This window comes from Colias croceus, chromosome 5, assembly GCF_905220415.1.
Source record: "Colias croceus chromosome 5, ilColCroc2.1".
Taxonomy (NCBI): domain Eukaryota; kingdom Metazoa; phylum Arthropoda; class Insecta; order Lepidoptera; family Pieridae; genus Colias; species Colias croceus.
Window position 1 is genome coordinate 6,845,130 of NC_059541.1, and position 72,089 is coordinate 6,917,218.

At 34.0% G+C, this 72,089-nt stretch overlaps 5 protein-coding genes and 2 long non-coding RNA genes across 8 annotated transcripts in view; 4 read left to right on the plus strand and 3 right to left on the minus strand.

Moving 5' to 3' along the window:
- The first annotated feature begins 16,184 nt into the window (after positions 1–16,184).
- Positions 16,185–20,699, plus strand: LOC123692057. The gene is made up of 2 exons (XM_045636687.1): positions 16,185–16,346; positions 17,431–20,699. Exon 2 carries the CDS (start codon positions 17,448–17,450, stop codon positions 18,933–18,935), a length of 1,488 nt encoding a protein of 495 aa, XP_045492643.1. The 5' UTR covers positions 16,185–16,346; positions 17,431–17,447; the 3' UTR covers positions 18,936–20,699.
- A 1,819-nt stretch (positions 20,700–22,518) lies between these two features.
- LOC123692048 (sterol regulatory element-binding protein 1) lies at positions 22,519–34,220 on the plus strand. 2 transcript variants are annotated; one of them, XM_045636669.1, is made up of 16 exons: positions 22,519–22,704; positions 22,795–23,421; positions 23,577–23,839; positions 24,133–24,363; positions 24,551–24,743; positions 24,968–25,155; positions 25,358–25,545; positions 25,720–25,956; positions 26,529–26,703; positions 27,530–27,665; positions 28,364–28,541; positions 29,399–29,498; positions 30,172–30,249; positions 32,277–32,423; positions 33,354–33,489; positions 33,928–34,220. In XM_045636669.1, exons 1-16 carry the CDS (start codon positions 22,638–22,640, stop codon positions 34,143–34,145), a joined length of 3,162 nt encoding a protein of 1,053 aa, XP_045492625.1. In that variant the 5' UTR covers positions 22,519–22,637; the 3' UTR covers positions 34,146–34,220. The 2 variants fall into 2 exon arrangements, with proteins under 2 accessions (XP_045492625.1, XP_045492626.1); XM_045636670.1 differs by having other exon boundaries at positions 28,391–28,541.
- An 891-nt stretch (positions 34,221–35,111) lies between these two features.
- LOC123692071 (caltractin-like) lies at positions 35,112–36,335 on the plus strand. Its single transcript, XM_045636712.1, has 3 exons — positions 35,112–35,316; positions 35,409–35,775; positions 36,146–36,335. Exons 1-3 carry the CDS (start codon positions 35,314–35,316, stop codon positions 36,307–36,309), a joined length of 534 nt encoding a protein of 177 aa, XP_045492668.1. The 5' UTR covers positions 35,112–35,313; the 3' UTR covers positions 36,310–36,335.
- A 539-nt stretch (positions 36,336–36,874) lies between these two features.
- Positions 36,875–37,738, minus strand: LOC123692066 (ribose-5-phosphate isomerase). Its single transcript, XM_045636704.1, has one exon. It carries the CDS (start codon positions 37,736–37,738, stop codon positions 36,944–36,946), a length of 795 nt encoding a protein of 264 aa, XP_045492660.1. The 3' UTR covers positions 36,875–36,943.
- A 7,505-nt stretch (positions 37,739–45,243) lies between these two features.
- LOC123692084 lies at positions 45,244–46,055 on the minus strand. Its single transcript, XR_006751482.1, has 2 exons — positions 45,861–46,055; positions 45,244–45,762 (listed from the first exon to the last, which is right to left on the minus strand). It is a non-coding gene; the product is annotated as an uncharacterized LOC123692084 (long non-coding RNA).
- A 1,198-nt stretch (positions 46,056–47,253) lies between these two features.
- On the plus strand, positions 47,254–49,214 carry LOC123692078. The gene is made up of 3 exons (XR_006751476.1): positions 47,254–47,624; positions 48,551–48,584; positions 49,031–49,214. It is a non-coding gene; the product is annotated as an uncharacterized LOC123692078 (long non-coding RNA).
- A 21,586-nt stretch (positions 49,215–70,800) lies between these two features.
- Positions 70,801–72,089, minus strand: part of LOC123692074 — a 2,639-nt gene continuing 1,350 nt past the window's right edge. The window contains exons 3-4 of the mRNA XM_045636717.1: positions 71,729–71,788; positions 70,801–71,248 (exon numbers count right to left, since the gene is read on the minus strand). Coding sequence (XP_045492673.1) covers positions 71,135–71,248; positions 71,729–71,788 — 174 coding nt within the window. The 3' untranslated portion in view covers positions 70,801–71,134. The remainder of the gene's footprint in view (positions 71,249–71,728; positions 71,789–72,089) is intronic.

Here is a 72,089-nt window from a genome sequence, read left to right on the forward strand (position 1 = left end):
CGTACATTATGTAGTTCTTTAGGTAGAGACTCTTGAAAATAGTTTTTTATATGTTTTATTCAAGTTTTACCTTTATATCAGTATTGGACTTAATTAAGTTTCGTGCAAAGGGCCGTTATACGTTTTCAAAGTTTAAGAATACGAGGCGGTTTTAATTAGGTTTGTCACAAATATCCGACATGTTGGTGTCGATGACCAAGCCAAAGGGAAGTTGAAGCCATAAAAATTACTGGCGATTGCGACCACTGTGAGGGCGAAACCTATGAATTATTACAATTCATATAGCTTGTTTAATACATGTACCAAAATAGTACAGGACGTAAATAATATTCAAATAAACTTTTGAATAGGCAATTACAATTTACAAAAAAAAAAACACGCATACTTAGGTTAACATAATAACTGTAGGTTCTATTATATATTATATAGCAAATTTCAAAATAAGGAATTTTATATTAACCTAAGAAACCAAATTTCGTATTTTTCGGTAATGCCAAGACAATCAACGTTATCGCAAATCCATGAAGTTAATGACCGACGCGCACATCGTGCTGTTATCTTCAAATCTCTAATGGAGTATTCGCAATTAAGAACCAATTATAACTAATTATTGTATGGGTCACGTTTTTTGAAGATAACCAAAGTATAAATGCAGTTTGATGATTAAAATATAAACCGCAAATTATGGATGGATCTGCAGAGAATCATCTGCAGCTCGTTTCTAGAGAAATTGTTATAAATGCTAATTATAACGAAAATACATATTATAGTATATAGACTTTACTAGGCCTATTAACCGACTTTATCATAAAAGAAACAGGCGTGACCGGTGAGGTAATGTGACACAGCCGCGGCGTGAGGGAGAGGGGCTAAAGTCTTGACCTTGGGGAAGGATCGAGGCGAAGCACGCGGTCCCTGACCTGACTATTTCGAGTGGCAAGTGCAGTGATGCCGCGCTGCATGCAATGTGCATACCGAAATAACCGCTTGGACGGTCGCCCCGCCCGCGCCCACGCTTAGCCCGTCCCCCTTCTCCGTCCACACACCAGGACCGATACAAGCCCTGGTTTATATCTTTACATAGCCCGCCTATCGACTTTTTACTTCGAGCTACATGTTTAAGTGCTCAACTTAAACGTACACAATAACCCCTTGTCACAAAACTCTACGGCAGATACGAGTCAGTCACGAAACCATCCATTAGAAGCTGATCCGATGATACATGTATAAAAAGTTTAAGACATAGCTTAATAAAGTATTACAGATAAGTGTCCGCTTGATTGTATAATGTAGGTACGGTTAGGAAAAATGGTGAGAGCGCTAGCTCGTTTGATGGACGAGGGAAAGGGTCGATTCAAGGTTATAGCCGATGCACTTTCACAGAAAGTGCCACTATGTATTTAAATGCATCTAAGTATTAAACTTGAAAGCGCTCCATGTAAGATGACAATTCTCTTTACTACGCAATCTATTTTATCGGTCTTAAAAGTGACTAATATTTTATGATATTTAAATAGCTTAGAAATTGTTATGGTCAGAGAAATCTGTTAAATATAATTTATTGCAAATGTAAATACGTCAGTCATTTGGCTGTGGTTGATTATTATTTTATTAACATTTACTGGGTCATATTATGATTGTTCTTAAAAATATTATTTTTTGCAAGCTACAACTCTTTAAAATACAGCGTATATTAAATTGTATCTACCTATGATGTTGAAGTAGAGCATTATACCTACTATGAAATAAGAATGATATCGATATTTATATAAAAATTTCACATTTCATAAAAAAAATTATTGTTAAGAACTACAGGTTTGCATAAATATGCATGTAATGAATCATTAGTAATCGATGTATATTTTCAGCATTATTGATTAATTTCAGTAAAACATCAAGAAGATTAGTTGCTCTACATGGTTACGATTTCTCTTTAGAATTGTTATTATTTCTTAGCTTATAATCCAATTCGACGTTCGACAGCACTAGTTCGTGTAACCGTCATAATCTTCAGAAAATAATGACTTTGAATTGATTAAAATGGAGACAATGTAGCATGATACGTAAGGGCGCGAGGGTGGACGCCGACGAGTTCTGCCGAATGACTTTGTAGCGTCCGGGAGCGCGGCCAACGACCTGCCCAATCTCCGCTCCTGCATTAGCATAGCAAGCAATTTGTATACTGTCTAGTCTTTACGATGTGTGCGTTGACGTGTGTGTGTGCGTATGCTGCGCCTGCGCGCCCTCGTCGCTTTATACGCAGGATCCTTGTGATAAAACTAGCCATCCGCCTTGAGTTAGCTATTAAATTCATGATGATTCTTTTTTTCGGACAGCGTAGACAAACGACTAGTTACGCATATTTGATTACTTATTCACATTTACATTCACATTCACATTGTACATGTTTTACTGATTACTTGATCACATTTAGCAAACTTCATTATTGACTGTACTGATACAGGATAAAAATTACTATTTTTATAAGGTTTGTCTAAAATATACATACTCTATGTAAAGACTGTCGTGCAACATGGTGAGGGCGGAATGCATCTTTGATAAAACCTAGAAATATATTTTGTTCTTAGAATCGCTCAATATGATAAGAAGAGCAAGAGTTTATCACTCAGAGTTTTACATAATATGATTAGATCATCATGCCATATGGCTGGTTCACACTTTGATTAGTGCGAGTGCAGGTGATTAGTGCAGGTGTTTAGTAACTACGTGTGGACAGCGACTGTTTAGTGCAAGTGTTTAGTAGGCTGTGTAGTAAAGTGAATAGAAGCGTGTTCTATTTTTTTGCGAGTGGACTGCGAGTAGCCACGTCCCGCGCGCCCTCCCTTCCCCCTCACTCGCAGTGTGCCTGCCTAAACACGTCTGGACACGAGTGTTTAGTGTTTAGTGTTTAGCGTAGTGTGTAGCGTCGCGAATTGCACCATTGACCTGCACTCCCACTAATCACCTGCACTCGCAGTTGAATTGGACACTACTCGCACTACACACCTGCACTCGCACTAATCACCTGCACTCACACTAATCAAAGTGTGAACCAGCCAATAGAGTTACTAGACCACATAGGTATATGTATTATGATGCATAAATAAATTGTTGAATGCATTTAACACATTCAAATAACGTTATAATATTCAGTGAAATTGTTAAAAAAAGTAAAGAACCACAGTAAACAACCACTGCTCTCGTTACATTCAAGAAGTTGCGAATCAAATTTGTTTACAATCACTATAATCTGTTTCAGTAGTCCCTAATCACCTGTCACAAAGCTCTTATTGTTACTCTTATAAATACTCATACCAAAAAAATGGCACCTATTTGCATACAATATCATTACTTGAATGACTCGTGTTTTTTATGCAGGATTAGGGAAGTCTGTCCGTCGGTTCTGGGCCCAAACTTTTTCATACCTGCGAAGTCGAATTTTTTGCTTCAAGCTTTTAACAAACTCATAAAACTAGTCATTGCGTAATTTTCTGCATTTTGTAAACCCTTTCCGTTTGTTTTTATTGCATCCCTTTATTCGACTGAATACATCTTTAGTCGGTCTCTTTGCGGGTTGTGCAATTTGAGGTACGTTGTAAAATAATAAAAATTGCGCTATTCTCCGCAGAAAATATGTGCAGGAAAGGGTTGCGGAGTTTAGTTTCTCTTTTATATTGTGACTCGGCGCTTTAAAGGACCATAACGGTACTTTCCATCATTTAACAGTAATTTCAATATTTTAGGATACTAATGGGAGTATATAATATGTGGTTTGATAAGTAGAATGTCTACACGGAGTTATTTATTACGCTTGGAAATGTTCGACGGTTGCTTTCAAAGCACTAAAATAACGGGTAGAGATGTTTCATTACAATATTTTTTCAAATCGTTTGAAAGCAGGCATTTTAAGGGTTATTTATTATATATTAGGATCTATAGAAGTCTAGTGTTATTTTAATTTAAACTCATCAAGTTACCTAAGTATGTAAAAGATGTTTTACGTAACCTTATTTTGACTATCCATGAAAATCGATCCTATATCCGTGTTGACACAAGATTTTTAGAGCAACTATAATTTTATATTGTGCCGATTTCAAGATCTCCTATCGATTTGTTTAACTCATAGTCCCGATAAAATTATACAGTTACTTCTTGAATTTTAAATATGCTGATATGTATGTATTTTTAAATCTCAAAATAAATGGGATGTAAATATTGCGTTCCATCATCCATGGAACAGAAAAAGCTGTATAGGTGTACCTACACATGCACATCGCAAAAATACTTTTTCGTATTTTTTAAACATAACGAGAGTTATGAGTAATGGCGCTATACAACAAAGATGCCGCCTTTTAATATCATCTTTTGCAAAGAGACCGCTTTATTGCTCGTCTAAACCTTTCACCAACCCCCCGTTACATTTGCACAACCTTTCTTTTCCTTATCACTATTCTTTCCTATTCTTCGACTAACGGTTCTCAACACCTCGTCTATGTTAGAGAGAACATATTTAAAAAACCAAAACAATAAAGAGTTGTTCGAAAGCTCGTTAACCATACACAATGTATAGGTATTGTTGTAGCCTAATGTGTTATATCTTATCAGTATGCGTAGATCTTTTTGTATGTATTTTTTAGCAATATTTTTTAAAAAAACATAGGTAAAAATAGACAAAAAATTTTTTACAGTAATTTGCTATAAATTCGTTTGCGTAACATTACCTTACATAACAAAACCTCGATACCTCGATATTTTTGTGTTTTCATGGCAATTATGCATACCTACAGCAAACACATTATTAAGTCGCTGTCTAGCGGTGTCCTTAAGTGAAAATCGATAGTAGTTGAGTAAATAGTCCCCAGAGAAAAATTACTGGCACCTTTCATCCATCACTCGAACGATCAGATAGGAAGACACAAAAAATAGATACGCGCAGGGGTGATATTAAAATCGCCTTAGTCCATTACGTTGCCTCCACAATTTGAGGAGACAAAAACATTTTTACTGTTTGACATGGACGGCAAATGACAAAAGTCAATCTACACATCAATCGCCAAACATTAGAAATTTTGGAGGCAGCACGCGATTACTAAATAATGTACGAAATATCGATGTGGGACATCGCTACCGTGGACTTCGCAGGATAGTGCGTCATGCGTGCACGCCAACATATGTACAGATGCCTCAAAATTCACAAGTTTATCAAGTAATCTTTTAACATAATACAATAAATGAATGTGGAAATGATTTGAATTTGTTTTATTATATCTGTCATCCCTTTCAGCTTTTTACATCAAGAATAGAGCAATGGTGGTGTACCTACCGTGTATGATTATAATAACATAACAAATCATTGTTGTTAAATTCGCTATTATCGTGGCTGTTATATTTGCTGTTACATATATTTTTTAATAAAGCAACAATAAAATACAGAAACAATACATTAAGTATTACATGATTGATTAATATTTATGTAGTTTCTTGTGTTGAATTAGATTAATCATTAAAGTACGCGTGTTCTATCGAAAAACTTAATGTGTTGACTTTGGTGTCAAGAGGTGGCTAGCTAAAACCATTTTGGGTGGACGGGGAGGTGATTGCCAAATGACACGTTCCTATCAATTATTCATTGAAAGTTCCACGCCACATTTGCGTGTAAAAGTAGAATAGTTACCCCTTAAAAGCATCGTAAGAGCTAGATACCTACTCATCAATACTTTTATGGTAGAGTCGTCGATAATTAGGTTTTTTGTTTATCTCAAATATACATTTTTATAGAATATTTTATTTTAATCAATTGGGTGTTAATTACCCAGCTTATATGTGTAGTAATATAAGAATTTGTATCTTAGTATCAAAATATTAAATCTTTCAGGTAGGATACCTACCTACTATATTTTGCAAGAAGTGAACTTTACATGCGTAATCAGCGATATTAGTAAAAAATGCCTATTAGATATTCGAACTGATTGTAATTAGCCAAACGATAAAAATTAAAAGTCCATCGGTTGGGGTGGCTGGCGGTCGGTCGGGTAGGCTTCAATTATTCAGAGCGCTTATTTTGGTCACGAGGACGAACCACCACGATTCCAGTTTTCTGCTATAAAACATGTCATTTCAACCCCTTGCTTGATACGAAATAATGATCTAAAAACACGTATTAATAACACGATGCTGTCCGCTACCACTTTGTGTGAGCTGTTTGGAATTTATCGTGTTTTATCATTAATTGTATTAGTCAACATTATACATTTTTCATAGACCTACTACTTAAAATCATTTTGCATACCAACTATTTAGTTGAAGTTTCTAGATGTAGAATTCCCAGTTCTGGCATACGGATGACTATAGGTACGTAATTTTTGGTTAAAGAATTGAAATTTTATATTATTTAATATAATATACAATCTTACTCTAAAACGAAACAATCTCATTTTCAGATATAATAATTATTACTTCTTTGAAAGCTTGGTCAAAAAATTTAAGATTCAAGAGTATTATTCAAAAAATAAACGACACGACTCATATACCTACACAACACGAATTATATAATGAGGCAAAATCAATAAAGGTTGACGGATAAAGGCTATTAATACCGACGTTTATCTAAAACTCTACATTGAATTTACGGTGTAGATATTTTTATTTATCTCTGTTAAAAATATCAACTTATTAGCGGGCGAACCTTGGCCTCAAATCCCAAGTAACCTCGACAACCCGTAACTCGTGTTGTTGAACAATCCGTTGGCTACAAATATCGCAACTGAATAGATAAATATTTGGTTCACACATAATCAATATTTTTCCCCAATCCGACTGTGATATCGATTTTGAATTTAACAAAATTGTAGGATAGTCTCGTGACTTTCTTGATTAATTACAGAGTATCTAAGAAACGATAAAAATCACATTAGTATTCCATTTGACAAAATACATGTAACATATTGTCTTTATATATATGTTTAGTATATATCGCCAAGGTCGATATGTTTAGGTATTTAACGATACCAGGAGCACAGCAAGTTATCTCGCGATTACATATATATATATATTTATTGTATATGTGTGCTATGTACGAATTATCGCGAGCCGGCGACGCCCCTCGCGAATCATCGCCAAAATGATTCATAGCTTACACAAACACTAGAGCGTGTATCGCGATAAAACATATACTTTACAAAGTCTGGATTCCGTATATTATATTTCATCACAACATAAATCAACTTTTTTTGAAATATCCGAACTTTAATGTTATAAGTAGTACCTATCCAAGAAGAAAAATTAGATTATATTTTATTTATATCCCAACAAAATCAAAAATGAGGAGGCTTTTATATTATGTATGCAATGTTGTATTGATTAGGTATAATATTTTCTGATTATGAAATCTGTTTGAATGAAAATGTGTAGTTTCTTAATGGCAAGAAGATATAAATGAGTATATAGTTATGAATATGATTGATTTACATCTTAGAAATGATCTAAGATTTACATGCAATGCATTATATGTTTCAGTACAAATTAAGAAGAAAAAAAGGTTTAGGTTGAAAAAGATTTTCACAATTTTTGCGGAATGCTAAAATATACATGCTTTACCTCTGAGCATTTTATGTTATCCTAGTATTGGGTTTGCGAATCAATGTTGCAAATAAAGCAGCGTTTTATTAAATTCGGTTTATAATTTACTTTCTGTGGCAAAAATACTTTTACACCATTCAAACTAATTTATTCTTCGTCTGAGTTACAAGGGAGAATTAAAATAACACAAAACAAATTATCAAAAAGCTTATTGCTTTACGAGCATTAAATATTGTTTATAAATAATAATTAATTTTATGTTAACAGTTTATCACTAACAAAAATAAGCACTTGCCAAATATAATAGCCAAAACAAAAACATCTCCATAAACTTATAATCTCCTAGTACAATTGTGCGAAATTGACGTAACTTCACACCCGCCTACAATAAAAGATTTTTTGCGAAGCGCACGCGCCAATCCCTGCAAACATTCGTCATTGTCATGTCATCAACGCTCGATGCACAACAAAAGTGAACGGTGCACTATTTACACGACGGTGCATTACTTTGTAGGTCGGGATATCCCTCATTCATTTGGCAGATTACAGAATTCGAATGAGGAAAACATTTTTGCGACCGGTATTCGTCCTTGATGAGTATGTGTGTATCATAACCATATACAAATACAACACGCTCACAAACAAACATTTGCGTGCGATTCTCACCACAAACATTAAGTTTAATTCTCTATGTATAACATTGGTATTTTCTGTGTATTTTTTCGTAATAATATTTTATGATAAAGGAGGCAAATTCATGAACAATATCGACATGTTATCACGGCTGTTATCGGCCGAACACACTTTATCTGCATGTAGGTACGCACCGTGCGTGCGCATTGCATTTCGCGCGATACGCACCCAGTCTTCTCGCACGTTTCTAGTTATGTTGCATAGAAACTACTTTCGCAAACTATCATGTTTATAGTCGTCTATACGTGATATTTATTAGGAAATTTTACATGCGTAACGCATGTATGAAATTGTGAAAAAAATTCATAGAAATTGCTTATTCAAGAATTGCAAAATATGATATGTATTATTTTGAAAATATTTGCAACGTTTGCGTAATATATTATACATTTTTCAAAATACGTACCTAACTTAATCGGATATAATTCTTCTAACCATATGACATAATGTTAATTGTTATAAATAACTGACTACCATTACATAATTTGTATAATCAAACAAATTCCTTATTTATGGTATCATACATTTCTCTACCTCTTTTCCTATAAATATCTCATTACAAAAAAGAACATGGCCACGCAATAAAGCCTACACGAGTACATTTTAGTGCCTTTTAGCAACGATGGAACGTGGTTGGCAAGTACTGGTATATCGCGACGTATGCTAGCTGCAGATAATACTATCGGTACTGAGAACCAAATGCATTGCGATAACGAGATAACGAAATCACAAATTGCAATAACACGAACAAAAATGTCCGAAAATACATCGGGCATGGTGATAAAAAAGCATAAGTAATCAGGTAAGGATTCTGATATACCTACCTACTTAGAAATTTGGAAAATTTTCATTATTCATACATTGAATAATTAAAAGGTAGTTTATCGTATGAATAAATTTCATATTATTTTTGAAAAAAAAGATACTATGAAAAATTTGTTTTAATTTGAACAAAAACATAAAAATGTTACCCTCTGGACAAAGGGGATCAAGTCATATTTGGCAACATTATTATAGTCACGGACAATCTTATTTTGACATAAAAATGAGAAAAGGGTTTTACGCTAAGCCTTTTGAAACGGGTCGAATAGAGTATAGACAGGGTAAAGTATTCGCTTAGTTTTTTTTTGCTATTATTTGTATAATAAAACTGTCACTATATTTCATGCTTACGTAAATTTTGATGAAGATTTGTGTTTTATATATCCCTAATCTTATTTATACCTCGTAGACCTTTGCCCAATTTTTTTGGTTCACCAAATACCTATACAATTTGTCTTACATATAAATGCCTCAAATGATTACTCAGCTTTATAAATTCAAGTTTGCATATATTTTGCATATTATAATGTTTGCATAATGCAATACAAAATTCATGTAATTTCAAGCTCACAGCAATCCTTCGCAAAAATGGTGAGGAAATTATACTATGTTTATGTTATTGAGGATGTACGTTTTTGTGGTACATATTAGCAATATCTACTTATTTGAATTAAAATGTGTATTTGGCATTTCATTGGATGTAACCAGCGAGATAATAATCGGTATGTAAACATGACCATGATATATAAAATCCATACCTGATACAATGATTCTATAAAATGCATTGAAACATAATATTTTATTGCTGTAATAAAACAATATTGAAATGAAGAGTTTCACGCAAGTATCGCACCGTAGTAATTACACGATACAATCTTATTGTGACCATTTCAAATGAAACATAACCCTACAATATTTACCCTTGCTTACTCTCAATAAAACGAGGCTATTATTATAAAAATACAATTTTGGCCACAACCCCATGTCAACATTGCCAAGGGGTTGCGAATAAAACGATCGTGTAATTCATAATGATCATTGTCCGAGCCGATAACGCAATATGTTAAACATAAATATCGACAATTTGATTTTTCTTAGTTTGTTAATATGATAAAAAATATGAGAGGGATTCTGCAACGAGCGGCTCTTCAATTATTAATTTCATAGCTTTTCGTATTTAAAACAGATTGATATTAAAGTAACGCTACAAAAAATGATTGTTATTCTCAAACATTTTTCAAATATTTGAATGGTCAGATCAGATTGCATACAGGCCTTACTTTGTGTATTGAAATTAGAAAGTAAATCAAACATAATGCATATTGCATTTTGTTTTATCATTCATACTTCGGGGTGTAAGGTTACGTTATTATAGATACTGGTTTTAATTTGCTAGCTGGAATAGCAATCGCCGTTGACAATTTTATTGCGAATGATACCTGTAATTATGGCCGGCTAGTTCATATCGCGGTGTCATCTATTCGCACCGAGCCGTGCGAGCGTGTTATGCAGGCGACGGAAATAACGTACGACCATGATATATTATTGATTTTGTTGTTAAAACGCACTGGCCTTCAATTATTGTTTGCATGTATTGTGAAATACGATGGATGATAATTCCTTTGTCAATTTTCTGTGTTACTAAGAGCGGCTTATGTAAGTGTGTTTTATTTCCTATTCACACATTAAAAATAAACAATATGATATTATAATAATCTTGTGTTAAAGCTAAGTTACATACGATCAAGATTATGCCAGAGAAACTTAAATTTATCACTCCATTTGGTTTTTTTACTACGAAATTTGTAGACGTATGGAATTTTCACCGAACAGTTATTACGAAAGAAGTGGTTTCTTACATTTAGCGACACAGTCGTAAATTAGTGGGTCGTTTTACATTCTGTCTCATTAGCGTTAGGTGCGGGTAAACTGCTTTTTACCCAGTTTAACTTGCAGAAGGTCAAAACTTAATAATGTCGGAACTTATTTCAAATTGCGTAAAATCCATTACATTTTCCTTGTCGTTATTTAACCCATAAACAAAACAAAACGCTCAATTTTTGATAGTGATTAGGTATTTATTAATGACCCAGAGAGAGATATTTTTTTTAATATAATAAATTTAATACGATACTAAGTACATAAATATATAGACTTCTCGATTATGAAAATTGCATTGTATCTACTTGCATAAAATTATGACAGAAACAATAAAATTATTCCTAATATCATTACAGAAAGTGTCTGATCTCTAAGCCACCAAAATGTAAAGTTACATTTTCTACTTTCCAATGCATTTTAAATGCATCGTATCAGTGCAACGACCAACGTGCGATGGGACGATCTCTAGGCTAGCAGATCGAGTCCGTCCAAGGACGTCCACTATTTGTTCCCCTTCTAATGTAAATCATACCTTAAACTGAATGCGATATGATATATTTTTGAACAACAATACAATCCGCTGGCTCAACCAGCAAGAAAAATGATCCTGTATAAAAAACGTAAAAAAGTAAAGAGCCCGCGGTTGTTTTATTTTGTAGAGCTTCGGTGAAGCCATCATGGCGGCCAGTCAGGCGGCGAATTATTTAGGTAGGTAAGTATATTAGGTACATTTATGTGCAGTGAACACTATTTACTAACTAATCACTTTCTCTTATTATCAAATTATGTGAAATACATACCTATATTATAGGTAAGAACGTAAACAATGTTCAACGATTAAGCAATTCATACTATGAATAAACAGCATTTACTTAAAAAAAATAAGGTTAACAGTTTAAATTTTGATCAAAAAAAAGTTCGTTACGCGCCGACCTGTCTGCAAAGCAGGTGCATTTATTTTGACAACAATACTTAGCACACACATCCACTTTTTAATTGAATAGTTAATTTTTTTTTACGTTTTGACCCATTTCCGAGCAAGTGATATTACCTACATCTATGTATAATTTAATTCAATTTGATATGCATACATAGTTTGAAAATAAGTACATACTACCTACTCTTTGTTACATTGTTATTAACTACCTATTAGGAAGTAGGCAACATGCATTCATCTAGAAATAAGTATACCTAAGATAAGCGCGTTGACCATACTTGTATAAATTGCATTTATATACTTTGTACAATTAACTGAAAAAAATTGGAACTAGGCAAATGAATGGGTAAATAAAGAAAATTTATTATCTAAGCAATGCAAACCTGCTACCTATATTCATTAAATTACATTACCTACATAGAGTATAAAAACATATTTAAAATATTATAGTTTTCAGAATATACTGCATCGAATAAATACAAATACCAATTAACGACCTTTATTTGTATAATGCTTACTAATCTAATATAAAATAAATATCTAAATGTACAGAATTCAACAATGACAGGAAAGAGTATATTGTTTCACCTCGGTCTCGGGGAGTTTCGCTACAATGAGTAGCATCCGGACTCGCCCGCCTTGCACATAACAACGATTTTGTTACTAATGCGCTAACTTCTAACATTTATAATTATATTATAATTTCATTTTTCAAACTAATCTTCTATTCGTAGATGATTTCCTATCACAACATATTTATAACGATGATGCACATTGCACAAAGCAAATATCGAACGAAATCGACATTATAGTGATTGAAATAAGTACCTATTTTAGTTCACATTTTTAGTGAGTACTTACTGAATAACAATTGTTATTTTATATAAAAAACCTCCTCCTTATCAACGTTCATCCACCGTAAAAATTACCAAAAATAGACAACATACCAAAGCTATTCAGATGGTCGAATTAAACAAGCTTGCTCATTGAAATTCAAAAGCATAGCTTTAGTTTATAAACATTCGATATCAGTCTATTATTTAATTGTCTCATAGTAGCTTATTCGAGATAAGAGGGTAAGGGCACCCCAGATAATATAAAATAATAAATTCAGACAGGGCGCGTGGCAGGATGCTGGCGACAAATGACGAGGCGGTCGCTTCGCGTGAAATTACAATTATCTCTGTATACTTTATACTGGCCAACCCTTCACTCATTATGCAAAGTCAATGTTTTAATTGTTAACAATGAATTAAGAGATAAATCTTCGGAACTACACTCGGTATTCAATTATGTAAATTTTTTAGTTTGGCTCTACCACTATCAATTTTTAATAATATTAAATTATGAAGTTATTTTTTAGTTTCTTAGGATTTAAATAATACTTAAAGTCATCTCATTTTTTACGTGACTATATTACACATACAAACAACAAATCTTATGCGTGATGGAGGAACATCTATACATAAAAAATAAATACAAATGTCGACATACTATAAACAACAAACCTATTTATTGACAATTCTTTCAATGGATGTTTCTCATCAGCTCCGACCATCTCTATTAAGTATGTAGCAATTGTAGCATTATCAAATATTAGATCCCTTACATATGGTTCATCAGACGCGTCAATTTCGTAACTCAACAAGCCACCATGCGGGATCGCATTATTGCTTTTTTATTAGTTTTTTCAATAACCCCCGCTTTGCAGTGTTTTTGCTGCGCGTGCGTCGCCGTGGGATAGGTCGCGGAGCGTCACTTGTTTATGCTGGTATTAGCATAATACGCTTATATAGCGCTTTGTTCAGCAATTGTCGCCGATATTTATAGCGTGTGAATTACAAATCGAATCATTTCCTGAATAAAGTTTATTGCTCTCGATTTTATAAATGTTTAGCGATCACTTCCGCAAATTCTGTTAATTAAAAGTTGGTTTAAAGGTCATCGCCGCTAGAATCGACAAAAGCACATTTGCATTTCTGCATTAACATTTTCGGGGCAATAGCCAATTTATCATCGAATCGTAACGGTTGTGCGGTCGACCACTGATACCGAGACGCCCGTCTGTCCCACCCATTTTAATAACATTATGCAAACGTTGTGTTTATTGTGAAAGTAATATGATATATAACGGCATTCGGCAATAAAAACATTCAAACTTTGTGCTGAAATGTTCAAATTACAAGGACTTGAACTTGATTTTAAATATTTGAACGTGCAAAACAATAAAAATAACTGGTAAAAGTTAAATAATTCCCACATACTCAGTAGGTACCCTTTGGATCATTGAATGATCAGTCATCGATATGCAAATGATTTAGTGAAGTGCACTCCACATGGGCCATTGAGATGCCGTGGTACGTTGGCATTTCGCCGCCTTTGTTTCAAAAATACATGTCACTGAATAATGTAGAGAACATTTATAAATTAAAAACTTTTTAACGCATTGTAAACGCGATTTATTAATTATATTATATCCGATATTAATAAACTTTTAATTTCTAAACGTATAACACTCATATAAAATCAAACTTAAGAAAATAGGTACTATTGTAGAGCATAAGTTTTATTATCTATAATATAAAAATGAATCTCAAAATGTGTTGGTAAGCGCATAACTTTAGAACAGCTGAACCGATTTCTTTAATTCTTTTTTTATTATATATTCCTTGAAGTACGAGGATGGTTCTTATGTAGAGAAAACGTGAATATGTACCACGGCCCACGGGCGAAGCCGGGGCGGACCGCTAGTTTAATATAAAACTGTTCACCAACTGTGAACCACAAGTTTTGACTTTTTACTAATTTGGTAAAATACAGATGTTAAATACCTATTTAATAGCGTGTCATATAATAGGTATTAATATTTGAAATATCCTGGAATAGTGGTGAATGATCATTTCCCCTTTACTTAATACGTCGATATTAACAATGATCCGCGTGTGTCATACCATCATTATTAGATGAAGATTGACGTTATAGATTAATCGTTTAACGTGAGAAATTAAGTTTATTTGATATAATATTTGAACTTTATAAGTAAAACCTTCATCCTACTCCTTTTTTACTATCTTTATCATGATAATGTGTCGACTCTACATAATGTAGAGCATACCTAGTTGAACTCAAACTAAAATGTTTGCCATAACATTATATTATATTTTATACTTAATGTTTTATTATTAATATCTTAAGAAACGTATTTTTATATTATATTTTGCTGTATTTTATGATTCTCTGTATAACAGCTTTGAGTAAATGTGTAGATCGTATTACGGACGTAAACGTAAAATTCTGTGTAACAAAAAATATTGCACACAGCTTGGTCTATTTTTGAGTGCATTTTGCGCTATTTTGGCGTTCCCCACACAGGCAATATGTCAATGACCCTGTTTCGCGGCATTTGTTCACGTAAATTTGGTAAGTTTTGGAGCGCTCTATGGTAACGACGTAGTCAAATGTTTTCATGCTGCTAATCATTCTAGTATTATTTCGATGTGTTTTACCACTTTAACTTGATCATTTTTAGGTTTTGCAATTAATGTACCTATGTATAGTAAGTAGGTAAATAGTATTTTCATGTTTGTTAAAAAAAACTGACAAAATAGCATCATACTTTTTAGATTTGAATTAAATGACTAATGTAAAATTATTGATCGTAGGTAACTACACTAACATCGTAGGTAACACTAATGTATTATTTTTCTACAATTGTATGCAATTATTTGTACCATTATAGACATTGCACATTGCAGTGTAGTCTCTCGTTATTAAAATGTGAATATTGTTAGGAAAGTATAATTTTTACTTGAGTCAACATTTCGGCCGATACAATGGCTTTTAAAAATTATTCGAAAGTAAATATATCTACTATGTTAAGTTAATGATAGAAAGCATATTAATTCGAGTTTTATGATAATTAACGAACTAACAGAATATTTTATTTCGATAGCACGACGCGAAGTTCAACGTTAGCATACAAAGAGCCTGGGTGAGGCTCAGCTTTTTATGAGCCGAATTCGGCTTTAATCTATAGAGGAGGCACACAAGGGCACGGTGCGTGGTATGCGCGCGCGCACTCACGCACACAAGCGCGGCTGCCCTCCTCTGCGGGTGCAATTCGAACGCGCCGCGCCCCGCACTCTCGCCCGCACGCAATTGCACTGCACTCCGACGCGATGTGTGCGTAAAAAAGCGCACGGAGGTGCGGGGCACGGCGGCGGAGGACTGCGAGCGCCCGCTTGCAACCAACAGTCATCGCTAGACGCTCGGAAGAGCACACCGCCCCCACAGGGCGAACGACCACTAGCTTATCGCGATACAACCCCTTGTGCTACGAACTTTGTTCAGTGCTAATACGAATTTTTCACATGAAGTTTTACAACGCATGAGTTCTCGCCGAAACTGAAATTGGATCTTTCAAAACAATTAAAGGGTAAGTTTCTTAATATATAGTTACTGTTTTTATTTTTTTTAATAGGAGTTTTTTTATTTTATAAAGTTTTAAATAAAGTTAGTTTATAAATATTCGCTGTTTTGTGCACATAAAATGTATTAAGTTTTTTCAAAGTACCTATACTAGTTATATTAGAGAGTTTTATTTATTTCAAAATCTATTTTATTTTATTTAAAACTCTAAGGCGACGGAATATAAAGTTAAAAGTGCAATAACAATTGAATGCGGTATAACATGTTAGGAGGGATCGCGCAGTCTTTCATCGGTTCCCTAAATTCGATGTACCTGCTGAATAAAAGGTAAAAGTCAATTTGGTAAGGAAGGGCTATAGCGATATATGTAAATGGGGTAGGGCGGGCAGTGGTTGAGTGTTCGAGCAGCGCTGAGCGGCGAGCGCACTGTCGGTCCGCACTTCGCACTTGGCGATCGTTAGCGGTGCGTGAGCTCTGAGTGCGTATGTGCACTGCGAGGCGCGAGTTTGTTTGGTTGTGTTCACTCACTGGACTTTGCTATGTATCCGGCTTCTTCGTGTGACGGCGTTTTGCCAGGTTTGTTTTGTAGCAGCCAGTTTATAGCGTAGTTTGTTAACTTTATATTGCGGTTTGTTTTAATGTTGCTATTCTATTATTTTATGTGTTTTAAATTTTAATATTTTTGCATAGCATAACCGAAATGTACTTATTTGAAATATTTGATAGGTAATATTATTCTGAAATCATCTCGCTATTTGCTTAGATTTTCTTAATCTAGAATTATGTCTGTATTAAAACTAAACATAATTTTAATATTCAATTCACTAGAATTTTGCACTGTTTCTGTTTAGTTTTCAAAATAAATATTCATTTAAAAATTTCTGTCTATATTAATGTAAGTAGGTAGGTAGTAGAGGTGTTACATAAATAATAATAAATAAATAATAGCTAGACTTAATTTTTATATCTTTTTTAATTTTTTAAAGACGTTTTTGTTATTTTTGTCTTATTAGAATTTATTTTGATGCGTGTTTCCTATGATTAAATGCATCTCTTCAATGTTTTATTAACATATTTTCTTTTGTTCACAGAAGCTCAATTCAGAAAAATGGGTAGCAGCGAAGGTCAACAGACGTTTTGCTTAAAATGGAACCACCACAAGACAAATTTAGTAGAGATCCTAGAGGCGTTAATAAAGGTAGAGACGTACGTCGACTGTACGCTTGTAGTTGACGATCAAGTCACTTTTAAAGCTCACAGAGTTGTGTTGGCTGCAAACTCTCCATATTTCCAGTCAATTCTGGCAGATGTGCCCATGGATCACTGCAGTATACTATTTCCAGGTGTTAAAGATTTTGAAATGCGCGCGCTGCTTGAATACATGTATACGGGTGAAGTAAATGTCACCCAAGCGCATATTCCGAGAATAATGAAGGTAGCCGAGCAGCTGGAAGTTAAAGGTTTGTTCGATATGACGGAGCTGCGGCGCCGCCCGGGTAGCAGTGAGCGAACTCCTGCTGCCTCGCCTCCCAGAGTCGTGCCCGCTGCGCCATCTAGCATTTCGCCTCCGGTACAGATCAACCGCTGGCCGCCTCCACCCACGGCACCTCTTCTCTCCGCAGCATACGATTCAGCGGATATGAACCCTTTAAAACGTAAAAAACTTTCAAGCATGCTAGCCACTCGTGATACTCCAATTTTAAGAAATGTTTTAGCCCAAAACACATCAGTGGATTCATCTCAACCTATTTCCCTTGTTTGTCATCCCGTGAGTCAGCATGAACCAACCCGCTTACATTCCAATGGCTCGGCACATGAATCTGAACGACCTGTGAGTCCTCAGCGTCCATTTGATTATCGTCCTCGAAGATTGTCATCAAGAGCATCGTCGCCTCATTATAATCGTTCAGACCGGTCTGAAGATGCTCACTCTCCCTACACAGAACGTTCATTTGAAGAAGAAAATCAACGCACTTTCCATCCGTCATCACCACCTACTAACTTTCAACAAGACGTAAGAGCCGGCTTAGCTCCATACGTGCCACCTCAACAAAAGCCAGAATGGAAGCGATACAAGCAATACACACGATCAGATATAATGTCAGCAATTGAGTGCGTACGAAATGGAATGAGCGCATTACAAGCTTCCCGTAAGTACGGAGTACCATCACGTACATTGTATGATAAAGTAAAGAAGCTTGGCATTACAACAAGTCGACCAATGAGTCGCGGTGTAAAGAGAGAATCTAATGGAGCTGCATTTCCTTATGGCTTAAGTGGTACGGGAGGTAATGACGATCACCCACCTACAACGCCACTCATTGATCCATCATTTCTCCAACAAGCTTTAGAAGGAGCAACAAGAGATGGAGGCCGGGAAGCTCTTCACGCTATGGCTCTCGCGGCAGCTGCTCATGCAGCTTTAACACCACGAACTCCCCCAAGATCAGCACCGCAGTCTCCCCGTTCCCCACAACACGATGACGACCACGTTGAAGATCTTTCACTGGCAAGACGTCGCGATCCCGATCCACCATCTGGAGTGATCGTTCCACCTCGTAACTTTGCTCTCGATTGTAGCAGTGAAAGAGATTGAAAAGTTAAAGGCATTGTATAATACTGACAAGACTGATATAGGCGTACAAAGTTAGTTAAGACACTTATTTGTAGACTAAACTGGTAGGATGCGTCGCGCGCGAATAGTAATAAATACATCGACCGGGCGCTCCGGCCGGGCAATTGCAATGGGCCCTGTAGCCACTTATCTTCTACCTCTTTTCTATTCTATTTATTTTCTAACGCCATTTAACCGAACAACGAAATCAAATTTCCGTTAGGCGGTATGGCGGTGTCTTGTGATTTTATGTTTGTTTTTTTCTTCAGTAGTTTTTTTTTTATGTTTTATAACATTTACGTCTCTGTTAATAGAATAGTCTATAAGTTAGGAATAACTAGTTTGTAAGGTTATGTCAGTTGGAGCGGTAACCGTTAGGGCTAGGAAGGCAGCGCCGGCCTGGCCGTGCACCTCTGGTAGGTCCGCCTAGACGAGTTATTGTGCAATTTGTTGTCCGCGACTGTGATGTTTATAGACTGAAACGCCGCCATTACCTCACGCTCGCTATAGTTTTGACTCTAGTCCACGGCACCGCACGTTACAAACTTGGTTTAATAAACTAATATGCAATTTATAGTTTGGATCGTGCGACTGTGACGCTCATTATAGATACATTGAGTAGCGATGTTTTACATTTAATAGTAAATATTCCCTAAGTTAAAGTTTAGATAAATATAACAATTGTTTGCATTTTGCCATATCTGTTTATTGTTAAAAGTTCATCTTTGAAAGTAATTGATTTGCACAAGCACGGTCGTTCTTATTAGTATTAGGAATTTCATATTAGCTAAGAATGCTCAATGTATGTATTTATATGAAACAATAATTTGCAATACCGTTGAATACGTAATTAAATACCTTATTATTATTCGTAGGTGTTAATGTGGTTGCAGATTTGTTACATTGTAGTTATTAGATGGTTCGGCGTACCTTGTGAATAGTTGTATCTTATAAACACTGAACTTTAATAAATCTTCCTCAATACATTTTGGAAGATATCATTATAATATTTATTTATTAAATCTGTTGTACGTCAAACATTGTGTTCAAGTAAAATATTTAATGTTAATTCTGTCACTATTATTTAAGTTAAATATATTATGTACCAACTAAGTATAATTACTTATTATTTTATAATTTTTGGAAGACTGATTTGTTACTTTAGTCTAGTTTGACAATGCCATAGATACGTTTTATAAATGTTTGCATATTGTTTAAATTAGGGTGATCACGTTTTGAGTGTGTAGACACTAAAATATCACGATTTTGTGCCTTGTTTGTTGATATCGAGATGTTTTGTGGACATTCCAGTAGATTCACTTTGTGCTGTTTTTTATTAAAACACGATTAAGGCACTTTTTTGTGAATTTGTAGATTTTAAATTAAATTAACAGATTTAAATATACTACCTAGAAATTATTTTAAATACCTAATAGTTTCTCTTGTCGAATTCCTAATCATTTTACCTCATTTTAGCTTTTATTGGATATTATGTGATTGTAAAATAATACTGTGCCTATGAATATTAATTAAGCTGGTGTAGTAAACATCATCTTTAGTTAAACTCAAGTCTTAAGTACTTTTATAGTTGGTTATGTATAGTATAAATTCAATTACTGATTGTAGTTTAAATCAAATGGAGTTTGTTTACGTTGTAACTACATTATAATATTAATAAGAACTCTATCTATAGGTATTTACAAATAATATAATGTTATATAAATACAAAATAAACTTTTAATTGAAGATAACTTTTTATTATAAACCACCTGAATTTATATTAGATATACCTACAAATGCTACCCTAAGGTAAGTACCTACTCAAAGAAACTTTTTTTGAAGTGAGAAGTCAGATGATATATTTACTACCTACCTAGATAGGTACCTACTATAATAGGTATAGGTAAATACTTCAAGTAAATTATTTAGCTAGACTTTTTTAATAAAATGAGATAAAACATGACTAAAGATTAAAACAAAGGATTCGGGGTCGAATCCCGCCTCGCGACCGAATTTTTTCTATTCTTTTTCGATTTATAACTAAGAAACTAGATACCTACCTAGGTAGCTACTTAGATAAGCATTTAGTGCCTAGGCGAGTATCTTTAGTTAAGATTTCTTCCCCGTTACCAAAAAAAAGGCCCTAGACAGTTATTGATAATTGGTATAATACCTACATATAATAATCTTATAGGTATATAAAAATGAATCGCAAAATGTGTTGGTAAGTGCATAACTCGAGAACGGCTGAACCGATTTCGATAATTCTTTTTTTATTATATTCCTTGAAGTACGAGGATGGTTCTTATGTAGAGAAAACGTAAACATGTACCACGGGCGAAGCCATATAATACATACCTATTACATATATTATAAAACAGTTATTTACAGAAACATTGATGATTATAAATTAAAGAATGTAGTCCTACCCTACCATAGTAAAAATTTAGTATAAAATCTGTTGTCCTAGTAATATTATAAAGGCGAAAGTATAAAAGTAGGTATGTAATAAGTATATTTTGTATATACCTATACTTAATACCTATTTGTTATAATACTTTTCACGGGAAAACTACTGGCCGGATTTTGATTAAACAAAGAAAGCCGAAGATATGTTTGTTTGTTTGTTTGAACGCGCTAATCTCGGGAACTACTGGTCCGATACGAAAAATTCTTTCGGTGTTAGATAGCCCATTTATCGAGGAAGGTTATAGGCTATATATCATCACGCTACAACTAACAGGAGTGGAGCCACGGGGGTGAAACCGCGCGGAGCAGCTAGTAAATGATAAATGTCAGAATAAAACTAGGTAGGTATAAAATACCAGCTTTTGCCCGTGGTGGGTTTGCCCGGAACAGCTATAGTTTATAAGCTTTTGTAGGTATGTAGGTATATGTGGCCAAAAGGAATCTTCAGAATTTCTGATCCAATCATGAAAATTTTCTCACTAATAGAAAGCTACACTATTCAGAAGCGTCCGACTTTTCCATGGGTGATCCAGAGCGGAGGCGGGCCAAGCGGCTATAGTATTATTTAATTTAAATTTAAAATACGTACCTACCTAGGTAACTAATATGTAGCTTGATTTTCCGAATGATTAGGTAATATTATTTCATAGATTGAACAAAATTTTAAGCTCATTTTACATTAGCACAGGATATACGATAAAACTCATTTTGTAATTTTTATCTAAAAAAAAACTCAGCCGCGAAATTTTTATTTTTATTTACAGTTTACACTGTATTCGATTTCTAAAGGAAGCCATCTATCGGGGCAATTATGAAACAATGTTACAACAAAACATTGCTAGATGTCACTAGTATAAATTCCAAAGTGTAATTCGTAAAAATAAGACAGTTTTAATAAGGTTAATAATTTTGCATATATGTTAATCAATATTTTGAACATAAAATAAAATAAAAATATAAATGATGCAATATTATGTCATGGTGTACGTCTTACTAGCATAATATTTCAAAACGAATCTTACTCGGATGACGTAATATCGTACCACCGAAAAAAGGCCTTCTGATTGGCTGTAAAATAGATTGTCAAAATAATGAAAATAGCGAGCGGAAGTAAACACTGATGGAATTGTTTTAATAATTTATGTGTAATTTTGAATGATTTACTTTAATAATTACGCAGTTTTCAAATGAATCTAAAGTAAAGTAAGACTAAAAATGGATTCTGATGAGCCTTTAATGAATACTGACGTATTTAATGTAAATGATATCGCAGAGATTGAGGGTGAGTAATAATAAATTGGCTTAGTAATTTTTTATAATTTTTTCTTATAAAGAAATATATAAATGCCTTTTTAATTTGTTATAATTCCAGACTTTCTCAGCGGCTGTGATGGAGATTTTATGGTCAAGCTTGAAGAAGAGCTGGCATTGATTGATAACGACATTGATTTAATCGATGTTGATACGAAATTTACTGCAAATACTTCACCTAAGGTTTCCCCATATCCAAACAGAACAGGAAATCCTTTAATGTCGCAGTATTCTCAGAGCACTAAATCTTCAGTACAGATACCACAACCTAAAAGAAGTCCTGTATTGGGAGTTTATGGAAGAGAAGAATCATATAATTTGCCGCTTACCAAAGAAAGCACTCCCATTCCCGATAAGACACCATGTGTAACAACACAGGCGCCTGCTCAAACACCAATGATTGTACAGCAAGTGGTACAGCATCCACTTTACGTTAACCTAACTCATGGAAGTTTACAACAGCTGCCTGATGGAAGAACTTCTCTGGTGCAGCTAGATGGAGTTCAACAGATAAATGACACACATAAACCTCAAACCACTCAGCCCTTGTTACTACCAAATAATGCAAAAGGAGTTACACCAGTAATAATAAAGAGTAGTGATGCAAATTTTTCTCCTGTGTTATTGCAATCAAATATAATTAGCCCAGAAACTCAGACACTAATGTATACAAGTGCCCCAATACAAGGTAAGAAATTGCAAGGTGAACCTGAATCGCAGATCTTTTGTTAGTAAAACACAAGTTGCAATACACAAAATTCTTGTGTCATAGTGATTATCTCATCTAAAACAGATTTTTTATAAAATAACTAGTCTTAACTGTAATATTTTTATGAGTTTCAGGAACTCAAGGAACAAAAGCCAGCAATGAAAACAGACCAATACATACATTTTTCACAAGTAATAATGGGCCAACTTTACTAACAACAGGCATTCCAGTTGTATTGGATGGTGATAAAATCTCCTTTAATCAGTCAAACTCTGCTCCGCCCAAAGTAAAAGAGGTGAAACGGAGTGCCCATAATGCCATAGAAAGACGCTATAGAACTAGTATCAATGACAGAATAATAGAACTTAAGAATATGTTAGTTGGTGAAGAGGCAAAGGTATGTGAATGTTTTTTAAGTTTTAATAATTTAAATCCACATGCTTTTTTTGATACCATTGTTTAAGAGTTTGATGATTATTGAAATAAAGTTAAAGTATAATTGCTGTTTTTGAACACATAATGTTATTGAACTGTAGAACAGTAGTTCTGACTTTTTAGATAAGATAACTTAACTTAATTAAATCAATTTGGTGAGGCGCAATTCAAATCCGTGTTTTATGTGGTACTTCTTTTTCTATTCTTAAAAAATTTCTCAACATAATTTTTAAATATTGTATTTTATAATTGCAGTTAAATAAATCTGCTATATTAAGGAAAACAATTGAGTACATTAAGTACTTACAAAATCAGAATGCTAGATTGAAGCAGGAAAATGTCGCTCTCAAAATGGCATGCCAGAAATCGGGAGTGAAAGATGTTGGATTTGAAGGAGCGTACACTCCACCACACAGTGACGTTTCATCGCCTTACCACTCTCCTCATGGTATTGATAGTGATTCTCCATCTTCACCAGAATTTAAGGTATTTTTGTAACTTTTTAATAAAAAATTTAAAAAAATTTATATTGATTTCATACTAGATTCCAATTTCATGTGTAAATAAAAAAATCAGAAAAAAAAAATAGGTTTAGGTGATTTTTAATATCTTTTACAAAGCAATGAATTTGTTGTTCATTTCTTTTAACCAATATTTTTGTATGTATTTTTAGGCCGACGAAAAATACTCAAAAATAGTGATGGGAATGGGTGATCATTCTCGCTTGGCTCTGTGTGCTTTCATGGTTGGGTTGATAGCTTTCAATCCATTTAGTGCCTTCTTTGGAAGCTTCATGTTAGACTCACAACAAACGGATTATAGTTCAAGATTTGATCAAAGAAGAATATTGTCTGACGATAATTTGAGTGAGTATTAAAATTAAATTTTTTTGTAGCTGACTTACAGCGATATACACTTATAAAAAATATCATTAGATATTTTGTTCTGAAAGAAGTTATCAGTACATATATCATTATTTTAATTAGCATTATTTTTAAATATATCAGGACATGGATGAGGGTAGATAAATATTGACCTTATTTTAAACCTTTTTTATTGATGTATTGTAATGTTTTGTGTCAATTTTCAGATTCAAGTGGATCTGGTTGGGGAATGTGGTTATTTAACATATTTTTAATATATCTCGTGAATTTCATACTTCTCAGCGGCTGTCTTATTAAGCTCTTAGTATACGGTGACTCTGTACCTAAATCACAGTCAAAAGAGGCTGGACTGTTTTACAAACACAAGCGCCTAGCGGATAATCATTTAAAAAAGGTACTATTGCTTTACATATTTTCTGGTACCTTTTTATTGTGCTGTCTTACCATTTTTTAAGGCGACATTAGTATTGCGCGCTTAAAATATCATATAGTAATAGTGCATGTTTGTATATTTTCATTGTGTTTTTTTTTTATTTTTTATTAAGATATTCTGATGTATTTTTGTACAAAAATGTAATTGAAATGTATATTTTCAGGGTGACCTAACAAATGCTCGATTAGAACTTCACCAATCGCTAGCGGCTTGTGGTAAAAGTGTGCAATCAGGAGAACAAGGAAAGGCCAAATTTTCCGCCTTGGCTGCGGCGATTTTGAGACAAATTCTACAAAGACTCCCTCTTGGTGGCTTTTTGGCACGACGCGCTGGCGATTTATTTAGTGACAGGTTTGACTGTGGTTTACATTTTTTTGGTAAAAAACTGATCTTAATCAGCACCATTACAATTATTTATACTTGAATACTTTTAAATTAAATTTTGATTTTTTTAACTTTTGCCCTTAAATTTTCCTGACTTTTGAATGCCAAATATAAATATAGTTAATTATCTTTTCGTAACAGCCCAGCTCGAAGAGCGACCAAGCACTGGGCAGCGGAGGTCTCAAGTGTTTCCCATCGCCTCGCCCAATTGGAACTATTGTCAAATCACAGCGGTCGCAGCGAACGTGTCCTATTAGCGTTACAAGCTGTGAATCTAGCTGAAGTAACGGGTGACAAACAGCTTCTAGCCGATACTTATATAACTGCTGCATTGGTTTTCAAGGACTACATGCCAAAGATCGGAAATTGGTTATGTGGGTAAGTGACACTTGTAGGAATTGAAAAGTAAAAAAAATAGGTGTGTATTAATGTTCTATCTGCATTATCATCACCAGTTTTATAGAAATTATAATAATGAAAATTAAGTTTATTGATACATAAATAGCGGTCCGCCCCGGTTGCGCCCGTGGTACATGTTTACGTTTTCTCTTAGCAACACACAAAATTGGTTCAGCTGTTTTCGAGATTTGAGCAACACATTTGGCGATTCATTTATTATATAACTAGCTTACCGCCCGCGGCTTCGCCCGCTTTGTCTAAAATCTAATAAATTATATACTATGTATTCCTCTTGAATCATTCTATATATTAAAAAAACCCCATCAAAACCCGTTGCGTAGTTTTAAAGATTTAAGCATACAAAGGGACATAGGAATAGAGAAAGCGACTTTATTTTATACTATGTAGTGATATACAATCGACTATCATGTATTTTTTCCAATTATCTAGACTCTAGGCATCAAAATTTATTTTATTTCCCTCAATCTACTTGTCAAGTTGAAACAAGAAATGCTGATATTTTGGCTTATATTGTACACCTTTGATCGCAGCTACTACCTGGGCGCGTGCAGCGTGTGGCGCGGCGAGTGGGGCGTGCGCGTGCGCTGGTCGACGAGCGCGCGCGGGCAGCGCTTCCTGCGCACGCGCCGCTGGGCGTACGACTCCGCGCCCGCGCTCTTCTCGCGCATCCCCTGCCCCGCCGACCCGCTCGCGTACGCCATGCGGGTGAGTGCTGGGAAACGATGAATAAAAAAAAGACGGGTTGCACTCCGGGAGTGCCGGCAGAAGTGAAAAAGCGCGTTGTAGAAAGGGGATAGCTGTCTACCTACTCTCCATCCGACTTACGCTTTTTCGATCAGGTCACGTGTCCTGACGCGAGTTTAAGATTTTATACCCATTACAGAAAAAGTGCTCGACGCCGCTAAAGAAGATTTCACTTCAAAAAGCGTGTATGCCGAGCACACGTGTAAGTGAAACTTCAAGAGTGTAGAAATACATTTACGAATGATTTTTTGTTCTTACATGATACCAAACCTGCGTACATTGTTACACGATGAATTATCACAAATGTGAGTGACCCGGGTAAGACATCGAGGCCTATTTAAAGAACAAGAAAAAGAGCGTGTGTGCCGAGCACGTGTCAGAAGTGAAACTTCTTTGACAAGATTCAAAGATACCAAAATCATTGCCTTACTCCATGATGTGACGGTATTGCCATGACATGACCTTTAAAGTTTACTCTCAACAAGTTTGAAATTATTTAAAAAAGAAAGTTGGAAAATTGACAATATCATTAAAAAAAAAACAAAATATGCATAAGCACTTTTTTTTTTTTGTATGAATGATAGTTAGTTACATGTCCTGTTAGGGTCCTGTCTGTAAGGTTCAACAAACCGGACGGAATAACAAGTACATATTACATACGAATCAGAATAAGTATTTAAGTACGTAATTCAGGACATAACATCACAATTCACATTTAAAAAACATGTCTTGAATCAATCAATGGCAATAGTAATAATCTAATATAAAATCTACATCTTCTTTTCAGGCATACCACCTGGAGCTCTTACAAAAGAGTCTGCACATGTTGCTATGTGCGGACGAACGCAGCAACACTCGAGACGTGCTGGATACCGTCAAGTTGATCACTGAAGACGTGTCCGCTGATTCACCACAACACACTGGTTAGTGTTTGTGTTTGTACTTGACACTTTAGTTGAGAGTAGAACTGGGGTTGGAATTTAGGAACCTTAGGATAGTTATTAAAATTTTTTGACCAGCTTTTAAATGTGTTTCAAAGTGTTGGTGATTCTAATAGGTTATCCTTTGCATGTTAATAATGTAAAATTATATCAGTGATCCTGAAATTGAAGATGAAATTATAATGATAGAGAGGTGAACTAAATACGTAATTAAATTACATTGAGATATACATATGGAGACGACACCGCCTACATCACTTATGTTCCGCTCAACATACGCCATATGGCGTAACTGCACGCTCATTTTTTATTTGTTTTAAAGTGAAACGCATCAAATATGCCTTCGTGTGTGTTACGATATTGCACAAATAATACAAATAATACGGAAAAGTGCAAGAGAATAACTTTCATCGGTAAGTACCTAACTAGAAAATAATTTTTAAAACTTAGAGCAAAAAAAATGGCGCACAGATTTTGTTTGTGGTGTCTCCTCCATACGTAGTAATATTATCTCAATGTTAAATTAAGGGATGTTGGTGCGTGGTTCGTGTTCGTGCATTAATTCTATAAAAATGACACGGAAAATGTTATCTGTATTAAGAGAAATATTAAGTATTAATCCTATGTAGATTAGTATTCTTACTGAATAACAGTATAACATAAGATAAATGTTTAAACAGTGATATTACCCACAACTTTAAAACTAGGTTGTTGGGACCCAGTGATGGAATGGTGGGCGAATATAGTGGGCGTGGCGGCCACGTGGTTGCTCGCTGACGTCAGCAAAGCAGCGGATATCGGCGACAGACTGAACATGTTGCCCGAACCCTTGGCTAATTGCGAAGATCCATTACCTGGGTAAGTGTAGTGTAAACCCTTGAAATCTTCTAAAATCAACCTTTATTTATTTTACACTAGGTTTCCGCCCGCGGCTTCGCCCGAGCAGTCAAAGAAAAACCCGCATAGTTCCCGTTCCCGTGGGATTTCCGGGATTGCATCATTTTTAAGGGATGTAGTAGTAGTAGCCTATGTCCTTTCTCGGGTATCAAAATATCTCCATTAACCAAATTTCATGAAAATCGGTTCAGTAGTTTAGGCGTGATCGAGTGACAGACAGACAGACAGAGTTACTTTCGCATTTATAATATTAGTATGGATTTTTTATTTATTTAGCAACCAAACAATTTGCGCTATACAGGGTGTAATCGTTAAGTGTGCACAGGCGATTATTCCGTAACTATAATAGATATCAAAAAACTTTAAATTGATATTGAAAGTACTATACCTAATGAGTGAAATGACAATAATACCTTTTTTTTAATAAAGCGAGAAATATCCAAAAATGTTACATGAAACGCCCCAATATAAGTTACCGTAAATTAAATAAAAGTTTAAATTTATAAAGAATAGAAAAAATTCATTAAATAAAAGTTATTACAATTTTGCTATATTCATTATTCGGTAGGTAACTTACCGTACCGTACCGTATCATAATAAAAAGGGTGTAGTCTTAAAGTAGATCAAAAACTTACCATACAGTATCGGCCAACATTAAAATAACAACTGAGACAATCCTCACCTCGCTGATGAGTTAGAAATTCTAATTGGTTTTGTGTTTATTAAACACGACCGTGATGTTTATACTTATCGTATTAATAACTATTGTCTTTCCTTGTATAAACATAAAATATATGTATTGTGCTATCGATATATAGAGCGCTCCACATGGCGTACAAAAGTCGGCGCGGTCTCTTGAGCTTGGCGCAGTGTCGAGATGAACGTTCCATCAAGAAGACCTCTGAGACGATACTTAAGGTAAATTAATTTGTTGTTTAAATTCAAAGCCTATATTTAAATCTTCGGACTTACATTATATTATTATACTAACTTTCCGCCTGCGGCTTCGCCCGCTTTTTCAAAGAAAAACCTGCATAGTTCCCGTTCCCGTGGGATTTCCGGGATAAAACCTAGCCTATGTTACTCGTGGATAATGTAGCTTTCGAATGGTGAAATAATTTTTAAAATTTGTCCAGTAGTTTATGAGCCTATTCATTACAACCAAACAAACATACAACGTTTTCCTCTTTATAATATTAGTGTAGATTTAGAATTATTATATTATATTTAACTATCATTCCGCCCGCTGCTTCGCCCGCTTTGTCTAAATCATTATTTCTATAAAACACAAACGAAAATCCGTTGCGTAGTTTTATTAAAGACTAGATGTGCCCCGCGGTTTTACCCGCGTTAATCCACTCCTGTTGGTCTTAGCGTGATGATATAAAAGCCTTTCCTCGATAAGTGGGCTATGAAAAAGTAGTTCCTGAGATTAGCGCGTTCAGACAAACATACAAACAAACTCTTCCTTTGTTTATAATATTAAGTATAGATTTAAACAAACATAGAGACAGATAGACAGTTACAGCAACTTTGTTTTATACATTGTAATATTTCTAAGTAATCAAATAAATATGGTTTATATTTTCAGGTATGCGACATCGCGGGAGCCAGGCTAGCTGATTCGTTGGCATATTACTGCTGCAAGAAACCCACACAACTAATGCTGGTAAGTGGTATTTTAAAAGCGTAAAGCACACAATAAACCATTCTACCATAAGCACTTTTTTATTATTCATTATTATCAGCCAGAAGCTTTGATTGTAGTTTTTTTATTCCAATTGATTTGATTTCTGAAGGGTTTCCCTTTTATAGAGATCTATTTTATCATATCCTGAACTTTAGTAGATAGCTGTTCTATTCTCTTTTGTTTTTTTTTCGATTTATTTCACCTGTTTATTTTAATTTATTTTTATTTTAGTAACACATTAGCACAGTTTTTATCACAATGCCCTTGGATACGAGCAGCATTACTGTCACGGGAGTGCATTGTAGTTGCATTGCACTTGTTTCATTTTGTGCAATATTACTACAAAGCAAATCTCGCGGCAGTTGAATTCGTCGCATGGATGAAGCTTATTTTTTTTGCTGATTTTATTATTTTGCGCTTTGTAGTTTTAGATGTTTTTATTATTTACTAGGTTTCCGCCCGCGGCTTCGCCCGCGCAGTCAAAGAAAAACCCGCATAGTTCCCGTTCCCGTGGGATTTCCGGGATAAAACCTATCCTATGTCCCGGGGTAAAAAGTAGCCTATGTCCTTTCTCGGGAATCAAAATATCTCTATACTAAATTTCATGCAAATTGGTTCAGTAGTTAAGGCGTGATTGAGTAACAGACAGACAGACAGTTACTTTCGCATTTATTCTTCTTTTAATATATATAAATCTCGTGTCACAATGTTTGTCTTCAATGGACTCCTAAACCACATAACCGATTATAATGAAATTCGCACACTATGTGCAGTTCGATCCAACTTGAGAGATAGGATAGTTTAAATTTCAAATCGTTTAAGAGAAAGCGGGCGAAGCCGCGGTCGGTAAGCTAGTAATATTATAGTATGGATTTCATTCTGACAGTATGTATATTGTATAATATGTGTAACAAATGATTTTTAACGCAAATTGAGAACAAAAAGGGACTTTTGTTCGTAATTTATATATGTATTTGGATTCATAATAAGCAGTATTGCTATTATATATTTCTTTGGTTTTAAATATAATGAAACTAAATGTCATGGTGAAAATTAACGTTTTGATGATCCTTTTGAAAGAGTTTGTGGTAAGTGTTAGAAGTCGGACACTTTTTTGTGAGCAATATTTGCGTTAAAAATCTTAGTTAAACTATTAGATAAAGGTAATATTTTTAATTAAATAAATGTTCATTTCATAGTAGAAAGAAATCAGCATGTATTGTATTTTTTTATTTTATTTCAAAGAAACTGATGTCATGAATTTACAATTAACCATATTTGTTTGTTGTAGTTTTGGTTTATAGTTACGACTTTGATACCAATTTAACGTTATGTAAAATATTATTAACAAATTTATATATTTCAGTTATGATTTTTTTTCCTAGTTTTATTCATTAGTGTTTGAACATTGAATTTATTTTTCAAATACACATTGTTTTATGTATACCTCCTCATACTTTGTATGTTATATTGGATGGTAAACCGATTGTTAATTTTGTATTTTTGATAGCGTAATATATAATCTAGATATCTTAAATATATCTAGATATCTTGTATATATAATACCCAATGTATTGCATAATTATATTTTATGTATACATGGTACCTTATGTATAATGTTATTCTCGAATATACTCTTATTTTATTTTTTATTATTATTCAGCCATGGCTGTCCCACTGCTGGGCAAAGGCCTCTCTTCCCCTCGTCCTAATATGTATTTTATGAGGGAAGAGGTTTGGACAAATAATAACCCATCGCGCTGGTCCAGTGCGTGTTGATGGGTGCGCAATAAGCCTGCTAACTCGGCCTGTGAACGCCACCGTTGGTGCCCTAAAGACACTCCTCCGCTGCCGCTCTAAGTAGACATCTTGCGCTGATGTGACTTTACCCACTAGACCTTAAAGAGATAATAGCCTTTCAGCCCTAGTGAGCTTTTACCCTTGAATAATTATTCAAGTGTACGACAGTTTTTTATCTTATCATATTATATTATACACGTATCTAGCTGATGCAAGTGCTATGCTGCGACTGGGTGCTGGAAGTCCGCGCGGGCGTGTGGGAGGCGGGCGGCGGCGGGCCCGCTCCGCCGGCTCAGCTCAAGGCTTTCCAGCGGGATCTGCACTCGCTGCGACGGCTGTCGCAAACACTACCGGTAATGTGTGTATTTGTGGAGAGGTAGATGTGTGTGTGTGTATATGTGGAGAGTTGGATGAGTGTGTGTGTTTTTTTTGACGCGACAACGTCTTATAATTCGATAAAGCCGGCTGCACGCACGAAAAAACATGACTCATGCGGCGTTACCTCGCTCTGACTCATCTGAGGCGTTCCATGTAAGGCTTGAAGTGCGAGCGAGAGCGCGGAACGAGCGACAAAGAAGCACAATCGGACGTTGTCACGTTCAACTATGTTCAGTAAACCGACTTTACAGACAACCAATTTTTTTTTTTATTATTATAAAGGGAAAAAATACTGTTAAGTATCTCAGGTCAAGATCTACGACCTGGTATGTCGGTCTCGATCATGGTTTCATGGTCCATACCGACTAAAACAACCCTCTTTCTCCCATCCATATCCCCGCGGGATGGCCGTTAGGCTTTACTTCGCGGGGGGACGTATAGCATTGCTGCTTTTCTCACTTATGTTCTATGCCGTCAAACTTTTCGCATCAGTTCTTTCTTGGATGAGTGTGTGTGTGCGTGCGTGCGTGTTGGTGTGTGTGCAATTGTACGTATACGTGTGTGTAGTCTGGTTTGTGCATTAAATTAATATACTATTTTATTTCTACATATTTAATCATAGCATAAAGAGTCTGTCTGGCTGTCTTTCTTTTTCATTTTTAAATTGAAGCTACTTTGAATTATACATTAAACAAGTTTTTGTGTTCCTTACATTTACTACTTATTTAAATGTTAAAAAATTACAAAATAAACTAACCCGAAGCATGGAAAGGTTTTTGCTCGCACAAAAACTATAAAAATTTATACTTTTCTTTACTATCGACTGATGGAAAGTCGACTTCTACAGACTACAAAGGTATATAGAAGCGTAAAAGTATTATATTGTATATATTTTTTTGTTGAAGTGGGTGACATCACGCGTGTTTCTACAATCGGCGGTATGTCGCATGATGGCGGGCGCCGCACCGAAACGCACGCAACAACTCCTCGACGGAAGTCTTAGACCGAGAATGAACAGATCTTCAATTATATGTGGAAAAGGTAATTAAGCTCTATATGAAAGGTAATAAATCACCTTTGTTACCTAAATTAAATTAAAAAATATGTTCCAATTGTCCACTGTTTTCCCAATATACAAATGACATGTTTATATTCATAGTAGCTTTCCGCCCGCGTTTTGAAAGAAAAACCCGCATAGTTCCCGTTCCCGTGGGATTTCCGGGATGAAACCTATCCTATGTGTTAATCCAAGTTACCCTCTATATGTGTGCTAAATATCACTGTAAACGGTTCAGTAGTATTTGCGTGAAAGAGTAACAAACATACATACTCACAAACTTTCGCATTTATAATATTAGTAGGATTAACTATTATAATATGTAATCCTTTATTGGACACATAAGTTCTAACCCAGCATTTAATAATCACCTCTAAGAGAAATATATTTTAAGTACATAATATTATTATCTGTGTTTTTAGAGCGTGCACTCGAAAGTGGAGGTGGCGAGGGTGAAAGGGCGGTAGCTTTATACATGGCCTGTAAACATTTGCCGCCAGCGGTGTTGGCAGCGCCGGGAGAACGCGCGGGAATGCTAGCGCAAGCAGCTGCCACCTTGCAGAAAATTGGACACAGAAGCCGCCTACCACATTGTTACCATCTCATGAAATCTGTTGGAACGCTTCCTGCCGCGCCTTGATTGACGCCTTGTTTTAATATATTTTGTACTGGAAGTTTAATATAGTAATAAAGAATCAATAATTTAAATAAATAATGAGTATTGTTTTATGTGACAATTACTAAAACCCACGCCCTATTATAATTTTCACTAATATTTAAAGGATTAAGCAACTACTAATCTATATACAGAGTGAATTATGTAATGCCACCTTGAGGGAAAGTACGCTTAACACTGAATATCTGAATATAGACCATTATTGTCCTCAAAGAAAACGTTCGATTCATTATGAAAAGAATATAAACTGCATCAAAGATTTACGAAAATTCGCTTGCCTCGCCCGGGGATCGTTAAAATAACACGTAGTTTTATTGTATCGATCTAAAGAGTCTGTTATGAGGATAATGTCCCTGTAATATACTCGATAAATCTAAATACTGGTCATGGGTTAAAATTTAACTATTGATGTCTCCTCTTAATTATTTAAGTGCAGCGCCTACACCTGTGGCCACAGTTCTGTGCCTGTGGCCTACACCATAACGAGGTAATAATGTTATGTGTGATGTTATCATTACAAAAAATTGGTATACAATCGTGTTATTACTTCCTAATGCTAGCCACTCACGTACGAACGAATACACGAAATACGAACCCACATGCCCAGTGCCCTTTAGGGCCGGCCGCGGCGCAGTTAAAGCGAAGCGCAACGCAGCGCATATTTCATTATCAAACTATTATCGACATTGTCTTATTTAAAATAATATTCAAAATCAAATAAGTAGTTCAGTGTATCGACTACAATTTCAAATGTCTAGCATTTGTTATCACAGCTTCTTGGTTATCACACAAGCACGAGTGACCCGGGTTAAGACATTCATTCTTGATGTTGCTCTGTGTAGTTGGTGGTGTAGACCAAGAAGCTGTGTAGACCAAGAAGCTTACATCTATGGTGTAGACTTACTTTTATGTCAATGTCAATGTTCACTAATTTTGAAGTTTATTATCTACGGAATATTGATTTTTTAATCTATAGAAACTATTGAAGATATTTGTTTTGATTTTGTGTTTGAATTTAAAAATATTCAATAACTTTTGTAAAATCTAAAAATATCTAGAAGTGGTGTATAAAATTTATAAAGAACTTTCTATATTTATAATAATATATTATTGAACTTGAAATACACAGAAAATGGTAGGTACCTACTTTATTATATTAAAATACGTTGTTATTCAAAAGCTAGTGATATTTTTATGGGAATTCATTAGTTTTTTAATTATCTTCAGGCGACGGTAGTAAATACTGGGACGAAAAAGCCAATTAATGCTAATAATCCACCTGCTGTTCGAAAAAAATCTGGTCCTAGATTTGAATTATCAGAAGAGCAAAACAGAGATATCAAGGAAGCTTTTGATTTATTTGATACCGAAAACACTGGAAAAATTGACACTAAGGAATTAAAAGTGGCTATTAGGGCATTAGGTTTTGAACCAAAAAAGGAGGAAATAAAAAAAATGATTGCTGAAATCGACAAGGGTGATGGAAAGGTATCATTTGAAGATTTCCTTGAATTAATGACTGTAAAAATGGCTGAAAAGGATACAAAAGAAGAAATAATGAAAGCATTTAAACTGTTTGATGATGATGAAACAGGTAAAGCGAAAAAAAAAGTTTTTGAGTAAATTATAAAGTAGAACAGTAGATAGATATATAAATTTTACTCAATATATTTAATATTTAATATCATTTTGTTGTCTATTAGATATAGCTAAATTTTGAATAGCAAACTTTCCAATAACTAGGCTTTCACTCTGACTATTCAGTACCTATTTTTATCAATCAAAAATATTGATTATTCATATTTTAGCCAACCAGAACTGTACAAATCATGCAATTTTTTTGATAAATTCTTGTACAAGTATATTTCATATAGATTTAAGAAATTGTCAAACATTTTTAAACTCCTAAAGTAAAATAATTTTGAATTTGAATTTTTTATTTTGAATCAATAATTTGTCCACAGGAAAAATATCATTTAAAAATCTTAAACGAGTTGCAAAAGAATTGGGGGAAAATTTAACAGATGAGGAATTACATGAAATGATAGATGAAGCGGATAGAGATGGTGATGGAGAAATTAATCAAGAAGAATTCTTACGTATTATGAAGAAAACAAGTCTCTATTAGACAATCTTATAATATAATTTAAGCACACAAAGGAATATAAAGCACACATTATAAATATTGATAATGAGTCCAGTGTTAAAACTGATTATCAGAACTCTGTTTTGGGGACAAATATTATTAATTTATTGATAACTCATGGCTTTATGAAAGACTGTTCTTATTCATTTTCTTCAAGTAATTTTAATGTCAGCATTTGTTTTAAAAATGTACATATTATAATCATTAGTTTTGCATTATATATACATTCTACTTTGTTTTATAAAATAATTTTCTGAAGGATTAAATGTATATTTATTTTTATGCAAAATTTAATGAGAAGTATACATAAGAATATAAATATTTTGTGATCTGTAAGATATTCCACGACTTTTGTTTTATCTTATTCCAAAACAAATTAAAATTAAGAATCTCTAATTCTATTTAAATTCTTATTGCAACATAGTCGAAAATATGCAATGTTAACATTGCATATTTTCCATGCATTCTAGAATCATTTAGTCATAGATGATGTCAAGACAATTATTACATAAATCTTAAGGGGAAATTAAAAGAAAAAAAAATAAGATTAAAAGTACAAAAGTTATATTGTAAAAAAGAGATTCATTTAGATAATATTTATTTCTACGTAGGAACATTAAACCATGCGTTCAACAACTGTGCCTTCTGGTTGTCCAAAATATGCTTTTTGACACATTTTAACAAACAGTCCAATTTCAACCACACCAGGAATCATTTTAATTTGAGTGCTAACTTTCTCCCAATCCATATCTTGGTTTGTAAACATCCAGTCCAATAAAAAGTTTCCATTATCTGTTACTACCGGCCCTGCTTTCGCAATTGCACTACGTAATTTAATTTCACCGCCAAACATTCCAATAATTTTATTTTTTATTGGCACATATGCCATAGGAATAACTTCAATTGGTATTCCTTTTTTATATCTGTCTCCTAATTTCTGAGAATCTTTAGTAAAATCTGCTATAACAATAAGTTTCTTAGAACATGAGGCAACAATTTTCTCCTGTAGTAAACAGCCCCCTCCTCCTTTTATCAATGTCATATTAGCATCAACTTCGTCAGCTCCATCAATTGTAACATCAATAACAGAATTAGTTTCGAGTTCTCCTAGGGTGAGGTTATGTTTTATGATTAATTGTTTCGCTTGAAATGAAGTTGGAATGCAAACTACCTTTAAATTTTCTGATTCGACTCTTTCTGCAAGACGCTGTACTGCATAAACTACAGTGGAACCACTTCCCACGCCAAAAATACAGTCTTTTTTTACGAATTCATCAACAGCACGATAAGCCGCCACCTGTTTAGCTTGTTCGAGCGACATTTTCCCAGTTTTATTGCTATGATTTATCGTTACGTATCCTCTTTTACCAAAGTAAGTGCGTAATTCTCTTAGCAAAAGACTTGATAACATTCGTACCATTCGTACATCTATTATTAGATAATGATAATTTTAGCCCTACAAAAATATATATACCTTGATTTATACTGATATATACCTACCTGTTTTATCAAAACGATGCAGCCCATATTATGTACTTAGCCAGTAGGTACAGATGAAGTACCGAAGTTAACACTCTATTATTTATGGAGTATAGACTATACTTAAACATTGAGTTGATAAAGCTAAACAATCGCATTTTATAGTATATACATAATTAGTTTTTATGATGTTAGCTCTTATTTCATTCATACGTTCTTCTCTTCACTACGGTGCACAGCTACGGTGTACCTAATTACCACAGCTAATTACGTTTGGAACTTTGGACTTTTGGTTAACGATTGTCATTTGTCAAAATTAAAAACATCATATTAAAGACTATGACAAATGACACTTGCCAGTGATACCAACCTGTGTAATTTTGTTTCCCCTAAGCCTGTTTTGGGGATTATATCTCCTAACTTTTAAATAATATATTCTTAATATACATATAAAATGAATTGTTGATCGGGCATTACGAAGCCTTTACATGAAAATTGTTGAGAAGAAAAATATATTTAAATATTATGCATTAGTCTCTGGGTAACTTTTGTCTTATTTGCAAATTTTTATAAGCAATAAACCATGAATTTGCCAAATGCATGCAATGCTCGGGGCTGAATGGGTTAATAGAGATCGCATATACCTAGTTCAGGATCCATCGCCCATTTTTGCACTTGATTACTATCATGTCTGGTTCATTACATACAAAACTGGATTAATGCCATCCGACTACCAATAGATGCCGCTAAGTGTATCATTTTAACCAGCAAAAAATAAAATTAGATTTAATTGCAATTTCATTGCTTTTTATAATTTTTTACATACTTTTGTAAATGGAACCTACCTATTTAATTTCATTTTCGCTCGATTTTAACTAATTTTACAGAAAAGTTTATATTCAAAACAACGCCATCTCATGAAACTACTATAAACAAGTTATTCTCCTCCGATTTGGCGATGCTAAACGAATAATAGATGGCACTACAGACTTTTTACGTTACTTTTCACGTTTTTAACACAGACTAATAATAATATTATCACAGACCACAGACTAATAATAATATACTACGTTTTTAATACATAGTCTCATTGCCTTTGCCACCTATAAAAATATTGTAAATGGGTTATAGCCGTTATAAATTATTACAAACTGCGTTCCTGTAGCGGCCTATATTAGGTAGGTACCTAGTGTATTGATAATTTTCATACGAAAAATGAATTGTCGGAAAACTTGCGAGATTGTGTGAATATTTGATTGCAAGATCTCATTACAAAATAATATACAACCACAGACTAATAATAATATACTACGATACAACCTATACTTAAACCGTAGTAAGTATATTATTTCTAGTCACATTTAATTATATATAAATTATAAATAAATATTAAAGGACAATATTACACAAATCGACCTAGTCCCACAGTAATCTCAATTAAGGCTTATGTTGTGGGTACTAGACGACGATAAATATAATATCACAGACTAATAATAATATACTACGTATACAAATAATATAATATTTTATAAATACATATATAGATAACACCCAGACCCAAAAACAAATAATCAAGTACATCACACAAATATTTGCCCTGACCGGGGATCGAACCCGGGACCGTCGGCTCAGTAGGCAGTTACTTTACAACTGTGCCAACCGCGTCGTTAAGAATATCAAGAAATCATCAATAATGATAATAAATCGAAACTAAAGTTAAATACCTACCTACCTACGTCATCTTGTTTTATTTTCTAAATAATCCTATCAGATTACCTTTATATGAAGTATGAACCAAAAAGTTTTGAGATTTAAACCGTAGAAAAGGTTTTGAATGATCCTTTGCGTTTTTTTTCTTTATGCGCCTAAAATTAAATATTTCGACATCGATTCCCATAAGAATGAAGTATTTTTAACCGACTTCAAAAAAAAGGAGGAGGTTATCAATTCGGCCGGTATATTTTTTTTTATGTATGTACACCGATTACTCCGAGGTTTCTGAACCGATTTACGTGATTCTTTTTTTGTTCGATGCGGGATGGTGTCGAATTGGTCCCATAAAAATTTTATTCGGATAGGCCCAGTAGTTTTTATTTTATGAGCATTTTTGTCTGTAGGTATTTGTAAATTTTGCAAGTGCAAGTTTGAAGTCGGTTGTTTTTAACGCAGTTATCACTTGTCCCGTTATAAAAAGTAGCCTATGTTCATCAGGTAGGTATAATTTTTGCTTCGAATGATGAAAGAATTTTTCAAATCAGTCCAAATCAGTCCAGTAGTTTCGGATCCTATCCAATACAAACAAACAAACAATCAAATAATTTCTGTTTTGTAGATAAATACGAAAGTTACTCCGTCATAGTAGGACAAAATAGTGGGACCACGAGAAAATAGGTATTCCCGCACGCGTCTGAACCGATTTTGACGGAAATCGACGGGATTCGATATATGTACAATGTACATACCTACGTTGAAAAAGGACATCTCAATTTTGTTGCATAAATAGGATTCAAGGGGTAGGAACAGGGATTGAATAAGGCACACGGTTGAAGCCGCAGAATGAAAGTTGGTAATTTATAAGATTAATTTATTTATAAATAAACTACTTATATTTAAAATAAACTACTTCATTTTACTTAAACATATTCTATTTATCATTCATTGACTTATCATAAACTTTTGAGTCTAGTACCTAGTTAAGTACCTATTATGTGAAAATTTTGAAAAAAATGTTTTCTTTAGGAAATTATTAGCATTAATTGATTACCTTGTCTTGTCATTAATTTATTTACCTACTTGGTAATAATCGGTCGAACACTTGTTTAAAGTTTATTTTCCTTGTCCTTTCCAGGTAATCTAAATTATTTAATTTTTGCAGTAGGTAATTAATTCATTTCGGCTTGAACAGACAAGGCCATTAGGTGAAGCGAGATTGCCAAATATGGGTGATCTGTAGATATACATAATCCACAAGGAAGCATCACATTTGCTGTAGCATTCTTATGGGTAGGTGAACGAAGTGCCTTAAACTACCTAGCCAGGTCTGCAAACTGTAAACAGCTGTCCATACCCAAGCACCACTCAGCAGCTTTCAAGGGTAGCTTTCGATACAATGCCACTGTGTTGGAACAACTGCATTCCACCACCATTAACCAGTTTGACAAATATTAATAATTTTCGTTTCCAATACCGGAAACATATTTTAAAATCCTGTTCTAACCCTTAGTGCATTTGTATCGAATTACAGTTTACACATAAACTTTAATTAAATATTTATTTTATTTACTGGTTATAACATAACATTATATAGACATTTATTTTCTGCCTATTTATCATTATACTTAATTATTACAAACATTGTATATGTTAACGGAAATGTATGTAATCCGTCATTGTATAAAATTCCTAGGAAATGTATGTAATTCCTAAAATCGCACGGAAATGTGTGAAATAAATCATTTTATAGTACACATTTCCTAGGAAATCTATACATTTCCTAACTAACAATCGGAAATGTAAAACATCTAAGATATTGGAAGGTACGCGGGACGAGGGGTATGTATGTCGCAATCGGATTGTATAATCCGCCGAATTACAAACGGCCGGCATTTTGTAATATGCCAAAAATTCGTAATCAGAATTTTTTGGTTTGGATAAGGGGGTGGGTTAGGTTAGGTTCGTGTTTTTTAAAACTATACAGAAATAGGAGCCCCACTTCGTGGGGCTCCGTCGGCTCGCGACCGTCTTTTTGTAGAATTTTTGAAAAAGACGAATTTCGGCATATTACAAAATGCCGGCCGTTTGTAATACGGCGGATTATACAATCCGACTGCGACATGTACACGGGGTCAGCAGGACGAGGGGACTGATTACTTACCAAATGAAAATTTGATTTGATTGAATATAAGTTGATTTAAGAAATGTTAATTAGTAAGATAATATGAACATATTGTTATTAGCCGGGGCGGACTGCTAGTTTATTATAAAATTGGTCTCATTCTATTATCACGCCGTTGCATTTCGACTTATATTCGGATCTTAAGGGTGCTATTACGGATTTTTACAAAAACACGCTGTTTTTCGGTACCATTTTAACTTAAAGCAATTACACGTGAGAACATAGTAATATCTTAATTTAAAGATAATATATTCAGCTCTACGTTCATCTTATAAAAATTGTACGACGTTATACAAAATTGTCGCTGAAATACGATTTTCCCAGCACAATAATCGCATAAAATGCAAAAAAATGGGGTCTAAAACGGTACCATTTTAAGAAAAGTAAAAGCCTAATCTATCTTCTTACCTATACATTATTGAGGGATATATAGTCCTTTATAGATTATGATAATTTTTTTGTATCTAAATCAAAATTTTATTTCAATTATTAGCTAAATTAAAAATACTTGTCGATTTCTTCATACATTTTGCTCTCGCGGGTCGTCAGACCGCGCTCAGAAGCGCTCTTGGAAGGACGGGTGTATCGCTCCTCGTCCCAAAAATAAAAACGAATAAGAAAAAGATTATTGTGCGTGCACTGTCGTTTTTGTGATTTGAAATATTTGATACTTTATAAGTAAGAGTAAACTGTATAAGTTTCATATTCAAATTATTTGTAATTTAAAATTATGTTTTAAAAATTACGTTGACTGAGATCCCCTTTTTTATGGGTTGTTGAACGGATTGGTGGGGTAAAGCAATTTGACAAAACTTAAATCCAAAATGGCGCCGACGAAAATTTTACATCTTTTCGTCATGGGTGTCATTTTCATGGTTTTTGGGGTAGCTATTAAACAATATGAGGTCAAAATTAAAATCCAAGATGGCGCCGACGAAAATTTTACATATTTTCGTCATGGGTGTCATTTTCATGGTTATTGGGGTATCTATTAACGAATATGAGGTCAACATTATAATCCAAGATGGCGCCGACGAAACTTTTACATCTTTTCGTCATGGGTGTCATTTTCATGGTTTTTGGGGTAGCTATTAACGAATATGAGGTCAAAACTGAAATCCAAAATGGCGCTGACGAAAATTTTACATCTTTTCGTCATGGGTGTCATTTTCATGGTTTTTGGGGTAGCTATTAACCAATATGAGGTCAAAACTAAAATCCAAGATGGCGCCGACGAAAAATTTGACATATTTTCGTCATGGGTGTCATTTTTGTGGTTTTAGGTGTGTCTCTTTAAATGATGTATCTCTTTAAAATTATTTTTAAGACTGTCCCACTCACACTCTGTATAGGTTATAGCTTTGCATACGCTAAGTACGTAAAAAATACTTATAAAATGCCAGGTGTATCTTTTTTTTCAATTAGATTAATTCATAAAACTCTTTGTGTACACCCCGTAAATGCAACCCGCCCAACTTTGTCACCCGCACGTGAGCTATCGTTTAATTATGTTTTCATAGACAAAATAATCACATTAGCGAAACGGTATATGCCGGCTGCACGAAGTTAGAGAAGAAAACATGGATTTTCAGGAAAAATTTAGCAAAATATTTTTGATGTAATTTTGTTGTTTAAGTATTTTTACGTGATTAGGGTTTGCAAAACTACAAGTCCCTTAGCACTTAGTATACCGATAGTGGGGCACCCTGTATAGTCGAATTCTTATATACTATCAGAGAGAGAGAGAGAAATAATCTTAAAGAGCATTGAAATAAATGTTTAGGAATCGTCGTTTGCGCTATCTTGGATTTTAGTTCTGACCTCATATTGGTTAATAGCTACCCCAAAAACCTTGAAAAAGACACCCATGACGAAAACATGTAAAATTTTCGTCGGCGCCATCTTGGATTTTAGTTTTGACCTCATATTCGTTAATAGCTACCCCAAAAACCATGAAAATGACACCCATCACGAAAAAAAGTCAAATTTTCATCAGCCGTCAGCGCCATCTTGGATTATAGTTTTGACCTCATATTCGTTAATAGCTACCCCAAAAACCATGAAAATGACACCCATGACGAAAAAATGTCAAATTTTTCGTCGGAGCCATCTTGGATTTTAGTTTTGCTTTTGACCTCATATTGATTAATAGCTACCCCAAAAACCATGAAAATGACACCCATGACGAAAAGATGTAAAATTTTCGTCGGCGCCATCTTGGATTTTAGTTTTGACCTCGGGTAATAGCTTCCCCAAAAACCATCCACATTTGCAAAATATGTGTTTGCTCCTTAGGAAAAGTTCAGATTTCCTAGGTAATGTGACGAATCTAATTTATTTAATTCGGACCGTAACTTCGAATAACATACATATAACATACATACATATTTTCTAAGAATTGTATACAATGCCGGATTTAATACATTGCCGGTAACATAATAATATGTATGATAATTCTTAAAAAAATACATATTTTAAACATTTCTTAAAAAGCTTCTAGATATTGCATACAATTCCTAGAGGTTTTGTAAAACACACACTTTTTTAAAGTTAGTTACTAACATACTTATCACAATAATTGTACCTACCTAGTTACTAATAAAAGTATAAAAATGAATTTTTAAAATTCGTAATAAATTAAAAATAATATCAAGTATGAAGATGGTCTATAAAATGGAATGCGCTATGTTTACGTGAGCGTGATGTTCCCGCGAACCACGTGGCGACGTTAGATACCTAAATTTGAGTAACGCAGATTTGTGACAGCGTCCTTAAACCACTAGGATTTGTATACAATTCCTTGATTTCATACATTTCCGGTAACATATACATAATTTCATTTTATTAATTTACATTAAGTATATACATAATTACATACTGATATTATATCTACCAGCTACCTATATTACATGTTTTAACTGATGTATTTATTTATTAGTATCTATCATATTAATAGAAATATATCTTTCACATAATATACTCATGTTAAATTATCATTATATACAATTCTAGACTGAAACTCCAATAGTCACTTGGGGTCACTGAAAATCAGTGGTGGTAAGGTATTAATCACATTGCCATCATATACTGAGTTGGCTCCATTTATCAGGTCACTCACTGCCACATTACAGTTCTTAGGAATAAGATTATTTTTATTTAATTATTTTTCTTTTTATTTCTTTTTGTTTTTCCTTTGTTTATAAATGTATTTCGTGTTGTGATCTTGACAATAAATGTGTTTTATTTATTTATTTATTTAATGTCTCTTACTGCATGCTTTTCATGCAGTTGTCCGCACCATATGTATTGTGGTCTTTGTCCATACACACTTTCTCCAAAGCCCTGCTTTGGTCATGTTTCATGTATAAGCTCCTGTATAGTAGTAAAATTTAATCAAATATTTAATTCTTATTTCTTGAAATTTGGTATAGTATTTTTTGTGTGATACAAATCAAAACCAACAGTCAGGTTAGGTAGACTACAATTTACAAAACTGGCAGGGTTGCCATGCAATGGTTGGTGGTTAGTGAAACACTTGACTCGACTGTAAGCTTGTATTGAACTGCTTAAACTGTAGAACAACAGGACTATATATTCTAGACGCACACATACAATAGATTACACACTACACTGTAAACTGTAGAATTAATATAAAAGACATAGTTCATTATATTTTGTAGTCTTTGATTATTTATACTACAGACTAGAAATAAATACTATGTATGCGATTATTCTAGCCATCCATTTTCGTGTTCCTTAAAATTAAGTACATCTTAGTCAAAGGGCAACTTATTGTGCCCTTGCCCGTAATGCACTCATAATTTCAAGTTGAATGTTTGTCATTCTTTATGTACCAAACACAGTCACGGCCACGGCGCTCATTCCATTTTACTGGTATTAAAACAGATGAAATCCTTCATGATCCCATATCCTTCTTAGTAGCAAATGTATCTTGTGTCTACAATGTTTTTGTGGAGAATCGTATTATTATTTACATTTGGGATGAATTAATTCTTCTCCTCTCTTGAACAAATTTGTTATTGCGAACGTAAGCAATAAGTCTGTAATAAAACAATCTTATATTGGGTTACAAATCCATAAACCAATCATTAAAAATCATGTTTGTAAAAATTTATGTTCTGAGAAAATATCAGTTTACCATATAAAGCTTATTTTCTGCCTGTAGATTCTACATAACCTCACAGTTCATCCATAAACCATATTTAGCACTTATTTTTAAAATATTAGTCAACAATTAAAAACGAAAACAAACAAAGCTTCTCGTTTTGGTTTTGACAGAATCTCGTAAATAAACTGAACTAAATACCAGTCATAATAATGTACTCTGTGACTAAATAACTCAGTTTACTTTGTTTATTTAAAAATCCGAGTTTAGTAGGTACCTACCTATTTATTATTATGTTGATTGACACTTGACGCCACAGACTTGAAAATAAAAGGTACGTGTACATATATTTACATTAGTGCCATCTAGTGGCTCTGGAAGGAAAAGAACTTCAAGTCTGTGTTTAACGTGCCATCTAGTGTGTTAAAAGCAAAAGACCAAGAGATATAATCGAACATGTAGTACGTTTTTTCCCCACTGGCGCTTTAATTGCGCAAATTCATAGTGCAACTTTTTTTGTATGGAGTGAACCGTCTGTTGTATACGTAGTATATTATTATTAGTCTGTGTTACTATCAAGCTAATTTTCCGTGAGTAGCTTTATTTTGATGAGACGCCCAATAAGGGCATTGAAACTTTCTGGCATATCAAACCCGCCGCCATTTTGATTTTTTTTCAAAATCGCGGCGCACGATTAAAGTGGTATGTATGGATAGAGGATACATAGACAAACAAAAAATGTCTAATAACATAGTACCCTAAAGCGTCACATTACCGAGATATTTGGAGGTAAATAACAGTTTATTGGAAGAAAGTAGGTAGATCCATTACATAAAAACATACAAACATTACATAAAAATATAAGTAATGTAATGAATACCTACTTTCTTCCTGTAATAATAATAATCTACCTGGGAGTGATTAGTTGGAGATAATATTATGCATATAGACACGTAATAAGTCTATTTTTAGTGTTTGTCGTACTCATAAGTGAATATTTACCTCCAAATATCTCGGTAATGTGACGCTTTAGGGTACTATGTTATTAGACATTTTTTGTTCGTCTATGTGTCCTCTATCCATACATACCACTTTAATCGTGCGCCGCGATTTTGAAAAAAAATCAAAATGGCGGCGGGTCGATATGCCAGCGTCCATACAAAAAGTTTCAAACCCCTTTCGTAAAGTTTCCTTCATAATATCCTTCTCCCGACATTAAAGAACTCACCAAAAAAAAACTTATCGAAATCGTTCTCTTGTTGTCACTTGTTAGTTTTATTCTCGCCGAAGGTGAGTAGTATATTCTTTGGTTTTATTTGAAGTTTGCTCAATATTTGGTCGAACACAAGTTCAACCGCGGCCGACGGCCAGACATAAAGGTAAATTTATACATTTAACACATTATTAATTCGTCTGATTCTTATAAACAGGAAAAAAATTATGGTGGAAATTCATAGTTCTGTAATTTAGTGTACGCAACACGCTTCGGTAGTTCCTACTATTGACTGAAATATTTTTGATCTAGATTTGGGACACAAGTTCAACCACGGCAGCGTCGTCCAGATTAATAATTCACATAAGGATAAATTAACATTTAACACATTATTTCGTCTAATTATAATAAATAGCGAACATTTTATGGTTGAAATTCATAATATTAAGTGTACTTACGCAACACGGTTCAGTAGTTCCCACTATTGATTGAAAAATTGTTTATTCTAAAATGAAACAATTTTTATTATCGTTCGTCGTATTATTGCTCCTCGTAAATATATGTATAGCAGATCCAAAAGTATAGTAAGTAATCTTTTTTATAGCATTAGTCTAATTGTTAAGGGTAACTTGTTTTTAAATATTTATTTTAACAGTGTACCGATAGGCTATAAATTTATATGTAGTTAGTTCCCGTTCTCGTCCGTTTTCCGGGATAAAACTTATTTTTTCAGGTACCTATCTAACTATTTTTGTACCAAATTTCATACAAAGTGGTTGAGGAGTGAATAAGATATAGACAGACAGATCTGTCTGTTTCTTATTCACAGCAGTTAGAGTTAATATCGAATTTATAATACCTATTAGTTATGTAACTAATTATTTTTATACAGGGTTACTTGTAAAACACCGGCAACCTCGAAAGACAAGATAACTAACAATATTTGTTCTACGACTTTTGATAATTTGTTAGATTTTATTTTCATACAAAAATAAATATTCATTTAATTTTCCGTTTGAATATTATAAACTCTACGCCTCCCAAAAATTACGTAAACAAGAAGCGAACGAGGGGGGGAAGGGGGCGTCGGGTCGTCCATCCGATAATGAATAAGACATAGACTTACAAATGTTAGGAGGGTACAATAAAAGTTTAAAAAATCATTTAAAAATAATTTATTGTGTTATGCCAAAAGTCGTAGAACTAATGATGTTAGCTATCCTGCGAGGTTGCTGGTGTTTTACAAGTAACCCTGTATAATATACCTTAGGTATACCAGTTTTGCTTATTATACTAAGGGCCGATTTTTCAATCCTTGTTTAAAAATTACACGAACATTTTAAAATGTCACCTGTAAACTGTCATATACCTACGGACAATTATTAGAACACATTTTTGAAATAGTAGTTTAATACGTTATTCGATGAATAAGTTTTAACCAAGGATTGAAAAATCAGCCCTTAGGAGTACTTTTTGTCATTACTCACACGCTTTCCCATTTGTTTTTCAGTAGAACATGCTGCTATTTCCTTTTCGGATGTTATGTAAGTCAATATACATACCTCTGCTCACGTCACATAAATTTTTTAATAAACATTTAAACTGTTAAATGAGTTTGCCAGAGAAATTAACATAATATATGACACGCAAAGGTGATCTTATCTATGAACGTAGCTCAAACTACTGGACCGATAAGGCAGGCATAAGTTTGGCATGCAGCTGATTGCAACAATGATTTAGGCATCTTTTAAAGATTTTGATAAATTCTACCCCCAAGGATTAGTCATGTCATTTATTTTGACCCCGCGAGCGAAGGTGCATTTTATTCAAATAAGAAATTAAAAATATTACTCAATTTTTTTAAGTATAAAATGTTATAACTAGTAACTAAAGAAAGTTATTTTATTGAATGTTTTTTTTCACAAAAAAGAACAAATATTTTTTTTAATAATTTGTCTATTACATTATTAATACTTTTTTAATATTTCAGGAAGAATTAATCGATTATAGCGACTGTGATGTGTTATATATTGGAAATGGACATGAGAATGAAAACAATATTGTGTACACCAATAAATAAGTACTTAATTATGATTAATAATTATTAAAGTGAAAATTTTAATTTAGGTTACGACAAATAAATTGAATTTTGACCTAAGAAATACAACAGCAGTTTTATTCAAATTGTTATTTTCTTTTTAATGATAGATTTCTACATTTTCTAACAAAATCTATAAAATATAAGTACTTAACTCAATACCGGGGCGCCTTTTTATTCATAACTAGCTGTTGCCCGCGACTTCGTCCGCGATTACGTCGTTTTAGGTCATTCGTCGTTTAAAAAAAATACGTGACACTTTATTTTTGAATGTTCTTAATTGTCTCTTATAAAATTTAACTACATTAAAATTGAAAACTCTGATAAGAAAATCTTAAAATCGGAGAAAATCGAAAATCTGAGGAAAACATGAATGAATGTGATTTAAATTCTACATTACTTAGTATTTCAAATAATAATCTAAATTAAATGTAGATTAACAGTTTGAGCGTACCGTTATAGAATATGTACCTATGTATTAAATCGAATTTTTTCTATTCTTTATAAATTTATAAAACACGAAGATTTTAAAAATGTAACCAATGAACTCAATCAATGTTAGATTAATTGTAATGGTGTCTAGTTTGACTTAAAATAATAAACATCTACCTACCCTCACTTTTAAAAATGCAGTATATTCACACGAAATATAAGCGCACCTTATAGGGAATGGAAGATATGGGTTAAAGAGATAAATAAATAATATGATTATATTTAAATTATTAATTTTCAACAGTGTATTCAGTAGTGTTAACATGTAAATTGATTTGATTTTTACGAAATCTTATAGATGGCGCTGTTTCAAATTTGTCTTTATACTACTAAATTCATTAAACTGTTTCTCTGCCCAAATTACGTAAATGACATAGTTTTTATTTTGTAAAGCTAGATAATAGTATGGCTTACTCGAAACCAACATTTAAACATGAGTCTTTAGATTGTACGCTGTCGTAGTACACGGAATATGTAAGAAATTAAAGGTTCACAGCTCCTCCCCCGAAGGTGATATCATGATAATGTGTTTAAACTATCCTCACCCGACCTCTAAGGAATATTCATGCAAAATTTGAAGTAAATCTATGCAGTACTTTCTGAGATTAGCTCGGTCAAACATACAGACAAACAGACAAACAGATAAACAGACAAACAGACAAACAGACAAAAATTCTAAAAACTGTGTTTTTGGCTTCTATATCGATTATAGATCATGGATTATGTATTCTTTTAAAAAAATATTCAATGTACAGTTTTGACTTTCCTACGATTTTATTATATGTATAGATATGAATTTAAAATTGTATAATGTAACAAATCATCATCGTGATGCATTTATTTACTTTGACATTAATTTGTGTATTAAATCTTTTATTTTGACAAAGAATACAGTGTATCTGCCATCTAGATATAAGCGAGAACTTGCTATGTTAATAGCAATATATAATATTAACCAGTCTGGTACATGTTCGTTATCAGACCCTGGATCTACTATAATTTTATGTAGTAGTAATAATAATTATATACTGGTGTATAGGTTGGTACCTAGTGTTGACAGAAAATCTAGCCCTAAGCTAGATTTAAACTAGTATATAAGACAACAGCTAAGCAGACTTTTTCTATTGTACATCAAAACATTCAAGGCTTGGGTAGCAAATTATTAGAAATAGAATTATTTTTAAATCATAATAGAATAAAGGTTTTTTTGTGTAACAGAACATTGGCTTAAACAATGTCAGTTGGTAATAAATATTGATAATTATACATTAAAAAGTATATACTTCAGGACATATGCTATTCATGTAGGTTCTCTTATTTTTTTACACAATAGTGTAAAATGCAAAGAACGAACTGACCATTGAACTGTCCTGTGTTGAACTGGAGCGTTACATTATTGTTTGCGTTTATAGACCCCCTTCCAGTGACTATAATATGTTTGAGACAGTCATGGAAGAAATATTAAAGCGTTTAAGTAGGAGTAAAAAAGAAGTTATAGTATGTGGTGATTTTAATATTGATATACTTTTACAAACACAAACGGCTAGGTACACGAATTGTTAATTTGTTTCAGTCATTTAATCTGTATAAACTTTTTAATGAACCCACACGAATTACACCTACTTCTGCAACCTGTATTGATAGTATTATATACTGCGACTGCATCTGTTTAGAGAAAAATATTCTCAATACACTCACTTCGGATGATCGGATCACTGTGGCCAGAAAGTAGTTTTTGAATGGGATTGCTTACCTGAATTTAAAAGAATTAATGTTAGGCCTATAACTAAAAAAGGCATTAATAAATTTAGAGATAATATTAATAAAAACCTGCCCGTATTGAATGATCAATCCTGTAATAATAATCCTTGTGAAATGTTTAAAAATCTTTTCGATTTCGTTCAAAATGAATTTGAAAAAATATTTAAAGTTAAATCTTTAAATATTACCAAGGATTTACCATTTAGTAAATGGGCGACACCTAGCATACATAGGTGTAGGATCGTTCTTTATGAGTTATATGGCATGAAGCAATATAATAAAGACCCATCTTTTCTTAGTTATGTTAGAAATTACTCAAAAACTTTTAAAATTGTTTGTTTTACTGCGAAGCGATTGTATATCAGAGATAAAATACGCGAATCGGATAATAAAGTTAAAACAGTTTGGTCTATTATTATTTATGGTGAAATGGGTAAAAGCAAATCAAGCATATAAAACTTGTAAATAATGACAGGGTTATTGACAAAAATGCTGATGTTGCACTTGCTTTTGAAGAATTCTTCAGCAGTGTCCCTGTTACTATTACTAGTAGTTTAAATTCGTCTTCAGCACTTGCAGAAACCTTTTTGAGGGACCATGTTGCGGGGTGCAGTACATTATTTGAATTACGACACGTAACTGCTAGTGATATTGTTACTGCCTTTAAGACGCTTAATCTAAAAAAATACTTGTGATCTTTGGGGAATGTCCGTAAATTTAGTTAATAATATAATAGAAAATATTGCGAAAAATTTAGCTTTTATATTTAATAAGTGTTGTGACTGTGGTACATTCCTAATTTACTAAAGCTTAGTAAAGTTATACCTCTATTTAAGAAGGGCGATCAAGAAGACTGTAACAATTATAGACCTATCTCTATTTTACCAACATTAAGTAAGGTATTCGAGAAGTTAATATTAAACCAATTGAGTAGTCATTTTGCATCTAATGATTTACTGCACACCAAACAGTTTGGTTTCACAAAGGGGCGCTCAACCACAGATGCTGGAGTAGCACTTCTAACACATATATATAAAGCATGGGAAAACTCAAAAAATGCTCTGGGGATATTTTGTGACCTCTCCAAGGCATTTGACTGCGTTGAACATTGTACTTTGTTACGTAAACTTAATCACTATGGAATTAAAGGAAAAGCACAGAACCTCATAGCGTCATACCTGCATGATAGGATACAGACTGTAGTTGTTAATGGAGAACGTTCTAGCGGTGCGTCAATTAACATTGGTGTTCCACAGGGGTCAGTTTTAGGTTCTTGGTATATATCAATGATCTTCCCTATTATTTGCAGGATAGGTGTGAAATAGTTCTGTTTGCAGATTACCTCATTAATTTTTAATGTGGATAGGCATGACCCAAATGTTGACGAAGTGAACAGTGCTCTTTCACACATATCTGAATGGTTTACTGCCAATAATTTATTATTAAATGCCAAAAAAACCACTTGTGTTGAATTTTTACTTCCTAACGTAAAAAGGTGAACAGAGATATATCCTTGAACGGGGAGGTATTGCATCCTACTGAGTCTACTGTATTTCTAGGGTTAACATTGGACGAGAAACTACAGTGAGGAGCCCATGTCAACACCGCTGCAGGTAAGCTCAGTTCAGCTGCATATGCAGTCCGAAAAATAAGGCATCTCACCGATGAAGATACAGCTAGATTGGTTTATTTCAGCTACTTTCATAGCATTATGTCCTATGGAATTCTACTTTGGGGCAGGGCTGCAGGGCCGTCTTAGACTATGCCGGGGCCCTAGGGCACACAAGAATTGGGGGCCCTTTGAAACCAAACTAGGTATACAAATTTTTTCCCATAAATATATATAGAATAGAATCAGTCTAGAATCAGTAAATTATGTAAACGCTTACCTAGCTAATATCGGGAATAAACTTGCGGACGAGATAGGAATATCTAACAGACGCTTGAGGACGAAGATACAAATTTAACTTCACTTTGTTTACTGGATACAGATGTTGATGAGGTTCATAAAGTTATATCCAATCTGAAAGAGGACAGTGCTCCCGGATGGGATGGTATCCCATCGAAATTTCTAAAATTAGCGGTAGTAGAACTGGCTCCTATCATTTGTCATTTAGCAAACCTATGCTTTCAGCAAGGCGTTTTCCCTAATCCTCTAAAACGATCGATCATTACGCCAATATATAAGAGCGGCAGCAAAAGTGATCTCAATAACTACAGACCGATTTCTGTTTTATCCTGTATATCAAAGGTCCTAGAAAAACTATTAAACATCAGATTACTTAACTATCTTAACAAATTCAACATACTAGCAAACAACCAATACGGTTTCAGATCTGGAAGATGCACAGAGGATGCCATTACTGCCTTAAGCACACACATAGTTGACAAATTAGACGTAAAAGACAAATGCCTTACTGTCTTCCTTGATCTTAAGAAGGCATTTGACACAGTTTCGGTTCATTTACTTATAAATAAATTAGAAAAGATAGGTATTAGAGGATTAGAAAAGATAGGTATTAGAGGAACTTCATTAAAATTATTTAAAGACTACCTACAAAATCGTTCACAAAGGATTAAAATTGGACAATACTACAGCGATGACACAGACATAACTACTGGAGTTCCCCAGGGAAGTGTTTCGGGCCCTACTCTCTTTTTAGTATACATAAACAGCCTCTGTAAACTAAAATTAGATGATGCAAAAATTTACTCATACGCTGATGACACCGCAGTAGTATTTTCGGAGAAATCATGGGATGCCGTTCGACAGAAAGCTGAAGTAGGTCTATCAAAAATTGCTACGTAGTTACAATCTAATCTTCTCACATTAAACGCAACCAAATCAAACTACATTTGCTTTTCAATAACTAAAAAAACTCAACCTTCTAACAACTTTAGTATTCAAATCCACAACCAATGTAATCTCACTACATGCCATTGTCCTTACATAAATAGAGTCACCTCAGCGAAATATCTGGGAATACAAATTGACGAAAGATTGTCCTGGCATCCGCAAGTAGATTTAATAACATCCAGAATTAGGAAGATAACATGGACTTTTAAAACACTTCGCCATGTTGCTGATAAGGATTTGCTAAACAAAATATATGTGACACTAGCGCAATCAATTTTAACCTATTGTATACCGGTCTGGGGCGGAGCCACAAAAACAAAACTTTTGGAAGGAGAACGTGCACAACGTGCTTTAATAAAGGTTATGCATTTTAAACCATACAAATATTCTACTGAACTCCTTTACTCCACAACGGGCCTACTATCTGTACGCAAATTATATATTCTTGCAACTATCCTAAAAAAACATAAGGCCATAATGGCCATATCTACATATGACCCTAACATAACGAATCGTAGAAGAAGAGACATTATTCCACTGTTTCATAAAACGAACACATCATTTAGTAAGCGTCAGTACAATAGACAGTCAGAAATTTTATACAAAAATGTAAAAAATTTTTTAAATATATATGGAAATCGATATAACGAATGTAAAAAACATACCTTAAAATGGCTTAAAGAAATTAGTTATGCAGAAGACATTTTAAAAACATATAAATAGTAGGGAGTAAAATGAAGATGTAAATAAAATAAAAAAATCACATTTCTTTAATTCTTGTACATTACACAAACAATAACATGCGAACACACATACACCCACACACACTCACACACACACACACTCACACACACACACACACCCATTCTACCAATTTTTAGAGTATTTTTATTTTTATGTATTACCTTATTTTTTAAGCTTTCTTTTAATTGTTAATGCCTAGTAATTGTTAAGGAAGAGAAGCGCCTTCTAACACAAGTGAAATTTATCACTTAAATGAAGGCACTTACCTCCAACCCGAGATGAAAATTTGTTTAAAAGAAATAAACAATTTTATTTATTTATATATGTTTTTGCTCTAAATTGAAACTTAAAGAAGTAATAAGAAATGAGAAAACTATGTAAAATTTTTGCTCCATTTTTTTAGACTTACATTTTACAAAAAAGTTACTTCTGACCAATCTTGTATTATAATATGGTCTTTTGAGGAAACTTTTTTTCCATATTTTTTTATATAATTCATTTGAAACGCTACTGCTGAAACGATAAGTTTTATCATAAAATCATTTAGGTGTGAAGTGATTTAAGAAACGTTCGAATATTAGGTATAAGGATTGGATGAATTTATAAATCGTTATATCTTAGAAAATGGAAGAAAGCTACATCTTAGGAAAATAATGTATTGATTCTTTCCTTTTGTATAGATAATTTTATGATCTACAATTTGGGTAAAGTGGTTATATGATAAAACTTACCGTTTCGGTAAAAATCACGAAAAACCTATATTGAATTGAATTGAACCTCTATTGACTTTAAGGAAAAAAATTTTTCCTAGTAACAGTTCCTAGTAACAATCACTTCAAAAATATTATTTTTGAAGTAAAACTTCTTTATGCGCGTTGAGAGTAAAATTTCATGGTCTCATCATAACAAAACCGTAACGTCATGGAGTAATTCAACGATTTTGGTATCTTATAATCTTGCCAAAGAAGTGGGCTATTTAGCACCGAAATAATTTTTCAAATCGCACCAGTAGTTCACGAGATTAGCGCGTTCAAACAAAGAGTTCGAGTTCGAGTTCGTGTTCGTGTTCGTGTTAGTGTTCGTGTTCGTGTTCGTGTTCGAGTTCGTGTTCGAGTTCGTGTTCGTGTTCGTGTTCGTGTTCGTGTTCGTGTTCGTGTTCGTGTTCGTGTTCGTGTTCGTGTTCGTGTTCGTGTTCGTGTTCGTGTTCGTGTTCGTGTTCGTGTTCGTGTTCGTGTTCGTGTTCGTGTTCGTGTTCGTGTTCGTGTTCGTGTTCGTGTTCGTGTTCGTGTTCGTGTTCGTGTTCGTGTTCGTGTTCGTGTTCGTGTTCGTGTTCGTGTTCGTGTTCGTGTTCGTGTTCGTGTTCGTGTTCGTGTTCGTGTTCGTGTTCGTGTTCGTGTTCGTGTTCGTGTTCGTGTTCGTGTTCGTGTTCGTGTTCGTGTTCGTGTTCGTGTTCGTGTTCGTGTTCGTGTTCGTGTTCGTGTTCGTGTTCGTGTTCGTGTTCGTGTTCGTGTTCGTGTTCGTGTTCGTGTTCGTGTTCGTGTTCGTGTTCGTGTTCGTGTTCGTGTTCGTGTTCGTGTTCGTGTTCGTGTTCGTGTTCGTGTTCGTGTTCGTGTTCGTGTTCGTGTTCGTGTTCGTGTTCGTGTTCGTGTTCGTGTTCGTGTTCGTGTTCGTGTTCGTGTTCGTGTTCGTGTTCGTGTTCGTGTTCGTGTTCGTGTTCGTGTTCGTGTTCGTGTTCGTGTTCGTGTTCGTGTTCGTGTTCGTGTTCGTGTTCGTGTTCGTGTTCGTGTTCGTGTTCGTGTTCGTGTTCGTGTTCGTGTTCGTGTTCGTGTTCGTGTTCGTGTTCGTGTTCGTGTTCGTGTTCGTGTTCGTGTTCGTGTTCGTGTTCGTGTTCGTGTTCGTGTTCGTGTTCGTGTTCGTGTTCGTGTTCGTGTTCGTGTTCGTGTTCGTGTTCGTGTTCGTGTTCGTGTTCGTGTTCGTGTTCGTGTTCGTGTTCGTGTTCGTGTTCGTGTTCGTGTTCGTGTTCGTGTTCGTGTTCGTGTTCGTGTTCGTGTTCGTGTTCGTGTTCGTGTTCGTGTTCGTGTTCGTGTTCGTGTTCGTGTTCGTGTTCGTGTTCGTGTTCGTGTTCGTGTTCGTGTTCGTGTTCGTGTTCGTGTTCGTGTTCGTGTTCGTGTTCGTGTTCGTGTTCGTGTTCGTGTTCGTGTTCGTGTTCGTGTTCGTGTTCGTGTTCGTGTTCGTGTTCGTGTTCGTGTTCGTGTTCGTGTTCGTGTTCGTGTTCGTGTTCGTGTTCGTGTTCGTGTTCGTGTTCGTGTTCGTGTTCGTGTTCGTGTTCGTGTTCGTGTTCGTGTTCGTGTTCGTGTTCGTGTTCGTGCTCGTGTTCGTGCTCGTGCTCGTGTTCGTGTTCGAATTTGAATTTGTGTTCGTGTTCGTGTTCGTGTTCGAATTTGAATTTGTGTTCGTGTTCGTGTTCGTGTTCGTGTTCGTGTTCGCGTTCGTTTTCGTGTTCGTGTTTTTGTTCGTGTTCGTGTTGGTGTTCGTGTTCGTGTTCGTGTTCGTGTTCGTGTTCGTATTTTGTGTTCGTGTTCGTGTTCGTGTTCGTGTTCGTGTTCGTGTTCGTGTTCGTGTTCGTGTTCGTGTTCGTGTTCGTGTTCGTGTTCGTGTTCGTGTTCGTGTTCGTGTTCGTGTTCGTGTTCGTGTTCGTGTTCGTGTTCGTGTTCGTGTTCGTGTTCGAGTTCGTGTTCGAGTTCGTGTTCTTGTTCGTGTTCGTGTTCGTGTTCGTGTTCGTGTTCGTGTTCGTGTTCGTGCTCGTGTTCGTGCTCGTGCTCGTGTTCGTGTTCGAATTTGAATTTGTGTTCGTGTTCGTGTTCGTGTTCGAATTTGAATTTGTGTTCGTGTTCGTGTTCGTGTTCGTGTTCGTGTTCGTGTTCGTGTTCGATATATCGGCTTGCCGATTATATCGACCGATATATCGGTATCGGTATCGTTACAACCCTAATCTATATATATAAAACTCAAAGGTGACGTGTTCGAGTTCGTGTTCGAGTTCGTGTTCGAGTTCGTGTTCTTGTTCGTGTTCGTGTTCGTGTTCGTGTTCGTGTTCGTGTTCGTGTTCGTGCTCGTGTTCGTGCTCGTGCTCGTGTTCGTGTTCGAATTTGAATTTGTGTTCGTGTTCGTGTTCGTGTTCGAATTTGAATTTGTGTTCGTGTTCGTGTTCGTGTTCGTGTTCGTGTTCGTGTTCGATATATCGGCTTGCCGATTATATCGACCGATATATCGGTATCGGTATCGTTACAACCCTAATCTATATATATAAAACTCAAAGGTGACTGTTATAGTGATCTATCAACGCACAGCCCAAACCACTGGACGTATCGGGCTGAAATTTGGCATGCAGGTAGATGTTAGGACGTAGGCATCCGCTAAGAAAAGATTTCCCGAAAGTCTTGCGGGAACGGGGAAAAACGGGGATGCACGTACAAAGTCGTGGGCGGAAGCTACTTTTAACTATAATCTACCACCAGATCGGCCCTCGTGAAGCCAGTGACCGTAAACGTTGGTAGAGCCGGTGCAGCATCACTGAACGTGCGCCAGGAGCTTGGTCTACTCGAATGTGCGGTCTACTTGGTCTACTCGTTAATAGGTTTGGTCTACTCGAAGGTGCGGTCTACTTGGTCTACTTGGTAATCTAGGTATGGTCTACTCGAAGGAGCAGTCTAATTGATCTACTCGGTAATAGGTTTAGTCTACTCGAATGTGCGGTCTACTTGGTCTACTCGGTAATAGGTTTGGTCTACTCGAAGGTGCGGTCTACTTGGTCTACTCGGTAATAGGTATGGTCTACTCGAAGGAGCGGTCTAATTGGTCTACTCGGTAATAGGTTTGGTCTCCTCGAATGAACGGTCTACTTGGTCTACTCGGTAATAGGTTTGGTCTACTGGAATGTGTGGTCTACTTGGTCTACTCGGAAATTGATGTTTGCAGCATCACTGAACGTGCGCCAGGAGCTTGGTCTACTCGAATGTGCGGTCTACTTGGTCTACTCGGTAATAGGTTTGGTCTACTCGAAGGTGCGGTCTACTTGGTCTACTTGGTAATCTAGGTATGGTCTACTCGAAGGAGCGGTCTACTTGGTCTACTCGGTAATAGGTTTGGTCTACTCGAAGGTGCGGTCTACTTGGTCTACTTGGTAATCTAGGTATGGTCTACTCGAAGGAGCGGTCTAATTGATCTACTCGGTAATAGGTTTAGTCTACTCGAATGTGCGGTCTACTTGGTCTACTCAGTAATAGGTATGGTCTTCTTGGACTAATCGGTGAAGGTGCGGTCTACTTGGTCTACTCGGTAATAGGTATGGTCTACTCGAAGGAGCGGTCTAATTGGTCTACTCGGTAATAGGTTTGGTCTCCTCGAATGTACGGTCTACTTGGTCTACTCAGTAATAGGTATGGTCTACTCGAAGGAGCGGTCTTATTGGTCTACTCAGTAATAGGTTTGGTCTACTCGAATATGCGGTCTACTTGGTCTACTCGGTAATAGGTTTGGTCTACTCGAATGTGTGGTCTACTTGGTCTACTCGGTAATAGGTTTGGTCTCCTCGAATGTACGGTCTACTTGGTCTACTCGGTAATAGGTTTGGTCTACTCGAAGGTGCGGTCTACTTGGACTACTCGGTAATAGGTTTGGTCTACTCGAATATGCGGTCTACTTGGTCTACTCGGTAATAGGTTTGGTCTACTCGAATGTGTGGTCTACTTGGTCTACTCGGTAATAGGTTTGGTCTCCTCGAATGTACGGTCTACTTGGTCTACTCGGTAATAGGTTTGGTCTACTCGAAGGTGCGGTCTACTTGGTCTACTCGGTAATAGGTATGGTCTACTCGAAGGAGCGGTCTTATTGGTCTACTCAGTAATAGGTTTGGTCTACTCGAATATGCGGTCTACTTGGTCTACTCGGTAATAGGTTTGGTCTACTCGAATGTGTGGTCTACTTGGTCTACTCGGTAATAGGTTTGGTCTCCTCGAATGTACGGTCTACTTGGTCTACTCGGTAATAGGTTTGGTCTACTCGAAGGTGCGGTCTACTTGGTCTACTCGGTAATAGGTATGGTCTACTCGAAGGAGCGGTCTTATTGGTCTACTCAGTAATAGGTTTGGTCTACTCGAATATGCGGTCTACTTGGTCTACTCGGTAATAGGTTTGGTCTACTCGAATGTGTGGTCTACTTGGTCTACTCGGTAATAGGTTTAGTCTCCTCGAATGTACGGTCTACTTGGTCTACTCGGTAATAGGTTTGGTCTACTCGAATGTGTGGTCTACTTGGTCTACTCGGAAATTGATGTAGTCTACTCGGAAATTGGCGTGGTCTACTTGGTCTACTCGGTGAAGGTACGGTCTACTTGGTCTGCTCGGTGAAGGTGCGGTCTACTTGGTCTTCTCTGTGAAGGTGCGGTCTACTTGTTCTACTCGGAATTTGGTGTGGTATACTTGGTCTATTCGAATTTCGATTATAGGATTGGTCTACTTGGTATGCTCGGTAATAGGATTAGTCTACTCGAAGGTCTACTTGGTCGACTCGGTAATAGGTATGGTCTACTTGGACTAATCGGTGAAGGTGCGGTCTACTTGGTCTACTCGGTAATAGGTATGGTCTACTCGAAGGTGCGGTCTAATTGGTCTACTCGGTAATAGGTTTGGTCTACTCGAAGGAGCGGTCTACTTCGTCTACTCGGTAATAGGTTTGGTCTACTCGAAGGTGCAGTCTACTTGGTCCACTCGGTAATAGGTATGGTCTACTCGAAGGAGTGGTCTAATTGGTCTACTCAGTAATAGGTATGGTCTACTTGAAGGAGCGGTCTTATTGGTCTACTCAGTAATAGGTTTGGTCTACTCGAATATGCGGTCTACTTGGTCTACTCGGTAATAGGTTTGGTCTACTCGAATGTGTGGTCTACTTGGTCTACTCGGTAATAGGTATGGTCTACTCGAAAGAGCGGTCTAATTGGTCTACTCGGTAATAGGTTTGGTCTACTCGAATGTGCGGTCTACTTGGTCTACTCGGAAATTGATGTAGTCTACTCGGAAATTGGTGTGGTCTACCTACTTGGCCTACTCGGTGAAGGTGAGGTCATGGCGACATATCCAAGGGTGTGGTTTTATGAAACCACCAAGAAACCACGGTAAAAGTGAAACTGTTCGAACGGTCCCGAACACTGCTTTGTGTAGCGCATGTCGCGTGCCGAGTAGGTATACCTACTCGGCAGCCGCGATACACGCGACATGCGCTACACAGACCAAAAAGTTTGAGACGATGTAATAAAAGTTTCACTTTAATAATAAATTACGTTAATAAGTAAATAAATAATTCGAGTTTTTACTCGAATTATTTATTTACTTAATTACTTTATTTATTTACAATTAATTATTTATTTAATTATTTATTTTGACATTTAATGTCTGATAAGTTAATTATAATGGTGTTCGAATCACTCGAATTATTCCTATACATAGATGTTTTGATTCGAATAAATCTGAAAATGATCTGACGTTCTGGCAACGAGAAAAGTGTATTGCTTTTTAATAAAATATTTTGAGATTTATGTGCGAAAAATTGTCTGTCATCTCCTCCAGGGGGGCCCTCAGATGATGGGGGGCCCTGGGCACTGGCCCCCTGTGCCCCTTTGGTAAAGACGGTACCTAATGCAGGGCTGCAGATATAGAAACTATATTTATCTTACAGAAAAGAGCCATTCGCTCTATATATAATTTACGTGCTCGGGAAAGAGATCATTTTAAGAATACTGGTATCCTTACCGTACCATCACAGTATATATTTAATAATATTTTGCATGTACACAAAAGCTCCGACTTACACACAAGAGTAGGAGATAGACACGATTATGGCACAAGGAACAGGAATAGAATTGAAATGCCATTTTTCCGATTAACTAAAGTTAAAAATTCATTTATGGGTCAAGGTATACGCTTTTACAATAGAATTCCTCACAATATTAAAGAGTTTAGTAGTTCTAAATTTAAAACTTATATAAAAAATGTACTAGTTCAGAGAGCGTACTACAGTATTCAGGAATATATGGACGATAAAAACTCATGGAGGGTTGTCGCGTAAAAACCACAGGACAGTTCTTTGGCATATTATGATATATTATGTAGTTAGATATAAGTTTCATATATTGTAATATTGACATGATGTTAAAAGAGCAATTATGGAGTTTCTTGCCGATTCTTCTCCATAGATACTGCTTTCCGAATCGGTGGTAAATGTTAAAAATACTTATCTATGTAATGACGATTCTAAAGTGCTACTAAATAGTATCTAGTCTAATTGAATAAATGAATGTTTGAGTTTGAGTTTGAGTTTGAGTTTTTAATATTCTGAGTTTCCTTGGCCGTGACTAACCACGGCGATATATCCATGTTTGGAAGGTTTGGATATAGGTACCTATTCAAAGTAAAGTTCTAATTAATTCCCTATTATCTAAAACAGGATAAAATGACGGTCAATTCGATGCCCCTAAATATAGTTATTTACCATAAATATTATCTGAAAACCACAACAATTGAGAGATAGGTAAGCATTATAATAAAATGTAGGTAGAGGCTTCTCTTTTTCAATGTGAAGTTGAAGTTATTTAATTGGAATTGATAATAATAGCAGGATAACCGTTTTCAGAAAATAAATTAAGTTTCAGTACTAAATAGAAAGCAAATAAAAATTTTATGTCCTATTTTTAAAACTATTTTATGTGTAACATCTAAATATGTAACAATAAAAATAAAAGCTTATGTGAAATAAAAATATTTTCTGTATCCTTTCTAACCAATTTCCAACCGTAAGGAATGACAGATAATTTTTATTCATAATATTATAATAAAAACATATAATACGTATGAAAAACATTTATTTCATAAAAACACATAAGCACATTTTTTTTCATAGGTACTTAGAAAATTGAAATAAAAAATAATTTTAGGCAGTAGGGTATCTTATGCTAATTGCTAACGTTAATTAATGTAGGTATTCAAAACTAAACGAAATTATTTTTCATTTGTGCAGTTAATTATAATTTAGTGTATTTATGGCTTAAAATTGTTTATGTCATATTTCTCGTCCAAAATTTTTGTTCAATTCCTATTATAACGTCATTAAAAACTTATTTTATGAAGTGAAAATTGTTTGTATTGCCTTCTCCATTGCCAGCGAACACGAAAGTTTTGGCTATTGGTCCTGAACTTGTTATTTTCCTAGTAACTTGATGAAGATGATTGGAAAATTAAAATTTTATTGAATAAATAAAGCTAAAATTGCAACAAGAATTTAGAGTAGGGAAATAGTGTAAGAAATATTATATTATTATAAGGAAAGAGTATAACGTCGGTGCTGCCGCGCTGCCGCTCATGCGTATCTTCATAAGTAAGTATTATGTACTGGCCCCGTGGTTTCTACGATCCTATTAGTCTTATTGATAAATAGCCTTTCTCGATAATTGGACAACAGTGAAATAATTTTTCAAACCGCACCCGTGGTTCCTGAGATTAACGCGTTCAAGCAAACAAACAAACTCTTCAGAACGAGTCTGTATTACGTGAAGTTGACATTTTATATTTTTTTTTAATTTACATTATTATAACTGTTAAAAGTGGGCAATATTAATTTTATTAATTCAAAATTACTAAAGAGCTAATCCAACCACGTCGTTGCGCTAATAATTATGCGTTTTTTCGATTTAACAATAGTTACCTGCTTCCAAAAAATTTCAGATAGATCAAGTAGATAGCAAAAAAATACTGCCACGCCATGGTTTCGAGAAAAACACAAAAAGTGGATAAACCCAGTAGAGACTCTTCAACCTCCAATGCAATGGACCGGCCTCGAAGTGCTTTTAACCTTTTAACATAATATTTTGGTCACGCTAACGATCAATATTGATGGGCCAAAACCCATAATTTATAACTTTTATCATGTTAAACCTGTTTGTTTAAATATTTCATAGTATGAACGAATCTGATAAGTTTCCTTTTCTGTCCGCATAGTGTCTCTTTTGTAAATATACTATGCCTACCTATCGTTCCCACACATTTACTAAAAACCTAGTAGGATTAATTAATTATTATGGTCTAAGATCCGAATATAAGTCGAAATTCAACGGCGTGATAATAGAATGAGACCAATTTTATAATAAATTTAGTGTATTAAAAAATGTATTAAAAATGGGTTGACTGGGAAAAACCTGGACAGGACATTTTTAATGAATAAAAAAAAAATATTTTTTTATTAATTGCAGTAGAATCAATATAATAAACAAAAAATTATAATAGACTTAAAGTATGAAACCTACAGAATGTGCAGTCATAGTCGTTTTCTAATATTTACCGGGACAAACGGCTAGGTTGGCAAGTATAAACAGTTATGTCGGTACCAGTTACTTTCACTTGATAGGTAGATGAAAAAAAAAATGTCAGCGCTGTTTTATTACAAAATTGTTTTATTATCTCTAAACTGCAATTAATAAAAAATGAAAATAAAAGATTATTTAATAATTAATATAAAATATCCTGCCCAGGATTTTCCCAGTCAACCTATTTTTTAATACATTTTTTAATACACTAAATTTATTATAAAATTGGTCTCATTCATTCATCACGCCGTTGCATTTCGACTTATATTCGGGTCTTAGACCATATAGTTTTGACTCAATTCCGACTACAGTTTTCAAAGCTTTCGACCTCATTCAAATTAAAATAAATTGTTTTATTTCTTGAAGTGGAAGTTGTTTGAATTTAATCGTCCATTTCCAGCCAAAACGAAAGTTTTTGCTATTGGTCCTGAACATTTTCCTGTAGTAACTCGATGAAGACGACTGAAAATAGAGAGAGAAATACATATATATAAAAATTCAAATTCAAATTAAATTCAAATTAATTTATTTGCCAATATATAAATCAACATTATTGTAAAATAAGCATTGTTTTGATATCATTATTATGTTTAAAGATGTAGGCATTAATTTTTGGTGATTCCAATACATACCTATAGAGTTTTTAGAGCGCGTTTTGAAAGCGCTTCTAAAAGGTTGAAATGGAAAATATAAAAAATATGTGAGCAAGAGTCTGATATTAATCTATTAAGATGCAGTGACAATAATATTGATATAATTCGTTCAAGTACCTAATATTTCGAAGATAAAACAATATAATTATGACTATGAGATTTGCTTATTAAATCTAATAGGTTATATCTAATAGGTTTGCTTATTATACTAAGGAGTTCTTTTTGTCATTACTGACACGCTTTCCCAATTTTTCAGTGGAAGATGGTGCTCTTGGCTTTTGGGATGTTATGTAAGTCAATATACCTACATACCTCTGCTCACGTCACTTAAAATTTTTAATAAACATTTAAATTGTTTGCCAGAGAAAGGTTTAATTGTGTATCTTCGTAATAAGTATTAGATACGCAAAGGTGACTTATTTATGAACGTACAGCTCAAACTACTGGACCGATAAGGTAGAAATTTGGCATGCAGCTGATTGCCACAAAGATTTAGGCATCTTTTAAGTATTTAGATAAATTCTACCCCCAAGGATATAGCATAGGGGGGGGGGAGATTGTACCATTTATTTTGACCCCGAAATTACAAGTAGTACTCAATTTTTTTCAGCGCTGATACATTATAATACCTTTTTAAAATACTTTTTTAAATATATTTTCAGGAAGAGGTAATAATAGATTATAGCGACTGTGAAGTATATTTTATTGGAAATGGATATGACAATGAAAACAATATTGTGGTCACCAATAAATAGAAACTGTACTTATTTATGATTATTAAAGTGAAAATTTTAATTTAGGTTACGACAAATCAATGTAATTTTGCCCTAAGAAATGTAACAACAGTTTTATTTAAATTGATATTTTCTTTTTATTTCTAGATTTCCAACTTTGTACAATAAAATCTATAAATATATTACTTAATTGAAATATTGAAATAAAATTATTTTAATGGATTTATACCTTTTTAATATTCTGCTTAGATCAATTCTGAGTTTCCTTGTACCGCCGTGGTTAGATAATATATCCATGTTTGGATATATTCAAAGTAAAGTTCTAATTATTTCCCTATTATTTAAAACAGGATAAAATGACAGTCAATTTGATGCCCCTAAATATAGTTATTTACCATAAATATTATCTGAAAACCACAACAATTGAGAGATAAGCATTATAATAATATGTAGAGGCTTCTCTTTTTCAATATGAAGTTTAAGTTATTTAATTGGAATTGATAATAATAGCAGGATAACCGTTTTCAGAAAATAAATTAAGTTTCAGTACAAAATAGAAAGCAAATAAAAATTTAATGTGCAATTTTTAAAACTATTTTATATGTAACATCTAAGTACGTAACAATAAATATAAAAGCATATTATGTGAAATAAAAATATTTTCTGTATCCTTTCTAACCAATTTCCAACCGTAAGGAATGAAAGATAATTTTGATTCTACATAATATTATAATAAAAACAAATAATATACAGTATGAAAAACATTTATTTCATAAAAACACTTCCTTTTTTTTCATAGGTAGGTACTTAGAAAATTGAAATAAAAAATAATTTTAGGCAGTAGGGTATCTCATGCTAACATTAAATGTAGGTATTTAAAGCTAAACGACATTATTTTCCATATTAAGTGTAGTTAATTATAATTTATTGTATTTATGGCTTAAAATTGTTAATGTCATATTTCTCGTCCAAAATTATTGTTCGATTCCTATTATAACGTCATTAAAAACTTATTTTATAAAGTGAAAATTGTTTGTATTGCCTTCTCCATTTCCAGCGAACACAAAAGTTTTGGCGATTGGTCCTGAACTTGTTATTTTCCTGTAGTAACTTGATGAAGACGACTGGAAAATAAAAATTTCATTGAGTAAATAAAGCTAAAATTGCAACAAGAATTTAGAGTAGGGAAATAGTGTAAGAGATATAATATTATATAGGGAAAGAGTATAACGGCGGTGCTGCCGCTGCCGCTCATCCGTATCTCCGTAAGTACTTATTATGTATACTGGCCCCGCGGTTTCTACGATCCTATTAGTCTTATTGATAAATAGCCTTTCTCGATAGTTGGACTATCTAACAGTGAAATAATTTTTCAAACCCACCCAATTTTTTGCACCCGTGGTTCCTGAGATTAGCGCGTACAAGCAAATAAACAAACTCTTCAGAACGATTCTGTATTAGGTACGTGAAGTTGACATTTTATAATTTTTTTTAATTTACATTATTATAACTGTTAAAAGTGAACAATATTAATTTTATTAGTTCAAAATTACTAAAGAGCTAGGTAATCCAACCACGTCGTTGCGCTAATCATTATGCATTTTTGGATTTACCAATAGTTACCTGCCTCCAAAAAATTTCAAATAGATCAAGTAGACAGCATAAAAATACTGCCACGCCATGGTTTCGAGAAAAATACAAAAAGTGGATAAACCCAGTAGAGATTTTATTAACTCTTCAATCTCCAATGCAATGGACCGGCCTCGAAGCGCTATTAACCTTTTAACATAATGGTCTAAGATCCGAACATAAGGCGAAATTCAACGGCGTGATAATAGAATGAGACCAATTTTATAATAAATTTAGTCTATTAAAAAATGTATTAAAATGGGTTGACTGGGAAAATCCTGGACAGGACATTTTTAATGAATTAAAAAAAAAAACATTTTTTTTAATTAATTGCAGTATCAAGATAATAAAAAAAAATATAATAGACAAGTATGAAACCTACAGTATGTGCAGTCATAGTCGTTTTCTAATATTTACCAGGACAAACGGCTAAGTTGGCAGGTATAAACAGGTATGTCGGTACCAGTTACTTTCACTTGATAGGATGATGAAAAAAAATTATGTCAGCACTGTTTTATTACAAAATTGTTTTATTATCTCGAAACTGCAATTAATAAAAAATTAAAATAAATGTTTTTTTTTAATTCATTAAAAATGTCCTGTCCAGGATTTTCCCAGTCAACCCATTTTTAATACATTTTTAGACTAAATTAATTATAAAATTGGTCTCATTCTATTATCACGCCGTTGAATTTCGCCTTATGTTCGGTTCTTAGACCATAATATTATGGTCACGCTAACGATCAATATTGATGACCAAAACCCATACCTAATTCAAAGTTTTATCATGTTAAAGAAATACAATTTTGTTTAAATATTTCATAGTACGAACAAGTCTGATAAGTTTCTTTTTCCGTCCGCATAGTGTATCTTTTATAAAATAATATACTTCCTACCTATCGTTCCTACACATTTACTAAAAACATAGTAGGATTAATTAATTATTACATAATTTTTTTTAATTTAAATAATGCTTGTATAATTTTGTAACTCTTACTTGTTGACTGCTACTGGATTCTTCATATGTAAAATATGTATTGCGTTTTTCTCTTAGAATCTGGAAATGAGAAATAAAAATAAGATGTTATAAAATGTTCTATTTGTGAAGTTAAAGTTAAACTGAAGCCAATGTGTGCTAGATGGCTCACCTAGATAGATAAAAATGGGCGTTAAAGCATATATTAATATAACATGTTGTTTAGGTACATCCTTTTTTTTATGTCTCTCACGTTTAAATATAGGTCATTGATTCTATTGCTTTCATAAAGGTTTATTTATGGGGGCAAATGCCATTCACAAAATCGTTCACAAACTTAATACGCTATCTCAATTCGCGTACCTATGATTGTAAGTATTTATATTATTTAATTATTCTTTTTTAAGGGCTATCAGTAATTATTTTTGACTTTGATAGGAAATTCTTTTGCAGCGGTGAGGAACTTTCAGCTTTCGCTGTATCAACAGGTAATACTGCAGTAATACTTCTTTAAGGTTAAATCGGAGACAAAAATTATTTTAAAAATTATTCGACGATTTTAGAGTATTCCATTACTTTATCAACATTAAATGCTAAAAATAACATGCATACTTAATTACCCACAATTCAAAAGTTAAGGATACAGGAAAATATGTTATAGTGATTATGGGTATATACCCGTTATAAGGAAAATACGAACTCAAACGATTACAAATTATTAAATTATGCGATATAGGTAGCGATTTAAATGACTTAATATTGTATGCAATGGTTTAACCATACTTTCACCAAAGAGTAGCTTATGTTATGTTAGTAACTAGGTAAGTATGTTTAAAAAGTATAAGTGGGTAAAATGGGTAACGTACAACGTGGTACAACATAATAATAGGTATAAGTTTAACCTATAAGTTAAAAAAAATGTTTGGTCAAAACAACTTACCTCTGAATTTTGTATTCCGCTTTTGTGTTCAATTTTCCTGACAAAAAACAAACAACATTTTAAAGTTTTAAATTTTTATGTAAGATATTAATAGTTAAAAATAAACTATAAAAGTGTAAGAAAAACTTACTCAGGAAAAGGTCTGGCCTCTGCCAGAGACGCTATTAGGACACACAGATAAACTACCATCATTGTTGTGTTCATGATTTTTATACTTCTTATATTATTATAACTGAGAAAATGTTCTCGTCTTCACAAATGAAGCGATGAGGACAAACTGATTCTACATAATACAACGTATGAACACAAACATAGTAAACAAATACCTACGTAGGTTAAGTTAATTGTCTTAAAAAGATAATATTATAATCATACAAAGCTTACAAACTTGTTTCTTACGTTAGTGTAGCTATTTTTGTTAAAAACTATTAATCAATCCCTTAGGAGCTAAAATTAGACTATCCTGCATCATTAAATAGGAGTAAGTACCATTTCTTTAAAAAATATAAACAGACTTGAAATTTGTATACTTTAAGTTCAAAGAAGGTATCTTTTGTTCGCCTCTTAGTTTTTACTACGACATTCTACATGCGTTTTTGACCTTCCACGTTTTTTTTAATTAATAGTTTCACCCGCATTGCTCCGCTCTTGTTGGTCCTAATGTGATGATATAAGAATTTTTCAAATCGGACCAAATTCAAATTCAAAGTTTCTGAGATTAGCGCGTTCAAACAAAGAAACAAACAAACTTTTCAGCTTTATAATATTAGTATAGATTATAATCTATGATATTGCGTGTGATATATCACAATCTAAAATAACAGTCCTCTAAAATTTAAGTACCTATAGGTACATTTCTTATAGTAAATTTTTCAATTTTCAATATAATATGAACTAGCGGTTCGCCACGGCTTCGCCCGTGGTACATATTATTTCGCAGTAAAAGGTAGCCCATGTTCTTTCTCAGGGTCTAAAGATTGTCTCTGCCAAATTTCATCGAAATTGGTCCAGTAGTTTACGTGTGAAAACCATACATACATACATACCTAATTACAAAACTTTCCTCTTTATAATATTAGTATACCTACTTAGATAAAGCAATAAGAAAAAAATGACTTTATGTTTCGGCTTTGTTTTTCTGACGAACTGTAGTTTTTTAGTAAGGTACCCATGATATAAAAGAGCAGCTCGAGGATTCTCGATTTTTTGTTATTGGAGATATTTAATTAATTTTAGGAAATTTTAGCACGTTGCAGTTGTTTCCACAATTACTAATTGAGCGTTACTTTAAAATAACTTATTTTGATTATTATCTAAAATAGAGGTAATTTTATTTTTTCCTTCGGACTCGTGTGGGACTATGTCTACCTATGTGCCCTACATACAAATTAATTGCAGTCATTGAAACGCCAATATTTTGATTCATTACTAGAAGTACAGGAAGAAAATAAAATGTTCCGATATTTATATTTAAATCTTATTTTTTATTTTAAAATCAATAAATCAGGCTCTTATAATATAAATTATTTATAATAACAAAATGCGTTTTTAAAGATTATCAGTACATTAAAGATATAACACTTCAAGAGTAGAAAATTTGACTAAGATTTCTTTCTTAAAATTAAAAAAAAACGTACTTAATTTATATTAAATACAAATAGCACAAGTAGCGCTAAATTACAAACTAAAAAACGCTCTATATCATCATGGAGCGTGCGTGATATATCTATAGTTTTGAATCAATTCCGACGACAGTTTTCAAAGCTTTCGACCTCATTCAAATTTAGATAAATTATTTTATTTCTTGAAGTGGAAGTTGTTTGAATTGAATCGTCCATTTCCAGCCAACACGAAAGTTTTTGCTATTGGTCCTGAACTTGATATTTTCCTGTAGTAACTCGATGAAGACGACTGAAAATAGAGAGAGAATACATCAATAAATTCATAAAATACTGTAAAAAACATTGTTTTGATATCATTATTATATTTAAATATGAAGGTATTTATTTTATATGACTCAAATAACTACATATAGAGTTCTTAGAGCGCGTTTTGAAAGCGCTTCTTAAAGATTGAAATGGAAAAAATAAAAACGACGTGTGGCACTCGGGGCCTGCCTCGGTAAAGCTATTACATGCTATGCCTTCCACAACCACCGTTTTTCGTTACGGAATTTCTCGATTCGGTCCCCGCGCTCAAGGCCCGCGATAGAAGCTATGCAATAGCTTAAAAATATGTGAGTAGGTAATAGTCCGATAGTAATCTATTAAGATGCAGTGACAATAATATTAATATCATTCGTTCAAGTATTACATATTTAAATTTTAGTGTATAGTGTCGAAAATATAACAAAATATGATTATTGATTAAGATATTTGCTAGTGAACTTACTTGATGACTGCTACTAGATTCTTCAAAAGTAAAGTAGGAGCCTCGCTTTATTCTAGGAAGCTGAAATGGAATAAATTTTTCTGATTAAATAAATGAAAGAAATTAATATTATTAAATAATTTCCATTATTGATAATGTGCAGCTCTATGTTACTAGGAATTTTACAACAAGCACATACCTACAAATTTAATTTTTTTAAACTCAATCATTTTTCCAAGACAAATTTGAAATTTGGAATGCATGATTATTATAAGTATCTATAAACAAGATTACAAAAATGCTATAAAATATACCATTTGGCTTTTAAGCAAAAATAAGATGATTTGCTCAATAACACAACCGGTTTGAAGGTTGAACAAGG

What these genes read in the sequence shown, in the direction of transcription:
- LOC123692057 (XM_045636687.1), top strand. Translation starts at nt 17,448, where the DNA reads ATGGGTAGCAGCGAAGGTCAACAGACGTTTTGCTTAAAATGGAACCAC.
- LOC123692048 (XM_045636669.1), top strand. Translation starts at nt 22,638, where the DNA reads ATGGATTCTGATGAGCCTTTAATGAATACTGACGTATTTAATGTAAAT. An exon ending in TGATTCACCACAACACACTG is followed by an intron (nt 27,666 to 28,363) that starts GTTAGTGTTTGT and finishes ATGTTTAAACAG; the next exon opens with TGATATTACCCACAACTTTA. An exon ending in AACCCACACAACTAATGCTG is followed by an intron (nt 30,250 to 32,276) that starts GTAAGTGGTATT and finishes ACACGTATCTAG; the next exon opens with CTGATGCAAGTGCTATGCTG.
- LOC123692071 (XM_045636712.1), top strand. An exon ending in GTTTGATGATGATGAAACAG is followed by an intron (nt 35,776 to 36,145) that starts GTAAAGCGAAAA and finishes ATTTGTCCACAG; the next exon opens with GAAAAATATCATTTAAAAAT.
- LOC123692066 (XM_045636704.1), bottom strand. Translation starts at nt 37,738, where the DNA reads ATGTTATCAAGTCTTTTGCTAAGAGAATTACGCACTTACTTTGGTAAA.